The sequence below is a fragment of the Zingiber officinale genome, chromosome 6A, assembly GCF_018446385.1.
Source record: "Zingiber officinale cultivar Zhangliang chromosome 6A, Zo_v1.1, whole genome shotgun sequence".
Classification (NCBI taxonomy): Eukaryota; Viridiplantae; Streptophyta; class Magnoliopsida; order Zingiberales; family Zingiberaceae; genus Zingiber; species Zingiber officinale.
This window is the reverse complement of record NC_055997.1, coordinates 35,632,325-35,704,413: the sequence shown is the minus strand read 5'-3', so window position 1 is coordinate 35,704,413 and position 72,089 is coordinate 35,632,325. Positions and strand designations below refer to the sequence as shown.

At 38.8% G+C, this 72,089-nt stretch overlaps 1 non-coding gene and 1 pseudogene across 1 annotated transcript; both read left to right on the top strand.

Moving 5' to 3' along the window:
- Positions 1-25,277: 25,277 nt before the first annotated feature.
- Positions 25,278-25,349, top strand: TRNAM-CAU. Its single transcript has one exon. It is a non-coding gene; the product is annotated as a tRNA-Met (tRNA).
- A 3,119-nt stretch (positions 25,350-28,468) lies between these two features.
- LOC121994746 lies at positions 28,469-49,064 on the top strand (annotated as a pseudogene).
- Positions 49,065-72,089: the final 23,025 nt, after the last annotated feature.

The following is a 72,089-nucleotide window of genomic DNA, read 5'->3' as shown; positions in this document are numbered from 1 at the left end:
CCAGCAATAGTTTCACCGGTTGTGATCCAATAGAGCAGGGCTAATTTGGGTGAGTTGTTGAATTTGGATTCCTATTTTAGCTTGATCTGAATTAAGCTAGGAAGATTAGGGATAATTGGTCCAAGAGGTTGTTCGGAAACGATTGAGATTAAATGTTAAATTTAATCTATGTTTCAAGTTAGATCTGACTTATCGAGCTAACCGATATTAAATGATGGATTTGGGTTTCTTGGGTTAATAGAAATTTGGATTTAGTTAATTGGTGTACTTAGAATTAGCTAAAATTATATGCTTATTATTACAGGGCTTTGATTCGAGACGACGTCTCGATGTGGGATTTATTTCGGATACGATCTTCTTTTTGAAGCGGATATCTCTTGACTTATCTTTTATGATATTGCCACTTTCATATGCATAGTAATTTATAGCTAGTAGCAATGATCATGCTTAGATTTGCCCTTGGTATGTCACTATTTGATACCTATAGTATGTTCTGTTTGTTGCCTGTTATGTATCCATGTTTATATCTCTTGATTATTACCATGTGTACCTTAGTTCCTAGAGAAAGTGACATATTAGGCTTCACTGAGTATAGGACTAATTTTTTGGACTTTATTATCTGGCATGTGTACTTAAATCTGTGATACATAGGTCGTAGTATGATTTATTTTCCTGTTTGGTATATATTATGTGGAGGTGATTATGGTTAGGATTTACATGCTTAGTGTCATGCACCATCTTACATGATTGCATGCTGTACGATTGTCAACTCCATTATTGTTGAGCACATCGCTAATTACATGCTCTGCACACACAATCACTCATGGATAAGTGGTATGTCAGGCAGGGTGTGTGGCAGTTTTGCTCTGTTAGGCTCCGCTGGTCCGCTCATGGGTAGTGGTGATGTAAAATACCGAAAATGATAAGGGAATTTTCCGGAATTTTTAAAAATTTTTCGGAATTTTTTCGGAGCTCGTATGGACAAGTTAACGGGGACAAAAACAAGGTCCGGGAAAGGCCTGTTTAGGTTACCCTGTTTTAATGAGGAAAAGATTTATTTTCTTTTCCTTTTCTTTTTATTTTTCTTTTTCTTTATTTCCTCGCCATTTCTTTTCTCACTCGCGTACCCGAGCAGCGCACCCTTTCTCCTCGCGCCGATGCCTTTTCCTCGTGCTCGACTGCTTGCCCTAACCGCCGGCCACTCGGCGGTTCCCTCTTCTTCTCTCCTCGTCGCGACTGTGCCCTAGATCCGCCGCCGGCCGAGTTTTCTTTCCGCACGAAGCCAGCCGATTTCCGAGCCGATTTCCGATCTCTTCTTCTGTGCTCAGCCGCGACACCCATCTCTTCGGTGACATCCGAGCACAGCCGACCGCTGATACTCCAGGAGCTCTGCACTAGCGCCGACCTTTCTCTTCTTCCGAGCACCGGCAGCCGATCAAGTTTCTTTGCCTAGTCGACATCAACACTGCCATCGCGAGTGCCCTAGCCGGCTCCGACGCCACTGCTGGCCACTGCCTTGTTTCGTGCTTGAGCAGCCGGCGATCACAGGGATCTTCCTCACCAGTCCCGTGCCCTCGGTTTGATTTTTTTTCAGCCGGCCTTGCCTCATTTTTTCTCGGAGACAAATCGATTAAGGTAAGGTTAGGTTGTTAATTAGGTTGGTGTTTAGATCTATGATTCCCATGGCTTGATATTTGTTCTTGTTCTGATCAAGGATATTGTTGCTTGATACCATATTGATCTGTTCCGTGGGAAGAATTCCAGCCAGGTGCTGTTCTGTGGTTTGTTTTGGGTCCGGCAGTTTTCTAACAATGGCTACTTTTCTTCGGCAACAACATTTCTGCTGGGAATCTAGGTAAGGTGTAGGATAACAGATTCTTGTAGTAGATTCTGTGTTGGTTGGACTATTATGATGGTAGATGTGAGTTAAGTTTATATGTTGAATTAGGTATGTTGATTTATGATTTAGGGTTTTGCCCTAGATAGTTTTAAGGATTCTATTTAGAAATTCACTGGAATTTTAGTTAAATAAATAAATCTCTGTTGGTATTACAGGATTTTGACACGAGACGATTATCTCGGAGTCGGATTGGACCTTTCTATTATTGGAGGCGGGTACTTTGACTTATGTCTTTTGATATGCATGATAATATGTTTAACATATAACAATAATTGTGTTATCTGTTTGTTTCGGTTGGTCGCTACATGATTAGTTACATGTTTGTTTGTTTATTTATGCTGCACTGCATGATATCTACCTGATCACATATGCTTTAGGTAGTGAACCAACCACATGCTATGATATGTTCTGGATCTAGGGTTTATTTGATACCCTATTTGATTGGTGTACCTTCTATTTGATACTTCTTCCAGTGGTACACACTTGTATCTAGTTATATGGACTATGCCATGTTTTTAGTGTCATGCATCATGATTGCATGCTGTGCGATTGTCGGCTCCACTATGGTTGAGCCCATCGCCAGTTACATGTACTGCACACACCACCACCACCCATGGGTTAGTGGTATATCAGACAGGTGTGTGGCGGTTCTGCTGTTTGGCTCCGTTAGTCTGAGGACTCAGTGTGGTAGCCGGCAGTCAGTTCCGCTCTGTTTGGCTCCGTTGGCATTTAGTGCAGCGTGGTAGCCGGCAGATGGTGGACTCTGTTTGGCTCCGTTGGTCAGGAGACTCAGCGTGGTAGCCGGCAGAGATATCCTCCCCGTCATTGTGTACCGGGAGATGAGAGCATTGAGCTCCCCCATTTATGATTTGGGGACAGAGGACAGGAGTACTCCGACAGCATCCCGTCCACTCAGTCACTGTCAGGAGCAGTGATGTCCGAGTGCACGGTCACCATATGCATTTATTGCATTTTATTGTTTGTGATTGTTGCACTTATATGTTGCATTTGTATGGATGCATTTGATTGACATGCATACAAGATTATGATTTTCTTCGGTCTGACGACCTGTTACCTTTGTACCTTGATTCCGGTTAGTACAGTTATCTCCTGATTTCGTTTCAGTTGCATTTATTCCTTCTCGTATTCAGGAGACTGTACGCATGATTAGTGTTGTCTGTTATTTGTTTTATTATGCATATCAGTTGTACCTGCTGAGTGTTGGACTCACCCCGCCTCCATTGTTGATATTTTCAGGTTGAGGCTGTCCGGAGCAGTTCCAGTCGCTGGCCCCCCATATGCACGTAGAGCTAGTTCTCTACTAGTTCGTTATTTGTTTTATTTTGGCCTTTTTCTATATCAGACTTTGTTTTAGTATTGTCTTTGGATTTTTCCTATGGATATTGTATGGAGTGACACCTTTTGATGGATTTTTGATATGATATTGGATTTCATTCTACTACGTGCCTGCCTGGACGGCAGAAGAGGTGAGTTCGTTGGATTTGAGCTTTACGAGTGTAGTGGAGTAGGGTGGATTTTGAGTCAGAGTCCTATTGTTATTGATTACTATTATTAGCTGCGTGGTTGTGACGGTGAATATCTTTATAAACTGCGTGATGTTTGTTTTATTTATTGTTATCATTCCAGCTTTGTGGTGATGTATATGTGATATGTAGAAAGTTTCATATTGTCGTGCAGGGAGATCTTGAAATTTCTTGGACGGAGACTCCTGGGGCATGACAATTAGTGGTATCAGAACAGGTATACGATACTTGCTGTGTGTTCTAGATTTATACGATCTTTGTTTTCGTATTATGGATACTTTGAATAATCTGATATCAGTTTATTGGGTATCAGCGCGCCAAAGTTTGGCGATATTTATTTGATTTTCGGGATTTATCTGATACCAATTCACTGGTATCAGAGCAGGGTATGATACCTGCGTTTGGTATTTTGGATATTTTTATACTAGCCCTAGTTGCGAGACATATTGGTGTGGGCAGTTATTTTCGGTTGCACGGATTTGTCCGTTTCGATTATGTTATGGACTTCCGTTTTGGGTTTATATGGATTTCCGGTGTTTGTTTTTCTCGTACGGAATTCCGAGGTCAATTTGGGGGCTGGACAGCGACGGAACATCTCCAGACAGCAATTAGGTATGATGTCATTTTGGTAATTGTTTATACCGGTAGTAATATCTGTAATATAATTTAACAGATATGAGGCGATCTACGCGTATTGCTGCGAGACGTGGTGCTGGACGAGCACGTGCGAGGACTGCAGGATCTCTGGATATACCAGAGATGCCTACCGAGGCTGAGCCTGTCGGTCAGGGACAGACTCAGCATACTGCGAGTGCGGCGGGCCTTCAGACTCCGATAGCTCCCTTAGAGGTGCCTACCTCAGCTGCACCGACAGTATCCACTGCTCCTGTATTCCCGGTACCACCAGGGATACCATTAGCATATCCGACACCAACTCCAGCTCAGTCTATTGCGTACTCGGCACCACCGCCACCTGGGCCTACAGTGTACCCGGCATCAGCGACGCCTGTGCCCCCAGTACCTATCGTGTACCCAGCAGCTCCGGCATTAGGGATACCAGTTGCTTCACATCCGGTACCAGTGCCTACTGTATCTCCAGCCGCGACTACCTACATTTACCCTACAGTGCCACCGATAGCATAAGCTCCCGGTTACCCAGCAGCACCGGGAGTACCTCCTTCCGCCAGTTCCGACAGTCGTTCCGACACACCTCACTGACATTGCCGCGGCACGAGCCAGGATTCCAGTGTTGGCAGAATCGATGAAGAGTCGATTCACACTCTTCCGAGGAGACAGAGATCCGAGTGTGGCCTTGTCTTGGATTGAGACTATGGAGCGGACTTTCTTTTATATTGCTTGCTCCGAGTGGGAGAAAGCAGAGCTGGCTGCTTTTCACTTACGGGACGCGGCCGACACTTGGTGGCTTACCCAGCGTTCCATCATCGGTGAGCAGAACATCACTTGGGCCAGATTCAGAGAGGCTTTTGAGAGCCGTTTCTTTCCACGAGTTTATCAGATGGCTCGTCGGCAGGATTTCCTGAGTTTGCGACAGAATAATCGGACAGTGACTGAGTATAATGCAGAGTTTGACAGATTGGCCAGATTTTGTCCAGAGCTAGTTGCTGAGGATAGTTCACGTATGCAGCAGTTCATTCAGGGACTGGATGGACATTTGCAACTAAGACTTGTCGGTCTTGGTATCACATCTTATGCGGAGATGTTGGACAGAGCCCTCATTATTGAGTCAGCTCAGCAGAGAGTTTTTCCGGATAGGAAAAGGAAGCAGCCGAGTCAGACATCTGGACAGATCCAGCAGCCTCAGGCTACACCACAGCAGAGCAGGCGTAGTCGATCAGATCAGGGTACATCTGGGGTATCACGTAAACCTCAGAAATCAGGGCAGTCTTCTTCAGGACGTTTCCGGTCTTCTCAGCAGAACCGGAAACAACCCGCCAGCGACATTCGCTGTTTTAGATGTGGATCCAGAGATCATGCCACTTCAGCCTGTTCTCTGGGACAGTCAGTTTGCTTTCATTGCAAACTGCCTGGGCACCAGAGCCGAGATTGTCCGCAGAGGACTCAGCATATGACTTCTGGAGGGTCTGATCATGGAGGACAGTCCGGTCAGTCCGGAACTTATCGAGGAGGGCGACGAGCCCAACCTTTACATGGTCAGCAGCAGAGTGCTTCACCTGCAGCAGCGGCATTTGGTATGCTTGGACAGGAGTATTCCAGTGCTTCCATAGCACCTCAGAGTTCTGTTCCGGGGCTTTATTATCCGACGCAGGGGCAGTATCAGATGCAGCCTCAGCCTATAGGCCAGTACCAGCCTCAGTCCCAGCCAGCTGCCCAGTATCAGTCACCATCCTCCCAGTCTTCTATGGCGCAGTATCCTGCACCTCCTCAGTGGCAGACCTCTGCTCAGCCGCAGCAGCCGCTGGCAGTGTTACCTCCTCCTCCTCCGCCAGAGACTGGACGTGTTCATGCGATGACCCGAGAGGATGCGCAGCGAGCCGACGGATCCGTTTTCCGCGGTATGATTTCTATTTATGCCTTATCTGCAGATATACTGATAGATACTGGTAGCTCGCATTCATTTATATCTCGCACTTTTATGCGGGAGGTTGGTAGATTACCCACTTGCAGACCCCAGCGATTGACCGTCTCCCTACCGTCCGGTGATTCATTGGATGTCACCCAGGAGGTCCGAGGTTGCCCGTTAGATTTTGGCAACCTAATACTTACAGTGGATCTTTTAGTATTAGAAATGGTCGATTTTGATATTATTCTTGGCATGGACTGTTTGTCAGCATATCATGCCACAGTTGATTGCCAGACGAGGGTGGTCACTTTTCGGCCTCCGAACCAACCCTCGTGGGATTTCACTGGCATCAGAGACGACGGCTTATCGATCATTTCGGCGTTACAGGCTCAGAGGTTGCTGTCACATGGCTGTTAGGGTTTTCTGTTATCTTTGATCCGTACTGAGGACAGCAGCAGTTCGCAGCTCTCCGACGTTCCTGTAGTCCGGGAGTACCCAGATGTATTTCCAGAGGAGTTGCCAGGTTTGCCTCCCAGAAGGCCAGTGGAGTTCGCTATTGAGTTAATTCCGGGAACCGCACCGACATCTAAAGCTCCTTATCGCATGGCACCAAAAGAGTTGAACGAGCTGAAGGTTCAACTCCAGGAGCTTTTAGATAGGGGATTCATTCGCCCTAGTGTTTCCCCATGGGGTTCTCCAGTTCTGTTTGTCAAGAAAAAGGATGGCACTATGAGGTTATGTATTGACTACAGACAGCTGAATGCAGTGACCGTTAGAAATAAATATCCCTTACCACGGATCGAGGATTTGTTTGATCAGCTCAGAGGTACATCAGTGTATTCTAAGATTGATCTGCGATCCGGATATCATCAGCTGAGAGTCAGAGACTCAGATATTCAGAAGACAGCTTTCCGTACTCGATACGACCATTATGAGTTTTTGGTAATGCCATTTGGGCTTACCAATGCTCTAGCGGTGTTTATGGACTTGATGAACCGCATCTTTCTAGAGTATCTGGATCAGTTTGTTATCGTTTTAATTGATGACATATTGGTCTATTCTCGTTCCGAGGAGGAGCATGCACAGCATCTTCGCATAGTCTTGGAGATTCTTCAACGGCATCAGCTGTACGCGAAGTTCAGCAAGTGTGCGTTCTGGCTATCCTCAGTCGGTTTTCTGGGACACGTGGTTTCTAGTAGAGGTATTTCAGTTGATCCTCAGAAGATCGAGGCTGTCACCAGTTGGGAGCAGCCGAAGTCAGTTCAGGAGATTCGCAGTTTTCTGGGATTGGCCGGATATTACCGACGTTTTGTCGAGGGTTTCTCGCGTATTGCTATGCCGCTGACACGCCTTACCAGGAAAGGCGTGAAGTTTACGTGGACCGAGGATTGCGAGACCAGCTTTCAGGAGCTGAAGCGGAGATTAGTGTCGGCTCCAGTTTTACCTTCGGAGAGGATGGGTGCGTCTCTTCAGGGTTTGGGTGCTGTTCTGATGCAGCACGGCAGAGTAGTCTCTTATGCTTCTCGTCAGTTGAAGGAGCATGAGAAGAACTACCCAGTTCATGACTTGGAGTTAGCTGCCATCATTTTTGCTCTGAAGCTATGGCGACATCATTTGTACGGTATTACATTTGAGATTCTTACTGATCATAAGAGTCTCAAATACATTTTCACTCAGAAGGAGCTTAATCTCCGACAGAGGAGATGGATGGAGTTCCTGAAGGACTATGATTGTACCATTAGCTACCATCCGGGGAAAGCTAATGTGGTTGCCGATGCACTCAGCAGGAAGTCCAGAGGGACTTTGGCTTGCCACCGGACTTCAGTCACAGACTTGATTCAGAGTTTTTCCGAGTTAGACCTTGAAGAGCAGGGATCTACAGAGCAGGGTATTCTGGTTACCATGGTTGCTCAGTCGTCGATCAGGACGAAGATCCGAGAGGCTCAGGCTGGTGATCAGCATTGTCAGTTCATTGGCAGTCAGATAGCTTCCGGGCAGCAGACCGAGTTTACACGAGACGAGGAGGGTGTTATATACTTCCGAGGCAGATTATGCGTACCTCAGTCTCATCCGGTCTTACAGGAGCTACTTCAGGAGGCTCACCGTTCTCGATTTGCGATCCATCCAGGCGGAACCCGTATGTATCGATATTTGAGACGTTCCTACTGGTGGAACGGTATGAAGAAAGACATCGCGGATTTTGTAGCTAGATGTCTTGTTTGTCAGCAGGTGAAGGCTGAACACCAGAGACCTGTAGGATTACTTCAGCGGATTCCTATTCCTGAGTGGAAGTGGGATCACATTACCATGGACTTTGTGGTAGGATTGCCGAGGACACGACGAGGCCACGACGTGATTTGGGTAATCATTGATCGATTAACCAAATCCGCGCACTTTTTACCGATTCGGAGGACTGATCCCCTGGATCGATTGACGGATCTGTATTGTCGAGAGATCATCAGACTACATGGTGTTCCGTTGAGTATTATTTCGGATAGAGATCCACGGTTCACATCTCGTTTCTGGCAGAGTCTGCAGCAGGCCTTGGGCACCCAGCTCCGACTTAGTACAGCTTTCCATCCACAGACAGATGGACAGTCAGAGCGGACTATTCAGACTCTTGAGGACTTGCTGAGATCATGTGTTATGGATTTTGGAGGCAGTTGGGAGGACCATCTGCCGTTAGTAGAGTTTGCTTACAACAACAGCTTTCATTCGGCTATCCAGATGGCACCGTTTGAGGCGTTGTATGGTAGACCTTGTCGGACACCCGTCCTCTGGGATGAGGTTGGAGAGGCTCAGTTGTTGGGACCTCAGAGAGTTCAGCAGGATGCAGAGTTGGTCCGTACTATCAGATGGAGGATGTCAGAGGCGCAGGACCGTCAGAAGAGTTACGCTGATCGGAGACGCAGACCACTAGAGTTCTCTGTTGGTGACCATGTATTTCTGCGAGTTTCACCCACGAAAGGGGTGAAGAGATTTGGCATCAGAGGTAAGTTAGCTCCGCGGTACATTGGCCCTTTCGAGATTTTGGAGAGGATCGGAGCAGTAGCTTACCGACTGGCACTACCACCGTCCCTGTCAGGCGTCCATGATGTATTCCACGTATCTATGCTGAGGAGATACGTACCTGATCCGACACATGTGCTGGCTGATATTCCAGTTCCAGTTCAGCCTGACATTACTTATGAGGAGGTTCCGGTACGGATTCTCGACCGGAAAGAGCGTCAGTTGCGGAACAAAACCATCCGGCTGGTTAAAGTTGGATGGCAGCATCATTCAGACGAGGAGGCTACTTGGGAGCTTGAGGATACGATCCGAGCTCGATACCCCCATCTTTTCACTTGAGGTATGTGATTTAATTTACCGTTCAGCATTTATACTTTGTATCTGTTGTTAGTACTTGCTGATGGTAGATAACGAAATTTGGGGACCAAATTTTTATTAGTGGGGGAGAATGTAAAATACCGAAAATGATAAGGGAATTTTCCGGAATTTTTAGAAATTTTTCAAAATTTTTTCGGAGCTCGTATGGACAAGTTAACGAGGATAAAAACAGGGTCCGGGAAAGGCCTGTTTAGGTTACCCTGTTTTAATGAGGAAAAGATTTATTTTCTTTTCCTTTTCTTTTTCTTTTTCTTTATTTCCTCGCCGTTTCTTTTCTCACTCGCGTACCCGAGCAGCGCACCCTTTCTCCTCGCGCCGACGCCTTTTCCTCGTGCTCGACTGCTTGCCCTAACCGCCGGCCACTCGGCGGTTCCCTCTTCTTCTCTCCCCGTCGGGACTGTGCCCTAGATCCGCCGCCGGCCGAGTTTTCTTTCCGCACGAAGCCAGCCGATTTCCGAGCCGATTTCCGATCTCTTCTTCTGTGCTCAGCCGCGACACCCATCTCTTCGGTGACATCCGAGCACAGCCGACCGCTGATACTCCAGGAGCTCTGCCCTAGCGCCGACCTTTCTCTTCTTCCGAGCACCGGCAGCCGATCAAGTTTCTTTGCCTAGTCGACATCAACACTGCCATCGCGAGTGCCCTAGCCGGCTCCGACGCCACTGCTGGCCACTGCCTTGTTTCGTGCTTGAGCAGCCGGCGATCACAGGGATCTTCCTCACCAGTCCCGTGCCCTCGGTTTGATTTTTTTTCAGCCGGCCTTGCCTCATTTTTTCTCGGAGACAAATCGATTAAGGTAAGGTTAGGTTGTTAATTAGGTTGGTGTTTAGATCTATGATTCCCATGGCTTGATATTTGTTCTTGTTCTGATCAAGGATATTGTTGCTTGATACCATATTGATCTGTTCCGTGGGAAGAATTCCAGCCAGGTGTTGTTCTGTGGTTTGTTTTGGGTCCGGCAGTTTTCTAACAACGGCTACTTTTCTTTGGCAACAACATTTCTGCTGGGAATCTAGGTAAGGTGTAGGATAACAGATTCTTGTAGTAGATTCTGTGTTGGTTGGACTATTATGATGGTAGATGTGAGTTAAATTTATATGTTGAATTAGGTATGTTGATTTATGATTTAGGGTTTTGCCCTAGATAGTTTTAAGGATTCTATTTAGAAATTCACTGGAATTTTAGTTAAATAAATAAATCTCTGTTGGTATTACAGGATTTTGACACGAGACGATTATCTCGGAGTCGGATTGGACCTTTCTATTATTGGAGGCGGGTACTTTGACTTATGTCTTTTGATATGCATGATAATATGTTTAACATATAACAATAATTGTATTATCTGTTTGTTTCGGTTGGTCGCTACATGATTAGTTACATGTTTGTTTGTTTATTTATGCTGCACTGCATGATATCTACCTGATCACATATGCTTTAGGTAGTGAACCAACCACATGCTATGATATGTTCTGGATCTAGGGTTTATTTGATACCCTATTTGATTGGTGTACCTTCTATTTGATACTTCTTCCAGTGGTACACACTTGTATCTAGTTATATGGACTATGCCATGTTTTTAGTGTCATGCATCATGATTGCATGCTGTGCGATTGTCGGCTCCACTATGGTTGAGCCCATCGCCAGTTACATGTACTGCACACACCACCACCACCCATGGATTAGTGGTATATCAGGCAGGTGTGTGGCGGTTCTGCTGTTTGGCTCCGTTGGTCTGAGGACTCAGCGTGGTAGCCGGCAGTCAGTTCCGCTCTGTTTGGCTCCGTTGGCATTTAGTGTAGCAGCGTGGTAGCCGGCAGATGGTGGACTCTGTTTGGCTCCGTTGGTCAGGAGACTCAGCGTGGTAGCCGGCAGAGATATCCTCCCCGTCATTGTGTACCGGGAGATGAGAGCATTGAGCTCCCCCATTTATGATTTGGGGCCAGAGGACAGGAGTACTCCGACAGCATACCGTCCACTCAGTCACTGTCAGGAGCAGTGATGTCCGAGTGCACGGTCACCATATGCATTTATTGCATTTTATTGTTTGTGATTGTTGCACTTATATGCTGCATTTGTATGGATGCATTTGATTGACATGCATACAGGATTATGATTTTCTTCGGTCTGACGACCTGTTACCTTTGTACCTTGATTCCGGTTAGTACAGTTATCTCCTGATTTCGTTTCAGTTGCATTTATTCCTTCTCGTATTCAGGAGACTGTACGCATGATTAGTGTTGTCTGTTATTTGTTTTATTATGCATATCAGTTGTACCTGCTGAGTGTTGGACTCACCCCGCCTCCATTGTTGATATTTTCAGGTTGAGGTCGCTGGCCCCCCATATGCACGTAGAGCTAGTTCTCTACTAGTTCGTTATTTGTTTTATTTTGGCCTTTTTCTATATCAGACTTTGTTTTAGTATTGTCTTTGGATTTTTCCTATGAATATTGTATGGAGTGACACCTTTTGATGGATTTTTGATATGATATTGGATTTCATTTTTACTACGTGCCTGCCTGGACGGCAGAAGAGGTGAGTTCGTTGGATTTGAGCTTTACAAGTGTAGTGGAGTAGGGTGGATTTCGAGTCAGAGTCCTATTGTTATTGATTACTATTATTAACTGCGTGGTTGTGACAGCCAGAGGCTGAATATCTTTATAAACTGCGTGATGTTTGTTTTTATTTATTGTTATCATTCCAGCCGCCTGTGGCTGATGTATATGTGATATGTAGAAAGTTTCATATTGTCCGCCGTACAGGGGAGATGCTGCCGAAATTTCTTCGGATAGAGACTCCTCTGGGGCGTGACAGGTGACGCAGCGTGGTAGCCGACAGGGATCCCTCATCTAAACTGTCTCAGGGAGATAAGAGCATTTGCGCTCCCCCACTCTGTTTAGGGTAGGAGGATAGATGTACTCGACAACATCCTATCCACTCGGTCACTCAGGAGTAGTGATGGAAGAGTGCACAGTTGTCATACCTACCCACTCCGTCTCACCATCATGTATGAGATGGTTGACTGTCGTCAGGGGTGACACATGTTATTGTTGCATCATATGCATTGATTGCATTTATTGTTTGTGATTACTGCACTTTGTTTGCTGCATTTTGGTGATTGCATATGATTGACATGTATACAGGAGGTATATATCTGGTCTAACGACCCTTACATCTGGATAGGAGGTCTTGGTGAGTACAATTCTTCTTCTGTTATCTTTTTAGTTTACTTTCTTATTTTTGATCAGAAGACTGTACTTCATGATTATTACTGGTAGTTATATCTACTAGGCATGTCAGCTTGATATCCATTGAGTTCTTTGAACTCACACCGTTGAGCTATTTCTATTTCAGGTAGTAGGTAGATTTTTAGAGTCACTTGAAGTATCTTGTCTGTCGGTTCCCACATCACATCCGAAGACTTGTTTCTGGTTTTCATTTGTACTTTATTTGGTCTATGTTTTTTTGGTTTACTTAGCAATGTAAATCTAAGTTTTGGTTCTGGAGTGTTGTTATGTGGTATTTTGTGTTGTTTGATGTGTTGTGTAAGCCTAGTCGGCTAGTAGTCTTATTTTTTGTTTGTAATGGTTTTCTATCGTTTTCGCTGTGTTTTTTTTGGTATTATGATCTAGCAGAGTGGGATGTTAGATATATATATAACTGCGTGGTTGTATTTTTTTTATTATTACAGCCGAGTGAGCTAAATATAAACTGCATGGTTGTGTATATATTCTAGCCGTGTGTGGCTGATGTATATCTGTGGATATAGAAATGATTCAGATTGTCACTAGTACTGGGGGGATGGTGTCGGATTTGTCTCTGGCTGAGATTCCTTGGGGCGTGACAATTTATTAGTATCAGAGCTACAGATTTACGATGCCTATTTTCTTGTATTTTGGATTTCATGTTTTGGTTTTCTCAATGTGACTTTTTCGAGTTTTGGGACCTCGCAACGGCAGGATATCTCCAAGCTATAGGAGGTATGTTGGTATATTATTATCATGCATTTCTGTTAGTATATGCATTATTGTTTATGATAGTTATGTCATGTGTTAGTACTCTTTGCTAGTACCTGTTTAGTTGTTATAACATATATTACATGTATTGGGTCAACTACTGATCATGATCGACCCTAATAGAGATCAAGGATTACGATCGCAGGTGATTTTTCATATCATATCACCATTAGTTTTAGCTTCTATTACTACTAGTTAGTTAGGAGTTGGATGCACATACCAATCTTTGCTATTATTAGCTGGGTAGTGGATAGTAATTGTATATTCTTGATGACTCAGCTAGTAGAGTATCGATTTATCTTAGTTAATTTTGTCAGTAGATAATTAATTTACTCTTGTTAGATGGGTCAGTAGAAGACTAATTTACACTTGTTGACTTGGGTAGTCATGGATCCATTTACCTTAGTCGCTTTGTGGAGGATTAATGTATTCTTGTTGGATTAGTTAAGTAGATGACCAATCTAATTTTTGGTTGGTTTGATCAGCAAGGGATCAACTTACTCTATTTTGTTTAGAGATGTTGATCTTTGAGTTACTTGTGCTTAGTTAGATATTGTAAGCATATTTGAGTACATGACTTGTATTGACGTGGAAAAAACTGAATTAGCCGTATGCCATTGTCGGCTTGGTCAGTCTATAGAGGATCGATGTGTCCTATTCCATGAAGGCTTTAATCTTAGACTGTATGTACCTGGTTAAATAACTTAGAAGGTACATTTGGGCTAGGTGACCCCCACTGATGTAAGAAGGTGTAGAGCTAATTGCTTAACACTTACGAGATATAACCATTACCAAGGGGTTAGTTGATTAACACCTATGAGATCCACTATTCCGAGTGGAAATATCATATGATGATCTACGAGGGGTAGAGTGTCAATTGACAAATATTTTGACTAGCTATTTAGTTATAGTGTTTCTCTATCTTGTGTGCATTGCTCGCCTCTAGAGGTTACGAAACCTCAGGTAGAGCAACCGTAGCATGAAGTACTGCAACACAATGGTTAGATGACTCAATTAATATTGTCTCTATTAAGTAGCTTAAGGCCATGATCACGTGATCATTTACCAAGATCTTGAGGTCTATATGTCAGATCAGAGAGTGTTCAACCTTTTGTCGACATTTGACGAAGGATATTTATAGTCACGACTATGAGAGTTCTAGAAATACACTCTTGATAGGTAGACTCTTAGTCAGGAGGTTGAGTGAACCATTAGATATAGTCTCTGTAGTGGTACAACATAGACGTGCAATGTTGAACCATGGCGAGTATTTCTTTCTTGACCTCTATTTGTTCGTTTGAACTTAGAGCATGGTTATTGCTGGATGATTAGGCTGCCATACCTTGGAGTGTCTATGATTATTATTTTTTCTACTTGATACTTATGCTTGATTTTTGAGGTATACCACTAACCCATGAGAGTAGGTAGCATAGGGTTTTGTCTGGTTGATTGGGTTAATATGCTGATTATGCATATCCATGTTGTGTGTACACATGATTGGTATATGTTGTAGGGGTCCTAGGATAGACTGTCCATTTGTAGGTAGTGTTTGTATACATGTCCAATTATGATTGTTGTAGGTTTCTTGAGGATTATACCTATGTGGTTCAGTGTACATGTCTGATTGTTTTATTAGAGGTATCTTGTCGATTGAATCTAGGTAGTGGTATGTGCACATGTATTTGGGTGTTATGATGGAGATATCTTGTCGATTAAATCTATGTCGTGGTATGTGTACATGTGATCTAGTGTACTATTCGAGGTATCTTGTTGATTATATCAGTTCTGTGTGTGCACTCATGTCTATTATGTTTATTGGAAGTATTACATTGATTATACTCTTGGCGTATGCGTATATATGTTAGGTGAGTATTATTGGAGGAGTATTGTCGATTATACCCATGCTGATATATGCACACGTGTTCGGTATGTATTGTTGGAGGTATCATGCTGATCATACCTATGTTGTGTGTGCTCACGTGTGTGTTGTGTGTGCACGTGAGTCAGGTGTATTATTGGTAGTATCATGATCATTTTACCTATGTTAAGTGTCTACCATTATGTCTTTGGCTGTATACCTTGTCAACTAATTCTCCTACTAGGGAGTGGCCCACTACAATGTTGAGAGAGTTGATAATGGATTTGATATGTTTACTAGGTTGTTATAGCCTTGGTTGCCCACAGTGACCTGTGGTAGAGCGATCTCGTGCATTCTCTAGCTAGATAGTTAGATGTCTTGATCACTTATGGATTGTTTGTAGTGGAGCATAGCTCCCACATATTAAAGATTGTTGTGGTGGAGCATTGCTCCCACATATTATAGATCGTTTGTAGTGGAGCATTTCTCCCACATATTGAGGATTGCTTGTGGTAGAGTGTTGCTCCCACATATGTTGTTTTTCTTGTAATGGGGCGTTGCTCTCACATTTGATGATCTATTCCTTGGTGTTTATTGTCGGGGATCTTATGGTTGAGGATGTCTGATGTACGAACATTATAAGTACTTGGTTTTATCATTTAGGCTTATAGTGCCCTAGATGTTATTATGGACTTGATGATTTGGGTATCCCTAGGATATTGGATCAGTATCCGTTATCTTTATTGATGACGTGGTGATCTATTCCCGGTCCGAGGTGTATCACGTACACCATCTTCACATAGTTCTAAGGACGTTTCGACGGGAACATTTATATGTGAAATTCAATAGTCTGTATTTTGATTATCTTCTATGAGATGATTGAGACATATGGTCACCAGTAGGGGTATACCGTGGATCCACAAGGGATAGAGGTTGTTATCAGTTGGGAGTTGTCGTAGTCTATACAGGAGACTCGCAACTTCCTTTATCGAGCTAGTTATTACCGGAGGTTCATTGAGGGTTTTCCTCGCGTTGCTATGCCACTGCCACGCCTGACCAAGAAGGGCGTGAAGTTCATGTGACCAGAAGCTAGCGAGACCAGCTTCCAGGAATTGAATCGGAGATTAGTGTAGGCACCAGTTCTAGTTTTGCCTCTGGAGAGGACGAGTTCGTACTCTATACCGACGCTTCTCTACAGGGTTTGGGCTCTGTTTTGATGCAACACGGCAAGATAGTCTCCTATACTTCTCGTCAGTTGAAGAAGCAAAAGAAGAACTGCCCTGTAAATAATCTAGGGTTAACCGCTATTATCTTTTCTTTGAAGATTTGGCAGCATCATCTATAGGGTATTACATTTGGGATTCTTACGGATCAAAAGAGTCTCAAATATCTTTTAACCCAGAAGAAACTCATCTCCGACAGAGGAGATGGATAGAGTTCCTGAAGGATTATGATAGTACTATTAGCTACCACCCAAGGAAAGCTAATATAATTGCCGATGGGCTTAATCGGAAGTTCAGAGGGGCTTTAGCTCTCAACTGAGTTTTAGGCACGGACTTGATTTAGGGTTTCTATAAATTGGGCCTTGAGGAGCAAGGACAGACAGAACAGGGTATTCTTGTTACCATGGTTGCTTAGTTATCGATCAGGATGAGGATCGAGAGGCCCAGGTCAGTGATCAGCACTTACAGTTCATTGGCAGCCAGATAACTTTCGGACAGCAAACCAAGTTCACCCGAGATAACGAGGGTATTATTTATTTTCGAGGTTGAGTATGCGTACCCCCATCTCACCCGGACAGGGAGGAGTTACTTCAGGAGCCTCATCGCTCTCGATTTGCGATCCACCCAGGAGAAACATGCATGTATCGAGATTTGAGGCATTCCTATTGGTGGAACAACATGAAGGAAGACATCGCAGAGTTTGTAGCTAGATGTCTAGTATGTCAACAGGTGAAGGCTAAGCACTAGAGACCTGCCGGATTACTTCGGAGGATTCTGATTCCGGGGTGGAAATGGGAGCACATCACTATGGATTTTTTGGTGCGATTGTGTAGGACACGACGAGGCCATGACGCGATTTGGGTGATCGTTGATCGATTAACCAAATCCGCACACTTCTTAGCAATTCGGAAGACCGATTCACTTGATCGATTGACAGAGCTGTATTGTCGAGAGATCATAAGGTTGCATGGTTTTCCATTGAGTATTATATCTAATAAAGACCCACGGTTCATGTCCCGGTTCTGGCAAAGTCTATAGCAGGCCTTAGGTACACAACTCTGATTTAGTACAACCTTTCATCCGCAGATAGATGGACAGTCAGAGCAGACCATCCAGACTTTAGAGGACTTACTGAGGTCTTGCATTATTGATATTAGAGGTAACTGGGAAGACCACTTGCCATTGGTAGAGTTCGCCTATAACAACAGCTATCATTCGACAATCCAGATGACACCGTTTGAAGCGTTGTATGGAAGACCTTGTCGAACACCCACCCTCTGGGAGGAGGTTGGGGAGGCCCAGCTGCTAGGACCACAGAGAGATCAGTAGGAGGCAGAGTTGGTCCGCACTATCAGACGAAGGATGTCTGAGGCGTAGGACCGCCAGAAAAGTTATGCTGATCGGAGACGCAGACCCCTGGAGTTCTCTACTGGCGACCATGTATTCCTGAGAGTCTCACCACAAAATGGACGAAGAGATTTGGCCTCCGTGGTAAGCTAGCTCCATGATACATTGGGTCTTTCCAATTTTGAAGAGGATTGGAATGGTAGCTTATCGTTTGCCGCTACCACCGGCTCTGGCAGACATTCATGATGTATTGCATGTGTCCATGCTGAGGAGATACGTAGCCAACCCAACACATGTTCTGTCAGATATACCAATTCTCATTCAGCCTGATGTTACCTACGAGGAGGTTCCAATACGAATTCTGGACCACAAAGAGCGTCAACTGCAAAACAAGACTATCCAACTGGTTCAAGTCGGATGACAGTATCATTCTGACGAGGAGGCCACCTGGGAACTTGAAAATACGATCCGAGCTCGATACCCCCATCTTTTTACTTAAGATATATGGGTTAAACTTCTGTTCAGCATTTATACTGTTTAGCTTTTGCTAATATTTGCTGATGGTAAATAACGAAATTTAGGGACTAAATTTTTATTAGTGGGGGAGAATGTAAAATATGCCACCTTGATAACGGACGAATAGCTTTAACAAAGATTTTAGGAATTTTCATAAATTTTCTGAGAATTTTTCGGAGCTCGTATGACGAGTTTAAGGGGATCAACTATTGGGCCACGGAAATCCTGTTTAGACTACCCCATTTAAATGAGGAAAACTTTAGTTTTTCTTTTCTTTTTTCCTTTTCTTTTCTTCTTTTCCCTGTCGTGTGCCCTAGCCCTCACCCGACGTCGATCCCTCTTCCACTTCGCGACGCCATCTCCCCTAACCCGATCATCTTCCCCAACCAGCGCCCCTTTCTCTTTTCACCACCGGTCGTCTTCTCCTCTTCTCTCCTGAGCCGCGAAGCCGAACCTCTCCTCTTCCGTCTCTGCCCAAGCGCCGCCGACCATGATGTCGAGGTCCACGATTGGCTAGCCGGACCCTATATCTGATTCCTATGCGCCGCCATCCCTGTTGATGTAGTGCCCTAGTTTTGGATCCACTACCCTCTTCCGATCGCATTACCTTTGTGCAGTGCTATCCTCGTTGTGCCATTTATTGCCGGTTTGTTCTTCACATATATCAACAGCTAATTTCTATTAGGTCTCCGGTAGAGATAAAGCTGTCGGCACAAGCTTAAGCAGCAACTCCATCTTCGTTTCTGGCAACAACTTGCTCCGGAAGAAAGAAAACAGCTAGCAAGGTGAGCATCTCCATCTCTAGTCCTATTTCCATGTGATTGTCGACCATGGTACTCACATGAATTTCATTTGGTTATAGAACTGATTTATAGAACTACAATCCTATTGAATTCTAGCTAACAAGTGTTGATCGGGAATGATTAACAGCAACAACTTCATCTTGGCTTCGACTTTAGTTTCCAGCAGCAGTTTCACCGGCTGTGATCCAATAGAGAAGGGCTAATTTGGGCGAGTTGTTGAATTTGGATTCCTATTTTAGCTTGATTTGAATTAAGCTAGGAAGATTAGGGATAATTGGTCCAAGAGGTTGTTCGGAAACGATTGAGATTAAATGTTGAATTTAATCTATGTTTCAAGTTAGATCCGACTTATCGAGCTAATCGATATTAAATGATGGATTTGAATTTCTTGGGTTAATAGGAATTTGGATTTAGTTAATTGGTGTACTTGTAATTAGCTAAAATTATATTCTTCTAAGTTTCGATTCCTCCACTTATGATGACCTATACAAAAGGAGGTAGAGTAGTACCTTCTCTCAAACATCATCGATGTACCTTCTAAGTTATCTAACTAGGTACGAGCAGTCGATGGTCAAAATTCTCATGGAATAAGATACATCAATCCTCTATTGACTGGGATAGTATGAGTATGCGCTCCTTGTCCATTACCTAAATGGTAGTGGCAAGAACGGTATGATCTTCAATAGGTTGTTGACGGGCCAAACCTCTACTTTCTAACTCGATATCAGTTGGTACCACAGAAGAATCTATATCCTTTGCATTAGTACGGATCCTAAGTGTCAAATAGTCGCGTGCATGGTCGACCACGACTGTAAATAAGACTTACTCACTAAGTATCACTATGCAAGAAATGAATAAATGAGTACCCAATAGACATGTATAGAAACAACTACATCATCCAACACAATTGAAGAGTCTAATAGTAAACTAATCAAAGTAATGAACCCAAAAGGTAAGTTAACCACTAAAGATATACCTTATTCTCCTGTAGCTCAGAGATGTCCTTTGGCTTACCTGGCATCCCAAACTTGGAAAATTGTAAATTGAAACAAGATGCAAATCCTAAAACACAAAGCCTATAATCAAAATCGAACCATGCTCTGATACCAATAAAATTATCACGCCCTAAGGGTATGCTTGTCCACCAAATCGGACGGTACTCCTAGTGATAGTATAGGAAATGATCGAAATCAAACCATCTAAAGCTAACAAAAATACCAAAGCGATATAAAATCCCTAAGTTATTAAAAGTTGATGCATATATGTATGCATATATATGAGATAATACTAAACTACACTAGATAAAAGTTATATTATTCTATCAAAAATACCGATACAGTAGGGAAACTACAAACACAAGCATCGAGAAAATAAATCAAGCAACTCAACAGAAATCTAAACTCAAGTGGAACCGACAACCAGGATCTTTGAATGACACAACATATCCTCTATCTGCTAAACCGAAAGTCAAAGAAAAAGTAAGGTGTAGGTTGTTGGGTGGCTCTAGTCTTTCTAGCAACGAAAACGCTGCATGCTCGTGAGCAGAGCTGCACCAACAATTTGTGGCGTTTCGACTAGGCAACGATAGGCACATGACGGTGGCAGCGATAGTGAGTAGTGCATCCGGGTCACACAATGTGTCGCATGAAATGGACGAATAGTAGCGGAAGAAATTAACTTAGGGTTTGATAACCCAACCTTAGTTTATATAGTTAATCAACTTCCACTTTAATTGGGTAATCTAAACAAACTTTATATCTTACCCCTTTATCCTCATAAGATATAAAATGATTCATTTAAGATTTAGAAAAATTCCAATAATTTCTATTAATTCATATAAATTTATTTGATTATTAATTATCAATTATTGTGCTATTATTTCCTAGATAAATTCATTTATATCAACCTTTTAATCATTTTCCTTATTATCCTTGGTGTGTGTGTGTGTGCGTGTGTGTGTGTGTGTGTGTGTGTGTGTGTGTGTGTGTCTGTGTGTGTGTAGGGTATCATACATTGTATGTTCTAAATCTATTTATCAATTGTGCAGGACTGAAAGACGTGATGAGACCTAATACCAAGTTGAAGTCCAGTTAGGTTTGTGAGTCCTAATAATTGGCAGGAACACCAGATAAGTTGATATATGATTGAAAGTCCAATTGGATCTATAGGACTTGACAACTGGCTAAAATCTAGATGGAGAATTTGACATGAAGTCTTGATGGATCAAGTATCAAGTAAGTCTACAATGGTAAGTAAGGTAAGTACTAAAGGAGAGTGATCTAGTGAGGATGAGTCATAGTGGGACTGTAGGTGTTGGTCTAGCTCAGATCTATTTTCAAAGTTTAAATTGAGATCATGACTAGATCATGATCTTTGTAAGACAAGATTTAATTAATAATTTTATTTTTATTACGCTAACTCTTTTTTACATAGTACCTTTGTTGTTTGGACTAACTCTATTTTGCATGAGCTAAAATGCATAACTCAGCCTCGGATGAACAGTGTTTGAGGCACCTCGGAGCTTAGTGGAGACGCCCTAGACATGACGGAGGTTGATAAACTTTGGGGATAGAAGTTCACTGATCGCGAAGGCACCCTGGAGAGCATTGGAGGCACCTTAGAGTGCATTAGAGGTGCCTTGGAGCCATTGAAGGCACCCTTGTGTGGATAGAAACCGAAGACCTCAAATTAGATAAGTGCCATTGGAGGCGCCCTGACCCATTGGAGGTGCCTCCAATGGTGTATAAAAGAGTGTCTTAGGCCAACAAGAAAAGACAACTCTTACATGAACTATTGCGATCATTTCTGTTGCTTCGTTACCACTTTGCTATGCTCGATTACTTCAGTCAGAATGACACCAAATTTGAGCCACGATCTTCAACCACAAAAGTCAGTATAATTTAAAGTTGTACTTTCATATTCATTAATTGCATAGGAAAGTGTAAGGTAATATATTTTCATTAAATCTTGTATTAGATTTTGTGAATAATAGTGAATTATCTATCAAAAAGGTCCAAAGGGTCTGGATCTTGGAGTAGGAGTCGTCGAATGCTCTGAAACAAATAAATCAGTGTGTTTTGCTTTCTCTTCTTTCTTACTTAACTATTTTGATTTCTACTGCGCACTTATTTTTTAATCTCCTAAGAAGAAATATTTTTAAAATCACATGATTCACCCCTCTCTTACGTGCACACAATTCTACAAGTGGTATTAGATGAAGGTTCATTTTGAATTGCTATAACCACCAATCAAGTAGGGGATTTTTCTTATTATTTTTCGCTTTGCTTTTATTTAATTTTGAGTTTTTTTATCTAATTCAAATTGGTGCAATCATCTCTATGGATAATATTTCTCACTTTCTTTTGTGAAATACTTGAAATTAGTGTAACACCAAATGAGTCATTCGTTTCTACTTTATTCCCTCCCACACTACTATTTCAAGACCTAGTCTTGGGACATTTTCTCTTAGTTTCTTTTTGTGTGTGTAAGTTCTTTCCTAATGCCCAAAGTGAAGGCTACAATACTGCTCAACCTCCACTCTTCAGCGGGGATGATTTTCCTTACTGGAAGAAAAGAATGGAGGTATACCTGAAGACAAACATCGACTAGTGATTTTCAATTTGATGAGGATGCATGGCGCCAATTGATGATGCAACCAAAGTCCCTCTTAACTCGGAAAACTGGAACCCAGAAATGAAGAAGGCTCAAGTTGATTCAAAGCTCTGAACACCCTTCAATGTGGACTGATCAAGGAAGAACTCAACTAGGTCGGGTCGTTCGAGAACACAAAGGAACTCTAGGATAAGTTGAAATAACTACATGAAGGCACAAGTGATGCTAAGGTAACTAAATATGATTTGTTATTAAATAATTTATTTAATATTAAAATACAGGATAGAGAGACAACAACTCAACTATATGCAAGGATTAAAGATATCCTAAATGGACTTCATTTGATAGGTCATCAACTGGAAAATAGGGACGTCATAAGGTAAGCCTTAAACTCTTTTCCTCGAAATGAACCGTGGGCATCTATAATAGATGCCTATAAAGTTTTGAAGAATTTGAATAAATTAAAATTATATGTGTTATTTTATAAACTTGAACTCCATGAATAGACTAACTCAAATCAGGTCGAGAAGGGTATAATGTTTCTTGCAGGTTCGACAAAGGAGGAGAAAATAAGAACCCAAACCAAGCCCGAATCAGAAGACGAATCTATTTCAGAATTAGATGAAGAACAACTAGTGAACCTAGTAAGAAAAATGTTCACTAGAAAGAAAAAGAACTTCACCAATAATGATATCCAGAAAATGATCAAGTCGACATCTAATGATGCAAAGATAAATATCACATGCTTTGGATGCAACAAGAAGAGACACTTCATACACAAATGTCTAAATCGGAAGGAAGATAAGTCGAAGAAGATGAAAAGGAAGAAAGTGCTACAAGCCACCTGGGACGAATTTATAGGTCCTGTGTAGACCGGCTTGGGGGGGGGGGGGGTGTGAATAGCGTTCTGTAATTAAATTTACTAATTCTCTTGCTTCTCACTTAGCAAGGATACATAGACATTAATTAGAAAGAAATAACATAAAATAAAAAAGAATAAGAGGTTTTTACTTAGTTACAACCTAGGTGGTTATTAGTCCAAGACTTTAAAAGCTCTATTAAAAATCTCCATATGATGGAGTAGCCTCTTACAACAATTAAATATAGAAAAATAGAAAGGAGTAAACAGTAGAAGCGAGTGTATATGGAACTCCAGGTTCACAACTCTATTTATAGCTCTCTTAGTCGAACTGACTGTTTAGGATCAGTTATCATGATTTGAAGTTTATTGGTCAATTGATCCTATTGATCCTTTTGATCGATCGACTGAACCTCTTGAACCTGGACGACTTTAATCAAGATTCAACTTCTATTTGGATAATTCTTTATTCGGTCGATCGAACCTTTTTATTAGTCAATTGATCCCCCCGAACTTTGTTCGCTTCCATTGCACTAAATTCACATCTCTGAGCGAAAAGTGGAGAGGATGATAAACAGTAGATGTGTGCGTATGCGTAATCTAAAACGTACCTGACCAATGGAGAGAACCCTCCTTTTATGCTGCCTCTCATAACCTCCACGATAATAAGGCGACAAGGAATATCTGATGCCAAAATATATTAGGTAATGGAAGATGTACAATTTGGAAGATGCATAGTTATCCTCCGAGAAATCTTCTGTTACATGTATATGAACAGTCTTTTATAACCTTTGCAATAAATGAGGTGGCTAAGAATGTTAGATGTCATGTACTGGTAGATGTATAGCCACCCTCATAGGAAGGTTTCATTGTAGATATATGTTGTAGTAGCGGAACATTCCCTAACAAGTAACTATTATTCTCTGCTAGATTGTTATGACTTCCTGACAATATTGTCTCCTGGAGGCTATCCGATCGACCTGGTGTATGATGGTAGGTTAGCATATAAGAAGGGGGGAGCTTGGCCCCATAGATCCGTCTGGCACTTTAGGCCGGCCGACCATATACTAAGTGTCCTGGCACTGAGGAATAGGGAACTATGCCCTATAAATCTGACTAGCCCTTGGGCCGACCAACCAACCATATGATGATAATTGTCTTAATACTGAGAGATAGGGACCTAGGCCTTGTAAACCTTATTGGCCCTTGGGTCGACCGACCATATGCTGATAGTTTCCATAATGATGAGAGATAGGGAACTATACCTACAACCTGACTAGCCCTTGGGCCGACTAGCCATATGCTGAGAGTTGTATTGTAGAAGCGAGGAGTTGGGCCCGTATGCCCTACCATTGTGGGAGCTGACTAGATTTATCCTGTGTATCTTGGCATTGAGGTGTGCAGGGTTGAGGCCATTAAGTTTGACCGTCTCCATACTGAATGCCTTAGCGTTGAGGAGTGAGGAGCTGAGTTTCGGTGAGAGTGACTCGTCCGTATATTTTGACCCTGATTGTCATCTCACCCTGACTTTGACCGCGGCACCACCTACCTTAACCTTAACCGCCACCTACCTTAACCTTAACCACCACCTCCCATTGGGTTCACTCATAACATACCGTATCATTATTAGTAATACATACTTAATCCTATTGTATTTAATATTTAAACATCAATCAGAGTGGCGCAGCGGAAGCGTGGTGGGCCCATAACCCACAGGTCCCAAGATCGAAACTTGGCTCTGATAATTTTATTTTTTATTTAAAAATAATTTGAACTTTTTTACAATTAAAATAGTAGATAAATTTAAAGAATGTTTAGAGTTAGCTTGTGAAAAGAAGTGTTATGAGTTGATTTTCATAACCATTTTATTTTACAAAGTAAATGTTCATAAAATTAATTTCTTGGGAGTACAAAATTAATTCAAATGAAAAATAATTTTTTGAATATATTAAACTTGGCACTAAGTTTTTCAAATATCTAAATAATGCATTTTACTTTTCAAATTATAAAAATCATGCATTAATTTTCTCAAAATGCTCCAATTTTTTTTTGTCTCTCTAAGTAATAATTATTTGAATAAGTGGCTGAGGCAGTAAAATCACAATCAGACACTTGAGTTAGTATCAAAATCACAGCCAAGTTATCGAGTTGGTCTTGAATCATCATCAAGTGATTGATCGAGAATATAGTCGCAATTTGTAATCAATTTTTCGTGATTTCTTGGCTACAAAATTGTAACATAGTGGTTGAGCGGCTGCTTACAATTAGATGCATATTCTAGAATGAAAAAAATCCTTACTGCTGGATCGAAAGCACTAAAGGGAGGTGGGATGAATAACGCTCGTGGTTTTCATGTTCGTTTTGGAAAACTTCAATTAAATACGCAATGGAGTAATTAAACACAAACACAAACACTAAGGGTTTACTTGGTTCGAAGCCTGTGGCGACTCCTACTCCAAGGTCCACGCTCATTGAGTGTTTACTTCAGGCAACCACTATCAATTCGGAAGTTACAATTTGAATTATAATATAAATGAAAAACTTATACTGACAAATAAGGAATTAGTAAACTTGAAGCTTCTAGTCGTCCGAGTCGAGTTGCAGCTTTATCGAATTGTCCTTTGAGCAGCACACGAAAGAAAGATTGTCTTTTTAGTTGTTGTTCTTGCTGCTGGTCGAACCAGGCATATATAGCCTGATGAGGGCACCCTCAACTTTATTGAGGACGCCTCCAATCCCCAAGTCAGCCGCGCATGGATAAGCCCTGCTTCGTCATTGCTTATCCTCCTGAGGGCGCCTCCAAGTTCCATGGAGGGCGTCCTCCATCAACATCCATGGTGCGCTCAACCTCCATAGAGGGCGCCCTTGGCCTGCTTCCTGCGCTGCTTCGGCCAAGGCACCCGAGGTGCCTCCAAGCTCCATGGAGGGCGCCTCAGACACTGTTCATCCGGGCTTTTAGTACTTTTTCATTCCCTGCAAGATATGTTAGAAAAAAATACAAAATATATCCTGCAAAATAGAGTTAACACAAATAAAACAAGATTAATATAAGAATTTTGCAGCCACTAGACTGTTCGGTTCTAACTTCATATTTCCATACAGAAATCCTAGGTCAAACCGACGTCTACTGTTCCCTCACCGGGGAACGCATCCTCACCTACTGCACTTAGGAGAGTTCACCTGTTGCCAGACCAGTCCTCCAGACCGAATGGACTTTTGTTCAGCGCCTGAGGCTCCAAGACTTTCTGCTGGACGTTCTCTCCACGACCCGTGCAGTCTTCCACCCAGTTCGCGACACCACGACTTTCCACCTAGAGTCCACGACTCTAGGGTTTTTGCCCAAAGCCCTCGACTCGCCAAGACTTTCTACCTAGGGTTACCACTCCCTAGGATTTTCCTTTTGCCTAACCGCAATTAGGACTTTTGCTTAAGTACACTTAGGACTTCCCTGCAAACTGATTCAAACATGTTAGACCACAAATAACCTTAATTTTGAATCCTTTGTCATTATCAAAACTCAGATTTGATCATCGGATGCTTCCCATATTAACACTTACAAGATAGATAAATGATTATTATATGGAGAATCGTCACCAAGAAATCTAGAGGTCAATTTCTAAGAGTGAAATACTTGTCAGATTTCCACCCATCTCCATGCAATGGTCAGTATCAAAGATGGCCCTGGCCAGAGCTCATGTTCAGTATATATATATATATATATATATATATATATATATATATATATATATATATATATATATATAATTTTCCGTGTATGCAACCTTCTCTTTAAATATATATATATATATATATATATATATATAATTTTCCGTGTATGCAATCTTCTCTTTTCACTTTTTTTCCATTGTTTCTCAGCCTATATATATATATATATATATATTATTTTCCGTGTATGCAATCTTCTCTTTTCACTTTTTTTCCCATTGTTTCTCAGCCACTATCTTAGTTTTTCTTCTACTTTCGGCCACCACAATATTAATAATGGGACACATTTAATCCAAAGTAACTTGCAAATACACTTGGACACATTTTAGGCAACTATTTAGCCTCTTTAGCAAGTCTTCTCTGGCAGTTAACCTAATGGACTTTAGATATCTACATGATCATCTCTAGCTAAGCTTAAGTCAGGCGACTCTTTTAATTTGCTAATGTCTAGTAAGGGAGATTTCCATTTTATATATCACTTTTTGTTAGACATTTTAATTACTTCATAATTGGTCTTTGCAAGTTTAGCACCATCAGCAATTGGCAATGGACGGAAGCACTTTGTAGGTAATTAAAAAATATAGGGCGCCCACTGAAAACAAACATTGAAGAATTTGCAAAAAAAAAAAGATATATTTTTGTTTTTTAAAACTGATTTTGGAAAGATTATTTCCAGTGTTACTTCATAAAACTATCCTTCATCCTCTACCCAATCTATCAAATAGTGAAAGGATCTATTTTTGTCCTACTTCTTTAACTTCCGTTGGCTTGTCTTAGGCAGCCTTTTACCAGTTTGTTGGAAGACCAAAAGATCAAGCCACGACAAGTGGTATTTTTTTCATTTTATGTTTTATTTTATTATCTTCTTCGAAGCTTCCTTAAATTGCTACTCTTTATAACTGAAGAAATGTTTGAATCTTCAGTGAATTGATGTTGCTTAATTCTCCTCTTTAACTTTAAAGAGTAAATTAGTTCTTTGTATTGCAAAAGTCATGTCTTTTTAGTTTTGATGCAGAAAAAGTGACCCATTCCCTTCAGAAGATTGCACATCAAAAGCATTTCAAACAATCTGATACAAACTAATGTTCCAGCTACAACTAATTCTTCTCTAGTTGAATTGCAAAAAAAACAAAAAAGATGTCATCTGATAGTTCGTTAAATGCTGACTTATTAGAAAAGATGCCCGTTCTTGGTCTGATACTTTGGGCTATGATTGGCATCTGCATGGGTGCTCTAATTGTGTTTATTCTGGTCATTTTATCCATATGGATCACATTCAAGAGGAAGACAAGGAAGACTTATAAAAGCATGCTAGTATTGCAAACACCATCTGTGACAAAGGAAATGTTGGATCGAGAAGCGCTAGAGGGGAGGTGAATAATGCTCGTGGCTTTCACACTTTTCGTATTCGGAAAATTGAGTCAAGCAGCGGAAATTAAAAGCACAACACAGAAAAAAGACTCAAGTATTTTTTACTTGCTTTGGAACCTTGGGCGACTCCTACTCCAAGGCCAGTGATCGTTGATCGCTTTCGGTGGGCAATCACTATCAATCCGTAAATTTTTTTACAACTTTAGAGTACAAAAGAATTTATACCGACAATACAAAAAGATGAAGAAGCTAGTCGTCAATCGTCGGAGTGTCGAAGTAATTCAGAACAGTGCACAACTTTAAAGGATCACTTGAATTCTGTCTGTCGTTGTACCTGGAAGCTGCAACTCGAGGCTCCTTTTATAGCCTTTACAGATCTGATCCAGATTCTCGAAACTAGGGATCAGGTTTGACCTGAAGCGGATCGGTCGACCGATCAGATGGTCTCCTTCTCATCTGATCCGCCCGATCAGCTCGCTCCTCTTCGATCTGGTCAACCCCTATCTCCGGTTTGATCTACCGATAATCAGATTCGATCGACCGATCCCCTGGTCGAGCTCGGTCCACTAGCTGGAAATCTGATCTGCTGCTTGGGGGTTCGGTTGATCGATCCAAACGTTCAGTCAACCGATCCCGGTCAGTTCTACCCCTGCACAAAAATGTTAGTCTCCTGCAAAACAGAGTTAGAATATAACAGAATATAATAAAAAAAAAAGTTTGACAGTATTCGGACTGTCCGATTCTGACTTCGGATTTCTAACCGGAAGCCCTAGGTCAAACCGACGTCTATTGTTCCCTCTTCTGGGGAACGCGTCCTCACCTACTCCACTCAGGAGAAGTTACTTTTTGCCATTTTGGTCCTCCAGACCGACTAGACTTTTGCTAAGTGTCCGATGTTTCCGGTCTTCATGCTGGACGTTCGGTCCATGACCCGTCCAGACTTTCACCTGGTTCGCTACATCAGGATTTCAACCTAGGGTTACCGCCCCCTAGGATTTTTGCCCGAAGCTCCGACCCACCAAGACTTTCCGCCTAGGGTTCCACCCCCTATGACCTAGGGTTACCGCCCCCTAGGGGTTTCCACTTGTTTAACAGTAGCTAGGACTTTTGCCTAAGAAACCTTAGGTCCTTCCTGCAAAGCTCATTCAACATATCATATAACAAAACACCTTAACTTTGAACCCTTTGACATAATCAAAATATAGGTTCGATCGTCGGAAACTTCCTGCACCAATAATCTCTCCCTTTTTATTATGGCAACACGGTCAAAGTTAACTAAAAATGTGATAGTTAATGCAGAAATTTAAACATGAGCATAAATGAAATAATTTGAATTTGAAAATCTTATACTCCCCCTTTTATTATGTTTAAATTCTTAATTCTTAGCGTAACTTTGACTTTTCTCTCCCCCTTTGATATAACTCAAAAAGAATAAGTAGAGAGAAAAAATAGAAAAATATTTTATTTAAATCTAAGCTCCCCCTGAAGGGTAGCACTTAGCTAAATTTTTGGTTTTGAAAATAGTTGGTTTTGAGAAAACTTAGTTAAGTACTTATCTAAAAAACTTGGCTTGAATAACATAACATTTCCAAAAGTATTTTAACTTGATTTTTCAAAGAAATTAGCTAAAATTTTGAAGATAATTGTTTTGTCAAGTATATAGCCTAACAAGACTTAGCTTTAAAAAGCCTTAGATATTAGATTTAAAGTTTAAAATTTAACCAAAAAATATTTTCTTGAAAAACTACTTAATTAAGTAAGTGATTTGAAGGATACTTGAGCTAATACTTAGTTTTTCTTTTAGGTAATTTTTTGTTTTGAAAATAAATTGAATTTTTGGAAATATTTTGAAGATGAAAAACAATTTTAAAAAAACTTAGCTTGATCCCGTCACTCCCCTTTGATTAATACCTCCATGATTTGAAAATAATTATTATTGAATATCATATGATATAATTTAAAATAATTTTAAAAGGATTTTAAAATTTTTAAAATAAATTTTTAAAAAGATTTTTAAATAATTTTTAAAAGATTTTGAAATAATTTTTAAATGATTTTTACATAATTTTTAAATGATTTAAAAATCATTTTAAAAAGATTTTTAAAAACTTTTAAAAGATTTTTAAATAATTTTAAAAATATTTTGAAATAAATTTTAAAAGATTTTGAAATAATTTTTAAAAGATTTTCAATAAATTAAATAATTTATTTTGAAATAATTTTTAAATGATTTTGAAATAGTTTTTAAAAGATTTTAAAATAATTTTTAAAATATTTTTAAATATTAAATAATTTTTAAAAAATTTTGAAATAATTTTAAATAATTAAATAATTTTTAAAAGATTTTAATATAATTTTGAAATAATTTTTAAAAGATTTTCAAATAATTTTAAAAAGATTTTTATATAATTAAATAATTTTTAAAAGATTTTGAAATAATTTTTAAAAGATTTTCAAATAATTTTTAAAATATTTTTAAATAATTAAATAATTTTTAAAAGATTTTGAAATAATTTTCAAAAGATTTTAAATAACTAAATAGTTTTTAAAAGATTTGGAAATAATTTTTAAAAGATTTTCAAATAATTTTAAAATAATTTTTAAAAGATTTTAAAATTATTTTTAAATATTTTTAAAAGATTTTAAAATAATTTTTAAAAGATTTTTAATAATTAAATAATTTTTAAAAGATTTTAAATTAGTTTTTAAAATAATTTCAAATAATTTTTAAATAATTTTAAAAGATTTTTAAATAATTAAGGTTTTTTTAAAAAAAATATCCTAGATTCATCTCACCCAATTCTAAGTTATCAATCAGGGAACCTTATTTAGTTTTGTGAGATGGTTATCTTTGATTTAAATTTTTTATAAGGATTAATTTACATTTGAGTTCAACTTAGGTTTACCAATTGGTTAATTAAATATACATTTCGATGATTGACTCCCATGCTGTGGTGAGGCACTAGGCTTTCTTGGGTATAGGATCATCCACCACTTCTAGACAGAGTCTTTCAAAGAAAATATATATTTAATTTCCCTTTTTAAACCCCTAGGTTTAACTAAACAAGTGTAAATTACGCCTAGGTCCTTAAACTATCCTAATCTAAGCATGTTATGGCAAAAAAATAAACAAGCATCAGGCAATTTTATCTATTTATTAAGATTATTTTTTTATTGGCTCCTCCTGGATCATAGTCTCGATATGGTCTATCAAGGTAATGGATCTGATCCTTGGAAACCCAATATAGTCCAAGTCCAACTTGATTAACCAAGTTCGACTTGGGGACCCATGCTTGGACTATGTTGTTGTTATTTCTATTGACTAGGGATAGATATTATTTGTATTTTCTTTTAGTTTTAAATCCAAGTCCGGATTTGTTGTAAACGACTCACTGTTTTCCAAGAATCAGATCAAGATTCTTAGAACCCAAGGTGAGTCGTTCCAACGTGTCCTTGAGTTCTTTAACTTGAGTTTTCAAATTAGAATTTTTTTCCTCAAGTTGTTGGACTTGAGTTGGATTTCCAATTTAAATCGGCTCAGTCAAAGAACTCGAGTCAGTCGCTTCCTTAAGGGATGTTACCTCCTTTTAGAGTGTCTTGACACGAACATTGAATTTAGCCAGTTTCTTTAACAAATAAGGAACTAAGTTTTGTAAATCGTCTAATTGAGTCTCGGCGAGTAGAGAACTTACAGTGGGGTTAGTGTTAGTTAGAGTCCTAGAGCCAATCATTTGATGATTGTATTATGGACTTGTTGTATCATATTCTTATATAAATAAAGGCATTTATTTTTGGTTATTATACTTGTATTGGTGCCAAATAAACTAAAGTATAATAGCGCCCTTGAGTAGAAGGTTCTTACCTATATCAATCGATTGGTTGAATCGATAGTGAGATGATATAGGGAACACTACTCTTAATCATTCCTAGTCGAGTATTAACATTCAGGGATAATGTTAATGCAATAAGAGTAGCATGTAGGTCAACTCGATGACTTGATCTCACAAGCCATGGATATAGAGATATCAAGTTGACACATGGGTATTCATTGGAGAATGTATAATGAATGACCCGCCATGAGAAAGTATCATGGATCGTTATATGAGTGTTATATACTTTCTCATGTGGCTATTAGTATGACTACTAGTGCTTGGACCTGAAGTCACCATGGATCCCTACATAAGTAGTTATGTACTTTGGCTTCATCAAACGTCACTCGTAACTGGGTGGACTATAAAGGCGATTACTGGGTATGTAACGATATGTAACGAATTATGCAGAGGGATGTAAGTGATGTAAATGGGATCTATCCCTCCTATATGATGGGAGCGACATCGATATTCTTGATAGAGTGAGACCACGAAGTGCATGGTCATGCCCAAATGAGTCAATATGAGATATTGAGCTCATTTGATTGAGTGAGTCTACTTGGAGTTCAAGATTTGGATTAATTAGAGGATGACACGGTCTATGCCTCACATTGATCAATCTAGATGTCTAGGATAGAAGGACAATGTCATATATTGTGAGGAGTCACAATTAGTAGCCACAAGGTGATGTTGGATCTCAACATTCTTGTAACTTGGGTAGTAATGATGTGTTGCTAGATACCGCTCATTACTTATGCTCCTAAATGGGTTTAGGGGCATTGCCAACGTTACGAGAACCTATAGGGTCACACACTAAGGACAATTAGATGGAGATTAGGTTCATATGATGAACCAAGAGGATTAGATTCATGTGATGAATCAAATTGGATTAAGAGTAATCCTAATTGGGCTAATTGACACTACAACAAAAACCCTCATAGACATCAGTGGAACAACAACGGTTTTAAGCAAAAACCGATGTCTTTGAGTATTTTACACCGGTTTTTTCAAAAACCGGTGTCTATGAGCGCATATTTTAGCTCATAGACATCGGTTTTTTAGGCGATGTCTTTGAGCGCCTTTTTTTTCGTTAATAGACACCGATTTTTACTGCGGTTTTTAAAATCCGGTGTTAATGAACCAAAATAAAATATTTTAATATTCTCACAGCCAAAATTTGCAACACTGTGAAGTTCCCTCCAAACCTAAATCTATATCGCGCCCCTTCCTCACGCGACCATCTCTCTCGTCTAAACCTAAACCTAAACCTCCGACCATCTCTCTCAATCTCATCTGCCTCTTCTCCTTCCTAGATCAACGCCCTTGCTTCTCCGTCCGCGTTGTGAAACCTCGGCCATGTTGCTCGCAGTCTCGCTTGTTTTTTTTGTTGGTCCAGTCCGCGGAAGAAGAAAAAAAAAAGCCGCGTCGCATAAAAAAAAAGAACCGCCCGCGAGCGAGCTCCTCTCCGCGCGCCCTAGCCACCTTCCTCTCCGCGAGCGAGCTCCTATCCACGAGCCACCGCCCTCTCCACGAGCGAGCTCCTCTTCGCGACCAGCCACCTTCCTCGCCGCGAGCCACCGCACCTTCCTCGCCGCGAGCATCCGCGAGCTGGAGCTCTCCGCGAACCCTATTCCTCTCCGCGAGCCACCTTCCTCTCCGTGAGCAGTCTCCTCACCGCAAGCCCAAGCAGCAGTGGCCAGACACCTTCCTCGCCGCGAGCCACGACCCTCTCCGCGAGCCCTAGCAGAAGCGCCGCGGTCCAAATCCTGGTTGGGAAAAAATAGTACCACCATTACCATCCAGCAGCAAGCCATCCTGGTCCTGCGTTGAATCTTCATCGTCGCTCTGGTAATTTCCCCTCTTTTCTTTATTGGATTCTTGCCTAATTGTCTTCTATTTCCTTAGGGAATCACTAATGGTTAGGTTTTGTTTGGATTCATGTGCTGGAACAAAGTTATTTGGTTGATTATTTTATTTTTATTTTTTTGGCAAGAAACAAAATGGCCAAATTAATCTGGGTAGATTTCTGGTTTGGCTGGTTCTTCGTGTTTGTGCCTCATATGGAATCAAAAAAATTGTTTCTTTTTAAACCCATGGATTAATTCTCTTTCATCCGTGGATAATTCTAAAAGGCGTGAACTTTCTTGCTGAATTGGTCTTGTAATCCTTCAGTTGAAGCTCGTTTAAACTATTAGCATTATGGCTTCCTATACTTAACTTTTAATTGTGATTGTGTTCTAGTACTTAACCAATTCAGTTAAGTTAAGTGAAGTGTGATTGTGTTCTTGGTTATTATCATAAACTCCTTTTAGTCTATGAAAACCATTTGTTGTCGTTGTCTCTCCACATTTGCTCATTTTCTCTCAATATTAAGTCTTAGATGTTGGAATCCTGATTTATTTATTTCATTTGGCAACATCTCACAAGTTATGATTTCATCCTCAACAACAACAACAACAACCAAACCTTATCCCACTAGGGCTATTATCATTTCATCCTCACAAATTTCAAAATCCACAATTCATTAAATTTGTAGGGAAGTAAAAGGAAGAAGATCGCCATAAACCTCAACCAATCATCAATGCAAGGTTTACAGGTTAATAGCTTGGCATGGTTTTGAACTTTTTTTTCCCTTAAGGATCTAAAGTTCTCTAGGCTTTTAACTGAAAGTCCCACATTGGGCTTTAGATATTATCAGTGAAGTAATGTGCCAAGCTACATGGTATAAATTCTGGATTTAACCTGGAAACGTGCTATGTAGAATTTTTAGTTTTAGACTTATTACAAAGTCTTGCATACCTATATCTATGTTATGAGTACTTGTGGTTCAAATGCTAAACCACTCATGGGGAAATCTGAATGAAATAGAACAAACCTTGCCCTTAATTAAAATGGAAGGTTCTCTTAGAAAAATGTGAATAACCTGTCAAACACTTAAATAGGATCTTTTGCTCACTGATGTTGAAACAAGGAAGCGTCTATTTTGGTGGAGTCAACTACTTTATATATGCAGCAAAGAGTGTTCTGCTAACAAATTCATTAAGCATGAAAAGTTGATCTCCTTTCAAAATGGTTGACATTTAATAAGCAAACTATGGTTGGAAAATAACAACACCAAGAATGACGACAGGATTAATCACTCTTCCTTTTTGCATCTTTAAATTCAAGTGTTCCAATAATATTACTTAACAGGACAACTTTAATAAGCTATCAATGAAAATAAATATTTTGAACCCTTCAAACTTGATTGTAGGGTTCTTCATGCTCAACTTCATTAATTTGTGTAAACTTTTTTGAAGGATGTATCAGAAGAGAATTCAAGTACATTAAATGATTTTGAACTTGCATGTTTGACCCAAATTATTATTATTTTTATTGTTTGTCCTTCAGTTATATGTTCATTTTCAGCTATGTTTTGGTCATTATTCCTATTTCAGATTTTTAGATGTTCGTTTGCATTTGTGTCAAATTCAGCTTCAGTGCAAAATAAATCAGAAGAATGTTCTATCAACCAGTATGACCAAAGTTAGATTTAATTCCCCCATTTAAATGTGGTATATGGTCTTGCTTATGGTGAAGGAGGCCTTTGTCAATCATCATGGTTTATTTTAATTATTCTGAATAGATGCTAAATTAATTCGTGTTTGAATGAAATTAGTTAGCTTCCTCACATGCAAAAAATGCAACGTTTTAGGCTTCTCAATTTCTATGTTCAACCCTTAAAAGCAAGTTTTGTGGTCTCATGCCTGTTACAGCCCATAGCTCTGGTTCAAAAGGATGTTGAGACTGATATGAAATACCCAGTTTTGTGTGCCACCAGAGGTTGTCGTCGGCTGTTGAATTTTATTTGTTAGTAAAGGATTTGATTTGGTACTAAGAATCTTTATGCTGAAGCTTATTATCATTGCTAGTAAAAGATAACTTATACCATTCGATAAACAACGTTAAAACATTCTAAAATTTTCCCAGCTAACCTGCTCTAGTTATTTTGTTCCTCAAAATTTCTATTTAGGTAAGATTGAAACATTAAACTACTTATTAAGGACAATACATAGTCACTCAACCTATTTTGTTAATTGTGAGATTTTAAAATTGCAGCATGGATCCCGAACACAAAAGGGAATCAATCGAGAAATACAAGGGGCCTTCTCAGTCCTAAGATTGACATTTTTCTGGTATTGGTAACTTTCATGTGTCCATTTACATGACATTTCGAGATTCTTGGATCATTTCTGCTCATATCATATGCTTGCTCTCGGTGCCTGGGTAGAAAGCTAATTCACTGTAAGCGAATCCTCAAACTGAGATTCATCATGTTGCCTACATCGAACCATGATTCATATTCTTGGATGATGCAGGTTGATTCGTCGTCTAGCTAAAGAATATGCAAGCTAGAATAACTGGCCACTGCTATACAGAACTAGGTAATCCATGTGTTCTCCATTTTTTTTTTGTCAAAACAGTTATCCAAGCAAAGCCAGACTCTGTTTATTTTGTAGTAAACAGGTATGATCTACCGGGGTCGTGTTGTGAAGTCTGGCAGAAATACCTAAATATGAAATGGTGAAAATATTTGTTAGGGCTTTACATCCAGTAATATATCCATGTACTTTTCTTCTTGAAGAGAGGAACATTTAAATGTTCAGAATATTAGGGAGTTTGTAGACACAATGTTTGCACTTTTCCTAATACGTTCTTTATCTTTTATCTGATTCTTAGTCTCCTTGTTGCATTTCTTTACACTCTAACAGGGAGCAGAGGTAGATGTAAAAAGGCTAACTCAGAGGCCTGCTCCTCCTCGATTTGGTCGCACCTTGACTGAAGCACAAAAGGCAAGCTAATTATTTTGCCTCAGTCTCGATGTTGTCCTGTGACTGATTTCTTTAATTTTTTTTGATTGATTGACATTTCTTTGAATTGTTTCTGATGTGTTCAAATCATACGTTGTCCAAGTTATCTAGTTTAACTTTATTGCTATTACTTAAATTCAAAATTCATCCTGTCATCCTGTCATTAAACATTAAATGTGTGGGAATTTATTAGAATCTACTCCTACATGAAGCAAATGAATAAAAACTACAAGTAAAGTTTACCTACCCTGTTATGACTTCAGAAGAACATGCTGAATTTTCCATGTATACTGACCTTTAATATAGAGGGCTACAAGAAGATTATATCTTAGGTCAAGACACTCCAAATCCATCATAAACCAAAGGGAAAATAGTTTCTACTTACTAGAGGATTGAATGAACCCAAAAGGAAGCTCTAACTTGTTGTTTTGGGTGCTGAACTAAGGAGGAGCCAGCTGCCTTCTTGCCACATTCCTTGCTGCTGTGGTTGGTAGCAGAAATCACAGAAAATAGGGGGCTTAGTGCAGGATATTCAGGATACCAAGATGGCATCAGAGGTAGTACAATAAATAGTATATCTCTTCATCAGAGGTAGCTTTGTTCTTCTATGCTTCCTTCACTGGATTTGTTGTGTAGTCATATTTCTTTGTTCAACCATTATCATGCCTAGTAAGTTGTTGTATGATGCTGTCGGTTCTTATCAATCTGTACACTTGAATTAGAAGGAGCAAATTATCTATGTTATATTCTAAGCAGCATATACTAAGTGTCATATATGAAAGTTTTAGATTCTATGTTATATTCGTTATCTTCCACAGCAGCTTTTAAAAACTCAGTATTCTATTTTATTTGATACATGTACACATTTGTTTTAGTTATTTGACATATGGTGGATTTATGTGTTTTTACAGTTTACAAATCTCAAGTACTCCAGAGTTGAAATTGACGAAGTGCGGTTCAGTGGGCTGAATGCATGCCAGATTACATTTGAAGTGCGGTTCTACCTTGATGTGTTAAAAGAATGTTCTACCTTGATTTTGATATCTATTAGCTAGCTTTTGATGTAAAAAGAATGTTTGGGTATTTTATGGATATTGTTGTAAGAAGATTATTTATATAATTTGTGAATATTTATGTATTTTATGGATATTATTGAATGAAGAATATTTGTATAATTTGTGAATATTTGTGTATTTTTTTTTTGTTATTGTCGATTTTTCATTGTTTCGGAGATCAAATTTGTGCTGTAAAAAATATACATATTACATCGATTTTCCACCGCTGCAAAATCGGTGTTATTAACTAATATTACATCGGTCATTTACCGCTGCCAAAACTGGTGTTATTAACATACAATATTACATCGGTTTTACACCGTTGATGAAACAGTGCCGTTAAGTGATACTACACCGGTTAATAACCGATTCGAAGACCGGTGTCGTTAAGTGATACTGCATCGGTTTTAACCCGATGTCTAAAATGGCAGACTTTTAACATCGGCTTCATAGACATCGGTCGAAAATGAAATAGAAACCGGTGGAAAACCGATGTCTATGAAGGTTTTTGTTGTAGTGTGAGTTGCACTCAAATTGATTCATGTGTTCAATGAGTCTAATTTAGATTATGACTCATTGAATCAATTTAATTAAATGAATTAGATTAATTATATTAAGTTGGTTTGAATCAAATGGTTAGATTAGATCAACCATGAGAGAGATTTGGTCAAGTTTGACTTGACTTGAGAAGGAAGATGAAAGGTCATGTTTGACTTGACCATTTGCCACCTCATTTGTGAGTTGATATTAGGAGAACAAATGATGATGTGCCACATCATCAAGGCTAGCACATGTGTGTGCCACCTCATGGAGGTTACAAATTCCCTTTCAATTTAATGTGGCCGGCCACATTAAATGAGAAGGAGTTACACATGTGGCCGACCACTTTTGTGAGTGAATTGAATTCATTTTTCATTCAAGGCTCATTCAACTCATCTTCTTCCTTGCTCTCTCTTCTTGCTCTCCCTCTCCTCTCTTGGCCGAACCTTACCAAGGTGCTAGCACACCTTTGTGTTAGGTTTCTCCACCTAGTTTGTTCGTGTGGATACTTCTAGAGGGTTGTACACTTGACAACCTCGAGATCCGACATCACTTGGAAGAGCGGGATACGCGAAGGGCTTCGCATCAAGGGTAAAGATCTTCTACTAATGTAGATCTAGATGTAAGAAACTCGTACTTGTAAATTTTGTTTTTATTTTACTACGCACGGATCCGGTGACCGGGGTTTCGGGGTTTCCACGACGCGAAAAAGCGATTTTCATGGCCCGAAAAACCCAACAGTGGTATCAGAGCCACGTGCGAAGTCTTGTATGAGTTTAGTTTGCATTTTTATGAAAAATGTAGGTTCTGTAATTTTCTGTAAATTTAGCTTTTTTTATGGTTTTTATGAGTATTTTTCTCGTAGAAGCGAAGCACAAGTGTTTCGACACTTGTAGGCTTCGACTACCGAGAAGATTTTTCCGAAACGGCAAGGTTTCGCCCCAAATCTTTTTGGGACAGCGGGCTAAGGCGCTGTAGGATCGCTAAGGAACACTCGTGATGGTTAGATCGCAGGTAGGGGCGCTGCCCCTAGCCCCGCAAGGGGATTCGTTCCGCGATTACGCCCAAAAACCCGCTAAACGGAACCGCCGGAAATTTTACTCATAAAAATTGTAAAAATTATAGTAAAAATTACAGAAAATTATAGAAAATACATAATTTAGAATTATGTGTTATTTTGTGATAGTCATGACCCATAAAGACCCAATCTGATTGGAAATGTGTTGTAATTCATAATACGGCCTGGGTGCCGTCATGTGATGTGCGTGTTGTATATTTGATTCGCGACCTGCGCGTCATGCCTTTCTCTATTTTATATTCTTGTTGTAAATTAGTTTAGACTCGAATGTAACTCGAGTTTCAAAAATTGTAATGTACAAAATTGGAGCGGTGGAAGGTCCACTCGAGACGGAGTTACGAGGAGGGCGCGAGCAACACAAGGTGGTCAAAGGGAGGAGCTTGAGAAGCTGTTGACCTTAGGTTGACCATCCGATCTTCTCATTGGCTTGAGAAGATCGTAGTAGGGCCATGACTAATCACTAATAATTTAATTAATTTCTTGTGTGTATGTGATGCATAATTAGTAATTAATTAGTGCCTAACGATTAGATTAGATCTAAGTCGTGTACAAGATGCACCCTCTCGATTAGATTAGATCTCAATCGCGTCAACTCAAATGCCTACCGTGTCGTGATACCTATCACTACCTTGATCACATGTGTTGTTGAATCTGTCAAAGCAGAGCAACACATATTATCTTGGTAGGGTACGGAGGGACAATCTTGGTCCCGCTTATCAACATATGGGTGATTACAACTCAATTAGATTGAGTAACTAGTTAACTCAATTGGATCGAGTTTAACTATAGGCATTTTCCAATGGTTGGTAGATAGGTCAAAATCACATTTATATTAAATTCTTGGGCGTATTAGCCAAAGCTAACTCGAGTTTTAATATAAATGCGGATCTTGATCCTATAAACAAGAGTTGCATAGAGATGTAATTGGTAAATTAGTTACCTACCGATCATACTAAGTCTTGGGTGATTTAGCCAAAGCTAACTCAAGGCATAGTATGATGTGGATCTTGTCCCACATGAATTATAGAATTCAGTGGGAGCATCATTTAGTTAAAGGCCTAATTAAATGATTTAAAAGAATATGATATTTATTTTCTGCATTTTTCTATTGTAGATAACCATGACGTCGAATATGAACTCTTTCTCCCTGCGTTCTGTCCTTGAGAAGGACAAGCTCAACGGAGCAAATTTCCTGGACTGGTACAGGAACTTGAGAATAGTTCTCACCCAGGAACGTAAACTGTACGTTCTGGAGTAGCCTATGCCGGAGGCTCCTCCTGCCAATGCCACGCGAGCAAAGAAAGATGCTTACAAGAAGCATCAAGATGACGCATTAGATGTGTCCTGTCTAATGCTCGCGACCATGAACTCTGAGCTTCAGAAGCAACACGAGTTGATGGACGCTTACGATATGGTTGAACATCTTTGTCAACTATATCAAGGACAAGTGAGGCACGAGAGATTTGAGATCTCAAGGGCACTATTTCAGTGCAAGATGTCAGATGGGGCTCCCGTAGACCCATATGTACTGAAAATGATTGGGTATATAGAAAACCTACAGAGGTTGGGGTTCCCGCTTGGCCAAAAGCTGGCCACTGACTTGATCTTGTAATCCTTGCCGGATAGCTATAGTCAATTCGTTCTAAACTACAACATGAACGAAATTGACAAACCACTGCCCGAGCTGTTTAGCATGTTAAGAACTGCTGAGCTCAACCTTAAGAAGGTTAAGTCCAACTCTGTTCTGATGGTTCAGAAACATAAGGACAAGGGCAAGCCCAAAGGCAAGGGAAAGTCTCAAGCCAAGGGCAAAGGCAAGGTACTGAAGCCTAAAGGAGGGGTCGCCAAGGATGCTACCTGCTTCCACTGCAGTCAGACCGGGCACTGGAAGAGGAACTACAAGGTGTACTTGGAAGATCTTAAGAAGAAGCAAAGGGCCATGACTATCACAAAATAACACATAATTTGAAATAATTTTTAAATGATTTTGAAATAATTTTTAAAAGATTTTGAAATAATTTTTAAAAGATTTTTAAAAGATTTTTAAATAATTAAATAATTAAATATTTTTAAAAAAATTTTGAAATAATTTTTAAAATAATTTTAAATAACTTAATAATTTTTAAAAGATTTTAATATAATTTTGAAATAATTTTTAAAAGATTTTCAAATAATTTTAAAATGATTTTTATATAATTAAATAATTTTTAAAAGATTTTGAAATAATTTTTAAAAGATTTTCAAATAATTTTTAAAATATTTTTAAATAATTAAATAATTTTTAAAAGATTTTGAAATAATTTTTAAAAGATTTTAAATAATTAAATAGTTTTTAAAAGATTTGGAAATAATTTTTAAAAGATTTTCAAATAATTTTAAAATAATTTTTGAAAGATTTTAAAATAATTTTTAAATATTTTTAAAAGATTTTAAAATAATTTTTAAAAGATTTTTAATAATTAAATAATTTTTAAAATATTTTAAAATAATTTTTAAATAATTTTAAAAGATTTTTAAATAATTAAGGTTTTTTTTTAAAAAAATATCCTAGATTTATCTCACCTGATTCTATGTTATCAATCAGGGAACCTTATTTAGTTTTGTGAGATGGTTATCTTTGATTAAAAGTTTTTATAAGGATTAATTTACATTTGAGTTCAACTTAAGTTTTCCAATTGGTTAATTAAATATACATTTCGAAGATTGACTCCCATGCTGTGGTGAGGCACTAGGCCTTCTTGGGTATGGGATCATCCACCACTTCTAGACAGAGTCTTTCAAAGAAAATATATATTTAATTTCCCTTTTTAAAACCCTAGGTTTAACTAAACAAGTATAAATTACACCTAGGTCCTTAAACTATCCTAATCTAAGCATGTTATTGCAAAAAAATAAACAAGCATCAGGCAATTTTATCTATTTATTAAGATTATTTTTCTATTGGCTCCTCCTGGATCATAGTCTCGATATGGTCTATCAAGGTAATGGATCTGATCCTTGGAAACCCAATATAGTCCAAGTCTAACTTGATTAACCAAGTTCGACTTGGGGACCCATGCTTGGACTATGTTGTTGTTATTTCTATTGACTAGGGATAGATATTATTTGTATTTTCTTTTAGTTTTAAATCCAAGTCCGGATTTGTTGTAAACGACTCACTGTTTTCCAAGAATCAGATCAAGATTCTTAGAACCCAAGGTGAGTCGTTCCAACGTGTCCTTGAGTTCTTTAACTTGAGTTTTCAAATTAGAATTTTTTTCCTCAAGTTGTTGGACTTGAGTTGGATTTCCAATTTAAACCGGCTCAGTCAAAGAACTCGAGTCAGTCGCTTCCTTAAGGGATGTTACCTCCTTTTAGAGTGTCTTGACACGAACATTGAATTTAGCCAGTTTCTTTAACAAATAAGGAACTAAGTTTTGTAAATCGTCTAATTGAGTCTCGGCGAGTAGAGAACTTACAGTGGGGTTAGTGTTAGTTAGAGTCCTAGAGCCAATCATTTGATGATTGTATTATGGACTTGTTGTATCATATTCTTATATAAATAAAGGCATTTATTTTTGGTTATTATACTTGTATTGGTGCCAAATAAACTAAAGTATAATAGCGCCCTTGAGTAGAAGGTTCTTACCTATATCAATCGATTGGTTGAATCGATAGTGAGATGATATAGGGAACACTACTCTTAATCATTCCTAGTCGAGTATTAACATTCAGGGATAATGTTAATGCAATAAGAGTAGCATGTAGGTCAACTCGATGACTTGATCTCACAAGCCATGGATATAAAGATATCAAGTTGACACATGGGTATGCATTGGAGAATGTATACTGAATGACCCGCCATGAGAAAGTATCATGGATCGTTATATGAGTGTTATATACTTTCTCATGTGGCTATTAGTATGACTACTAGTGCTTGGACCTGAAGTCACCATGGATCCCTACATAAGTAGTTATGTACTTTGGCTTCGTCAAATGTCACCCGAAACTGGGTGGACTATAAAGACGATTACTGGGTATGTAACGAATTATGCAGAGGGATATGAGTGATGTAGATGGGATCTATCCCTCCTATATGACGGGAGCGACATCGATATTCTTGATAGAGTGAGACCACGAAATGCATGGTCATGCCCAAATGAGTCAATATGAGATATTGAGCTCATTTGATTGAGTGAGTTTACTTGGAGTTCAAGATTTGGATTAATTAGAGGATGCCACAGTCTATGCCTCACATTGATCAATCTAGATGTCTAGGATAGAAGGACAATATCATATATTGTGAGGAGTCACAATTAGTAACCACAAGGGGATGTTGGATCTCAACATTCTTGTAACTTGGGTAGTAATGATGTGTTGCTAGATACCGCTCATTACTTATGCTCCTAAATGGGTTTAGGGGCATTGCCAACGTTACAAGAACCTATAGGGTCACACACTAAGGACAATTAGATGGAGATTAGGTTTATATGATGAACCAAGAGGATTAGATTCATGTGATGAATCAAATTGGATTAAGAGTAATCCTAATTGGGCTAATTGAGTTGGACTCAAATTGATTCATGTGTTCAATGAGTCTAATTTAGATTATGACCCATTGAATCAATTTAATTAAATGAATTAGATTCATTATATTAAGTTGGTTTGAATCAAATGGTTAGATTAAATCAACCATGAGAGAGATTTGGTCAAGTTTGACTTGACTTGAGAAGTAAGATGAAAGGTCATGTTTGACTTGACCATTTGCCACCTCATTTGTGAGTTGACATTAGGAGAACAAATGATGATGTGCCACATCATCAAGGCTAGCACATGTGTGTGCCACCTCATGGAGGTTACAAATTCCCTTTCAATTTAATGTGGCCGGCCACATTAAATGAGAAGGAGTTACACATGTGGCCGACCACTTTTGTGAGTGAATTGAATTCATTTTTCATTCAAGGCTCATTCAACTCATCTTCTTCCTTGCTCTCTCTTCTTGCTCTCCCTCTCCTCTCTTGGCCGAACCTTACCAAGGTGCTAGCATACCTTTGTGTTAGGTTTCTCCACCTAGTTTGTTCGTGTGGATACTTCTAGAGGGTTGTACACTTGACAACCTCGAGATCCGGCATCACTTGGAAGAGCGGGATACGCGAAGGGCTTCGCATCAAGGGTAAAGATCTTCTCCTAATGTAGATCTAGATATAAGAAACTCGTACTCGTAAATTTTGTTTTTATTTTACTTCACACGGATCCGGTGACGGGGGTTTCGGGGTTTTCCCGACGCGAAAAAGCGGTTTTCGCGGACCGAAAAACCCAACAGGTCCTTCGGAAATGGATACGGATCCATGGCTTCGCTCTAACTTGATTTCTGCTTTGCTTTCTGATTCTGAATCAGACTCGGTTTCAACAACATATGCTTACATTGGTAAAGCGAGGAAGCTTGCCGGTTCTTCTTCATCGGACTCGGATTCATCTGATGACTCAGACCAAGTTGCCTTTAACGCCTTCTTTCTTCGTTGCTTCTGATTTGGGCAGTCCGTCTTGTAGTGCCCTTTCTTGTTACAGCCATAGCAGGTGACTCCAGTCTTGACTTTCGTCTTTGTTTGAGTTACCTTTTTCTTTCTGCAAATCTTTCGTACAAGCCTTACTAGTTCGGAAATCACCTCGTTATCGTCTTCTGATTCTGATTCGTCTTTGAATTCGGGTTTGGTTTCGTGCTTTGTCTTAGCTTCCCGAGTTCTGCTTGTACCTGCAATCAAGGCAATACCCTTCTCAGCTAGATGTGCAATAGTCTGTTCGTGCAATTCGAATTCGGAAAAAAGTTCATCTAGTTTAATTAAAGATAAATCCTTGGAAACTTTGTAAGCATCAACCATGGATGCCCACAAAGAGTTCCTCGGAAAAGCATTAAGCGCGTACCTTATTACGTCGCGATTTTCTATTCTCTAGCCGATTATGGGAAGGTCATTCAGTAGGTCTTGGATGCGCGCGTGAAGTTCGCTCGCTGTCTCTTCTTCCTACATTTTTATGTTATATAATTTGTTTAGAATTAAATCGCGCTTGCTTACCTTAGTGTCGGAGGTGCTCTCGTGCAGCTCGATCAATTTTTCCCACAACTCTTTAGCACTTGAGAAGGGACCGACTCTATTCAGTTCTTCTTTTGTTAACCCGCATTGTAGCATATAGGTTGCTTTGGCATCAGCTTCAACTTTCTTCATTATGCTAGCATCCTAGTTGATGCATGAGACTAGTTCTCCAGTGCCGTCACGTGGAAGCTCGAGACCAGTTTGGATAATGATCCACATCTCGACTTGTGTCTTGAGGTGGTATTCCATCCGGTTCTTCCAATAGCTAAAGTCCTCGCTAGAAAAGAGCGGCGGGCGGACAGTGCTGAATCCTTCTTGAAGAGCCATAAAATCTTGCACACAAAAGAAGAAACAAGTCCCAGGATTTGATCCTGGATTAGCAGTGTGGTATAAAAATAAAGATAAATTACGATCTCGAGTGGTGTTGTACCAACTTCGAGACAAATCCAATTACGAAAAAAAACTAGATCGGAAGATGGTAAGAATACCGATTCCGATCGACTCTGAAAAAAAAACTGAAAAAACACCACGAAAAAGTGTTTGATTGGTGGTTGCACCAAATCGAAGCTACCTCGCTCTGATACCAATTGTTGGATCGAAAAGCGCTAGAGGGGGGGGGGGGGGGGAATAGCACTCGTGGCTTTCACACTTTTTGTATTCAGAAAATCGAGTTTTGCAACGGAAATTAAAATCACAGCACAGAAAGAAGACTCAAGTATTTTTTTACTTGGTTCGGAGCCTTGGGCGACTACTACTCCAAAGTCCGCGATCATTGATCGCTTTCGGTGGGCAATCACTATCAATCCGTAAATCTTTTTACAACTTTATATTACAAAAGAATTTATACCTACAATACAAAATAATGAAGAAGCTAATCGTTAATCATCGGAGTGTCGTAGTGATTTGGAGCAATGCACAACTTTAAAGGATCGCTTGAATTTTGTCTATCATTGTACCTGGAAGCTACAGCCCGAGGCTCCTTTTATAGCCTTTACAGATCTGATCCAGATCCTCAAAATTTGAGATCAGGTTTAACCCGAAGAGGATCAGTCGATCGATTACCACGTTCGGTCGACCGATCAGATCGTCTCCTTCTCATCTGATCTACCCTATCCACTCGCTCTGCTTCGATCTGGCCAACCCCTATCTCCGGTTCGGTCGACCGATCCTCTAGTCGAGCCCGGTCCACTCGCTGGAAATCTGATCTGCTGCTTGGGGGTTCGGTTGACCGATCCAAACGTTCGGTCGACCGATCCCGGTCAGTTCTACCCCGCACAAAAATATTAGTCACCTGCAAAACAGAGTTTGAACATAACAGAATATAATAAAAAAAGAGTTTGACAGTCTTCGGACTATCCGGTTCTGACTTCGGATTTTCGACCGGAAGCCCTAGGTCGAATCGACACCTACTGTTCCCTCTTCTGGGGAACGCGTCCTCACCTACTCCACTCAGGAGAAATTACATTTTGCCAGTTTGGTCCTCCCGACCGACTGGACTTTTGCTCAGCGTCCGATGGTTCTGGTCTTCATGCTGGACGTCCGATCCATAACTCGTCCAAACTTCCACCTAGTTCACGACACCAGGATTTCAACCTAAGGTTACCGCCCCTAGGATTTTTGCCCGAAGCTCCGACCCGCCAAGACTTTCCGCCTAGAGATACTACCCCCTAGAACTTAAGGCTATCACCCCCTAGAGTTTTCCACTTGTCTAACACTAGCTAAGACTTTTGCCTAAGAAACCTTAGGTCTTTCCTGCAAAGATCATTCAACATATCAGATTATAAAACACCTTAACTTTGAACCCTTTGACATAATCAAAATATAGGTTCGATCGTCGGATGCATCCTACACCAACAGAAAATCCCTATAGACATAGTTGGCAATCAATTCTCAAATCAAATTCTACAGGAAAATGAAGGATCTCTTGTCCCAGCCATGACAAATTTAGTGATAGGGAATCAGTGAAGACAGTTGCAACACAACTGACCAATAGAAATTCATGTGATGCTGAAAATATTGGCCCGTACAGCTCAACTCGCCACAATGATAGAGCTGGGAGTGGTTGTTCTGGTGACGAAGGTAGCTCTAGATCTACTAGGAAAGCATATTAAGCATTTCCACTTGTATCTCCTTTAGTTGGACTGCCCGAGTCCTCGCATCTCAGTTGGGGCCATTCGTTTACCTTAAGGGATCTTGAGCTCACAACAAGTCATTTATCCAATGACAATGTCCTCGGGGAGGGTGGATATGGAGTTGTCTATTGTGGGCGTTTGATAAATGGTACTGAGGTTGCAGTAAAGAAGCTTGTGAATAATCTGTAAATTCATTGTTCCCTTTCATTTAGGTTCTTTTTACCTCAAAATAATTTACTAATGCTCACTCATTGAATTATGTAAAGGACAGGAAGAGAAGGAATTCATAGTAGAGGTGGAAGCCATTGGTCATGTTCGGCATAAGAATCTAGTTAGGCTTTTGGAGTATTGCATAGAAGAAATTCACAGGTGAAAAGTCTGAGCTATTCATTTAGTTACTTCCATTAAAATGATTACATAGATTGACCGATGTTAACAGGATGCTCGTGTATGAGTATGTCAACAATGGAAACTTGGAGCAGTGGCTACAAGGAGCTATGCATCAAAGAAGCATCCTTAGTTGGGAGAAGCGCATGAAGGTCATCCTTGGCACAGCAAAGGCGTAAGCTCAACCCTCCTAAGCAATTCTTCTTCTTTTTGGTCTTCTATGCTTCAGTTTGAGTTGCCTAGCAAATTCCTTTCAGGCTTTCTTACTTGTATGAAGCCATTGAACCAAAAGTAGTGTCAATAAGAGTTCTGACAATTTCAATTTTTCTATTGAAAATTTTGATCAATAGGTGAAAGAGAAAGACATAATTTTGAAGTGCTGATAAATAGACGGAGATAAGTATTATAATCCAAAAACATGTGAGAAAATGGTCTACTAGAAAGATCTTTAATGAACATATGAGGGATGTTATGCTACTAGAGTGGTAAGACTCTTTGATGGTTCTTTCATTATTCATTTGTTAATTTTTTCTTATGAATCTTTATAAATGTGCTTTGCGATCCTTTTTTATTGTAGTTACATAACTTATATTGTGGTATTATTGTAACAACTGCTAGTTATTGTCTTACTGTAGCATTGTTGAATGTACTTGTGTGTTGTAACTAAATGATGACATTTAGAAAACTAAAAATGACAATTTAATAGTGAAAATTTCTTGTTTAATGGAGGATTTTATTAGACTTCAACAAATATCATCATTATATGTGCTACGATTTCATGACAAAGATATATTAGTTTATGGGATTGTAGATGCACCACTCTTCTTTAATTGTCAAAAATTTTATGTAACACTAAGATTGTGTTCATTTGATTCTAAATGGTCTCAATCAGTCTTCTATGATTAACTTCAAGTTCACCACTATTCACATTGGAATTGGTAAGATGTCCATTTTTAATCAACATTTCTTATTATGGTACAGTTGTTTCCTTTTTTAGGACTTAGTGTATATGCATGCTCAACTTCTAGCTCATCATACTTAAGTTTATTTTTCTTTTAACTAAATCATATTTCTGATTTTGTATTTATGTGCTTTACTCTCTAATTTTTATCTTTCCTACCTAATTAAACATCTTGAAACATGTTCATTATCTACTTTGTCATCATCCATTTAGACTTTGTCAATGTGCAGTCTATTTAGATAGATTGTTGTTACTACTTGTGCTTACACTTCTGTTGCAACATCTAGTATGAAGTTAAAATTAATCTATTTCTATAACATTGGTCAATTGAATTTCAATAATTGAAAAGACGTTTTTTTGCTATGTTTATATATGGAAGAATTCAAACTTAATGGTGAAGAATTTGAAAGTTGCTTACTTCTTCTTTCAGCTTGAGATGGGCGAAGTATATTTATTTATAAAAATAAATCTTTCATCTCCTTTCCATTTTTATCAAGATTAGATTTCTTTGGTTTATACTCTGGACATTCCAAGATATGTATTTGGCACCAGGAGACTTTATATTTAGAGAGACCTTATAAGCTTTTATTTGCAAATTGACAGGTTGGTGTCATAGTCTACCTATGTTTTTCAGATGCTTGCACTATCACCAAGTCAAACCTTTGATGGAGCAGAAGAGGTAAAGTGTCACACCCTGGGGGTATGCCTGCCCAACTAACGGACAACATCTCTCCTCTTATAATAACATATGAAATCTGGATACATGACCAATTGTTATGCTACAAGTCCAATGCTAAAATGCAGGTAAACACAATAAATAAATAAATAAATAATCCGTAGCTGACGTTGGACTGACGGACAGGACCTCTAAGTGACTCCATAAATCTTCTATCTGCTACCTAGGGAGAGGAAAATAGTAAAAGGGGTGGTGAGTTCAAAATTCTTAGTAGGTATAAGACAGATAGTGTATGATCAATATAGTGTAAGGAGATTAAAGAATGCAGTCTCAAGTAAAATAGAAAAAAAAGGACAACGCGGTGCATAAAGCTCTCGCCATGCAGGGTCCCGGGGAAGGATCCATTGTACGCAGCCTTATCCTATTTTTTTGCAAGTGACTGTTTTCAGGATTCGAATCGGCGATCTTTTGATCACATGACAACAACTTTACCGTTGTGCCAAGCCTTCCCTTCGCAGTCTCAAGTAAAATACTTACTATAAAAGTAAGAGCGCTAATATAATTGTCTGCTAACCAAAAGTATAACCAATAATAAAATACTCTACTAACATGATCAACTAGGTATAACCAATAGACTAGGAATACATATAGTACATCCAAACCTGCATGAACAAATATATAACCACCATATAGCAAGCACATAACTAGTCCCGACTAGAGCAACAATATGTGATCATGAATGGGTCTCGTGGACGGTCAGAGTATACAACTAGTCACTATGCACAAGAGAATGCTTTACCACGGATGGTCCCATGGGTAGACAGGATGATATACCTAACTATCTTCTTAGCCACTGACTGTGGGAGAACGTTCTACCAAGGATGGTCTCGTGGGCAATCAGGGTATGTAAATAGTCACTATCTACAGGAAACCGCTCTACCATGGATGTCCCCGTGAATAGACAGGATACATAAGTGGCTACAATCTGCAAGAGAAAACTCTACCATGGATGATATATATATATATATATTTTATATGTTGGACGACGCTTTGTGTGCGACCGTGAGCGACGCGTAGACGTGGCGTTGCCAGTTCCTTTTATCTACAAATAAAATATTCCTTTTATTCTCTCTCCCCTTTGGGCCTCTGTTCAAAACTTTAGCGGCAGAAATTACCCAAATTAAAATCTCCCTCCTCGCTCTCTCTCTCTCTCTCCCATTCGCAACCTCCGTCTCCGTCGTCCGGCCGACCTCGCGGGTGAAAATCGGGAAAGTTTAATATTAAAATTTCCCTCGCAGCTCTCTCTCTCCCTCACTCGCTCCCTCCTTCAATGTCCTCTGTCGTCCCTCGTCCCTAACGCTCCCGGCGGGAAAGTTTTTCCTGTTGGTGCGGTTAGCACTAACGGTCTAACTCAGGTTTTGATGAATGACAAATCAGGTTAAGTTAGGTTTGTTGTTGTCTGACACTTTTATCAAGTGTGCAGAAAAAGTCCAGCTAGGTCGACGGGCTGACCGGATAGCTGGCGAGAAGTCCAAGCGGGTCGACGGGCTGACCGGACGCTTGGCGAGAAGTCCAGCTAGGTCGACGGGCTGACCGGATAGCTGGCGAGAAGTCCAAGCGGGTCGACGGGCTGACCGGACGCTTGGCGAGAAGTCCAGACGGGTCAACGGGCTGACCGGACGTCTGGCAGGTAAGTGAGGTAAGTCACTGGAGGAGAGTGACTGCGAGGACGCGTTCCCGGGTAGGGAACATTAGGCGTCGATCCGGCTTAGATCCATTTCGGATATCTGAGTCGAGATCATGACTAGATTCCGGTCTCGGAAAGACGGAATCTAAGTCATACTTTGCTCATCTATAAAACTGTGCTAACATTCTTTGTTGCAGGGTACATGTGCCTCGGACTAACATTTTCTTGCAGGAGAAGGACTTTCTGGAGAAGAGGGGTCCGGGCGCCCGGAGGGGTCCGGGCGCCCGGAAGGGATCCGAGCGCCCGGAAGGCAAATTTCATCCAGCCGAGTCGTCGCCACGTGGAGCATCATGGTTTGTGCAGCTACGTCACGTTCCAGGCGCCCGGAAGGGATCCAGGCGCCCGGGACAGCATATAAAAGAAGACCCAGGCAGGAGCTTCAAAACCAATCATTACTGAGAACTCTTCGACTGCTGGTCCTACTGCTCCACGTTCCTGCGACGCTAACAAAGCTCCGACAAAGTGCTTCTTCGTCTTTTTGGTTAATTTCCTTGTCGGTATTACTTTGTTTCATTAGCATTCCTTGTACTCATTTTGTAATTATATTCGAATTGCTAGTGATTGCCCAACGAAAGTGGTCAAGGACCACGGGCCTTCGAGTAGGAGTCGTCACAGGCTCCGAACGAAGTAAAAACAACTGTGTCTACTTTTCTTTTCCGCTGCGCTTATACTCGAAATTTTCGAATCGATATTCACCCCCCCTCTATCGAACCTATCGGTCTTACAAGTGGTATCAGAGCAGGTACCGCTCTGATTTGGTGCAACCACCAATCAGACAGGGGGTGAAATATTTTTCAATTCCAAACTGATATTATTATCTTTTTGGAAGATTTTTTTCATTACACTTAGAGTTCTTTTTTTTCCGCACTGCTAATCCAAGACGAAGTCTTGGGATTTCCTTTTTTCCAGTTAATTTAGTGTGTGCAGGATAAGATGTCTCAACAAGAAGGCTTCAGCACAGTTCGTCCTCCCCTATTCAACGGGGATGACTTTTCGTACTGGAAGAGAAGAATGGAGGTCTACATGAAGACAGACTACGACCAATGGATGAGCGTCACAAAGGCTTATAAAATTCCAGTAGACAACTCCGGGAAAATAATAGACCCTGAAGAATGGACAAATGATTTAAAGAAAAAGACATCAATTGAAAACAAAGCCATCAACACTCTACACTGCGGACTAACACGAGAAGAACTGAACCGGGTCGGACCGCATGAAAACGCTAAGGAGCTCTGGGATAAACTGATCGAGCTGCACGAAGGAACAAGCGACGCGAAGGTAACAAAAAGAGATTTGCTGTTAAATAAAATTTTTAATATAAAAATGCAGGAAGGAGAAACGGCAAGTCAGCTCCACGCGAGGGTCAAAGATATCCTCAACGGTCTCCACGCGATAGGACACCAAATGGAGAACCGAGACTTAATAAGGTACCCGTTAAATGCTTTTCCATGAAATAATTTGTGGGCATCAATTGTAGATGCCTACAAAATTTCAAAAATTTATCTAAATTAAAATTGGATGAACTCTTACGTGAATTAGAACTTCATGAGCAAACTAACGCGGGTCGAGAAAGGTGTAGCTTTATTCGCAGTTCCTCTAAAGAAAAGAAGAACAAACCCGAATCAAGAAGATTCCGATCAAGACTCAAGACGAAGAACACCGGTGAACTGGTAAGGAAAATGTTCACCAGGAAAAGAAAAACTTCAGCAGATCTTGAAGATCGGTTCGCCAACCGACTCAAGAAATGTCACATGTTTCGGATGCAAAAAAGGGCACTACAAGAACGAATGCCCAAGATTGAAACTTGACAAACCAAAGTCAACAAAGAAGAAAGCCCTCAAAGCAACATGGGACGATTCCTCCTCGGACGAATCGGAGGGAGAAAGGCAAAGCACCAAAGTCACCTCGTGCTGATGGCTCGCGAAGACGAATCAGAGGAATCGGAAGACGGGTCCGAACCCGAATCAAGCCACGAGTCCGCACTCGTTTCGAAGGTTCGAAGAGGTATACCTAAACTTAAATCGTAAATTCTTTAGAATTATCTCGTGTTTAAATAAAAATTAGTTAAATTGGAAAATGAAAATAAATCACTTCTTGAAGAAAATCAAAACCTCAAGGAACAATTAAAAAATTCGAATCCAACTCAAGACCGAACACTTGAGGAGGAGAATTTATCATTAAAAAGTGAAATTAATAAGTTAAAAGAATTGTTGGAAAAATTCACAACAAGATCTAAAAATTTAGATTTAATTCTAAATAACCAAAAGGCATGCTATAATAAAACCGGACTTGGATATAAGTCAAAATCAAACAAAACCTTTAAATCATTATTAACCCAACACAAAGTAACTAAACAAGCTTGGGTCCCGAAAGCGTGCTTAACCACGCAAGTAGGACCTAATCAATTCTATATACCTAAAGATAAAATACATTATATAAACTTGAATAAATCAGATCAAAAACTAAAAAATAAGTTTAACTTGAAATCAAAATTCAAAACTCAACAAAATTTAGACTATCACCAAGTTGATTATAACTATAAAAGAATCGACACAAACCCAAAATCTAAATTAATGGCCAATAATTGGGGAGCTCAGATGGCACCTCCAAAACTAACATACCGACGGTAACCCAAAACAAACTAACCCGAGGTAATTAGGATTAGTTAAAAGAGACCGAGGTTAACTTGACTCATGGTACTGGTGAAGTTTTGGATGATAGTACGTTAGGAAGCTTGGGCATCGCATGTCTAGAAAGATATGGCTTCGATCGTGCATTTGGCCAAGTGGAACCGACCAAAGCTACCCTTAAACGAATCCTAACCAGTTAGACCAAGATTTAGTACTAAGTTCCGTGGATAGGACTATTCGGAAAACTTCGAAAGGTTGGTTACTTCTAATGATGTCCCTGTGACTCACCAAGCTTAGAAGTTTATCCGAAGAATGCCTATTTGTGAAAACCAAAACTAAATCTGAATCTAACACAAGTCAAACCAAAAGTCTGTAATCAAACCAATTTCATCTCACAAAATCATAGGATTCCCTGATTGATAACATAGATCGGGTGAGATGAATTAGGCTTATTTTAATTTTAAACTTAAAAATTAATTTCAAAAATTTTAATTTTAAACTTAAAAATTAATTTCAAAAATTTTAATTTTAAACTTAAAAATTAATTTCAAAACTTTTAATTTTAAACTTAAAAATTAATTTCAAAAATTACTTAAAAATTAATTTCAAAAATTTTAATTTTAAACTTAAAAATTAATTTCAAAACTTTTAATTTTAAACTTAAAAATTAATTTCAAAACTTTTAATTTTAAACTTAAAAATTAATTTCAAAATTTTAATTTTAAACTTAAAAATTAATTTCAAAAATTACTTAAAAATTAATTTCAAAAATTTTAATTTTAAACTTAAAAATTAATTTCAAAAATTTTAACTTTAAACTTAAAAATTAATTTCAAAATTTTAATTTTAAACTTAAAAAAAAAAAATTAATTTCAAAATTTTAAACTTAAAAATTAATTTCAAAACTTAAATTAGTTAATTAAAAATAATAATAATAATAATAATAATAATAATAATAATTGATTAAAAATTGATAAACTAAGACTAACATAAAAATCCTACGTGTTGTAGGAAACCAAGTGGATTTTGGACAGTGGCTGCTCCAAACATATGACTGGAGATCACACCAAGTTCACTCAATTAACCTACAAAAGCCTAGGAACAGTTGCCTTTGGAAACAACGGTAAACTCAAGGTAATTGGTATAGGTAATATTGAATTAAAAATAGATTTCATAATTTCAAATGTTCTACTTGTTGAAAATTTTAAATACAATCTTCTGAGTATAAGTCAATTGTGTGACACTAGGTATAAGGTAAAATTTCTATCCACAGAATGTTTGATCAAACATCTAGATAATCCAACTATAAGCCTAAAAGGCTTTTGCCATCAACTTAACCACTTCTTCAGTCAAATGTTATTTAACGCAAAAAGAAGAAACCTGGTTATGGCACAGAAGAATGTCACACACCCATTTCAGAAACATAAGTAAATTAAATGGTCTAGTTAGAGGCTTACCAAAATTACCTAACTTAGATTCAACAATATGTAATGCTTGTCAACAAGGCAAACAAACAAAATCTACCCACAAACCAATTAATGAATCCCAAACCAACTCAGTCCTAGAACTTTTACACTTAGATTTATTTGACTCCCACGGGGTCAAATCAATAAATGGAAGTCTGTACTGTTTAGTTATAATAGACGACTATTCTAGGTTCACTTGGGTCAAATTCTTAAAACATAAAGATGAAACCGTGGAAATTTTTACGAATTTCTGCAAACAAATTGAAAATGAAAAAGGCATAAAAATTAAAAGAATCAGAAGTGATAATGGAGGAGAATTTAAAAATCATAATTTTGATAAATTTTGCCTTGAAAATGGCTACCATCATGAATTTTCCTGCCCTAAAACTCCCCAACAAAATGGAATTGTAGAAAGGAAAAATAGAACCTTACTTGAAGCATCTAGAACTATGCTAAATGAATACAACTTACCTAAATATTTTTGGGCAGAAGTTGTCAGTACAGCCTGCTATGTACAAAACCGAACAACACTAAACAAAAACCACAATAAAACATTTTTTGAAATATTTTACAACAAACAACCTAATATAAAATACTTTAAGGTATTTGGTTGCCCAGCATTTATCCTAAATACTAGAGAACACTTAGGCAAATTCACTTCCAAAATAGAAAATGGAATTTTTCTAGGTTACTCTCTGAATAGCAGAGGCTACAGAATTTATAATAAAGTCACTTTAAGAATTGAGGAAACCACCAATGTAAAATTTAAAGAATCCAATCAAAACCTAGAACAAGCCCAACCTCAACCAGTTAACTCTGTTAACGAACATATCAATTCTGAGGGAACAAACCAAACCCAAAATCATGAAGAAGAAGAACAACTACAAGAAAGTCAACCTCCTAGAACCATAAGAGTCAACCCAAACCATCCTACTAATCAAATAATTGGTGACCCAGACCTGAGGGTTCAAACTAGGTCATCTTTCAGAAACCTAAGTCAAATCTCGTTAATCTCAAATATTGAACCTAAAACTGTAGCTGAATCTCTACTTGACCCAGACTGGGTCATAGCTATGCAAGAAGAATTAGCTCAATTTGAGCGCAATGAAGTTTGGGACCTAGTACCTCCACCTAACGATAAGAAAATAATAGAAACCAAATGGGTATTTCGAAACAAATAAGTGGAGAAATTACTCGGAACAAGGCCAGGTTGGTTGCAAAGGGTTCGATCAAGTTGAAGGACTTGACTACGATGAAACTTATGCCCGGTAGCTAGACTAGAGTCCATTAGAATGTTACTAAGCTATGCAGCACATAAAGGATTCAAACTATACCAAATGGATGTCAAGTCTGCCTTTCTTAATGGATTGATAAAAGAAGAAGTGTATGTAGGTCAGCCGCCAGGTTTTGAAAGCCTAGAACACCCTGATCATGTCTACTAATTAAAACAGGCATTATATGGACTTAAACAGGCACCTAGGGCATGGTATGAAAGACTAACCTCTTACTTAACCTCTAAAGGGTTCAATCAAGGTCAAATTGACCCAACACTATTTGTGAAATCAATAAAAGAAGATATTTTTATAGCTCAAATTTATGTAGATGATATCATCTTTGGTTCAACCAACTCAGAATTTTTAAACGAATTTACAAACCTAATGGAACACAAATTGAAATGAGTCCGGTAGGAAAATTAACTTATTTTCTAGGGTTACAAGTCAAACAAACAAATGAAGGAAATTATATTTATCAACAAAAATATACTAAGGAGTTACTTAGAAAATTTGGAATGGAAAATACTAAAGAAATAAAAACACCTATGGCCGTAAACACAATCCTAGATGATGATCCTAATGGAAAGTCAGTAGACTTAAAACATTATGGGAGCGCGGTAGGTAGTCTGCTTGACTTAACTGCAAACTTATTTGCAGTTAGTATGTGTGCTCGATACCAAACCTGTGCTAAAGAATCTCATTTGACTCAAGTCAAAAGAATCTTTAGATACCTCAAGGGAACCACAAATGTAGGTATTTGGTATCGTAGAACCAACAACTTTGAATTAATAGGATATTCTGATTCAGATTATGCCGGATGCAAATTAGACCGCAAAAGCACAAGTGGTGGATGCCAACTACTTGGTCCATCCCTTGTCAGCTGGTTTAGTAGAAAGCAACACTGTGTTGCACTATCTACAACTGAGTCAGAATACATAGCTATAGGCGAGTGTGTTGCACAAATACTATGGATGATGCATACTCTAAAAGATTTCAACTTAAATATCACAAGTGTAAAAGTATTAATTGATAATATAAGTTCGATTAACTTAACCAAGAATCCTGTGCATCATTCAAGAACCAAACATATTGAAGTTAGGCATCACTTCATCAGGGATCATGTTACTAAAGGTGATATTGAACTCAAGTACATTGAGTCTAAATCAAATTTAGCTGACATTTTTACAAAACCCCTCCCTGAAAGTGAATTTAGCAACTTACGACGACAATTAGGGATGTGCTCAATAGACTAGGATCCTTCAAAAATACTTTCAAAACTGATTTTATCAACTTATAGGCTAAACTTGTTTGATTTCAAAATTTCCATTTTTAGACTTTCAAAAACAGTTTTGGCCTTAGACTAGTCTTACATCCTTAGAAAGCATGTACCCATAGGTTTAGTTCTTGAGCATCTCACCAACACCTTAGGTTTACCTTGCTTGTGGTTGATAAACATAGAAAGGGGTGAGATGCATAGGCCATCTGTCTGGACCTAAGATGCTTATTTCAGTGCATCAGTATCAGTCTGGACGTTAAATACAATTCAAATATTAATCAGATTAAAGTTCATCAGTCAAATCAAACACTGACTGATTATAATTAACTTAATCTGACTAACCAAGTGAAAGCTACTATTTTCTAATAGTTAGTTAGTACCTAATTGGTTAGACAGCTGGTTAGATATCAAATTCAGGGGGAGAAATAAACTACTTTAGTTTTCCAAAATGAATTTTCAACTTAATTTTTAAAATCAAAGTTTAAAAATAATTTGTTTAAAATTGTGAAATTTTTAATCTCACAAACTTTTTACCTATTCTTTGAAAACTAAACTTTTCAAGTAAAGATTTAAACTTAATCTTACTTAAAAAATTGTCCTGAGTCTATTTCTTAAAAATTTGATTTTACTTAATTTTGACAATTTAATTTGAAAGATAAATTTTACAAAGTTTAGTTTACAAACTAAGCTTCTCAAAATTATTTTCCTTGATTTTGAAAATTGAATCTTGTACACTTAGTGTTGAAAAATAAATTTCAATTAGTTTTGAAAACTAGACTTTTCAAACTTAGTTTTGGAATTTTGGTTTTGAAAACTTATGTTTAAGTAGCATTTCAAAGTTGAAACTTGTTTTGGACCTTATAGACGTATGTTTGAAAATTAACCTATCTAAACTTAGCATTTTTTTTAAAACTAAAAGCTAACGCTTTAAACAAAATTTCAAAACTTTATACTCCCCCAAGTCAATTTGATCTTCTCTTGGATTTAAAAACACAGTTATTGTTCAAGGTATTATTGTTTTCGGTATTTCTCACTATGTATCTTTACCCTTGTTTTTTGATGAATGCCAAAGGGGGAGGGTTAGGTTGGTTAAGTTAGAGCAACTTAATGTAAACTTGAAAAACTAACTTAAACCTTAAAAATCATGCTTGATTCTTGCATATTTTTTATCACTAACTTAACCAGGTTGTCATTCCATCAAAAGGGAGAGATTGTTGGTGCGGTTAGCACTAACGGTCTAACTCGAGTTTCGATGAATGACAAATCAGGTTAAGTTAGGTTTGTTGTTGTCGGACACTTTTATCAAGTGTCGAGAAAAAGTCGGCGACGGGGACCGGATAGTGGCGAGAAGTCAAGCGGTCGACGGTGGCCGGACGCTTGGCGAGAAGTCCGGCTAGGTCGACGGACCGGATGCAGGCGAAGTCCAAGCGGGTCGACGGGCTGACCGGACGCTTGGCGAGAAGTCCAGACGGGACGGGCTGACCGGACGTCTAGCGGTAAGTGAGGTAAGTCACCGGAGTGATTGCGAGGATGCGTTCCCGGGTAGGGAACATTAGGCGTCGATCGGCTTAGATCCATTTCGGATATCGAAGTCGAGATCGTGACTAGATTCGGTCTCGGAAAGACGGAATCTAAGTCATACTTTGCTCATCTATAAAGCTGTGCTAACATTCTTTGTTGCAGGGTACATTTGCCTCGGACTAACCTTTTCTTGCGGAGAAGGACTTTACGGAGAAGAGGTCCGGGCGCCGGAGGATCCGGCGCGGAGGTCCGGCGCCGGAAGGATCCGGCGCCCGAAGGCAAATTTCATCCAGCGAGTCGTCGCCACGTGGAGCATCATGGTTTGTGCAGCTACGTCACGTTCAGCGCCGGAAGGATCCGGCGCCGGGGACATATAAAGAAGCCCAGGCGGGCTTCAAAACCAATCATTCGAGAACTCTTGCTTTGGTCCTGCTGCTCCACGTTCTGCGGCTAACAAAGCTCCGACAAAGTGCTTCTTCGTCTTTTTGGTTAATTTCCTTGTCGGTATTACTTTGTTTCATTAGCATTCCTTGTACTCATTTTGTAATTATATTCGAATTGCTAGTGATTGCCCAACGAAAGTGGTCAAGGACCACGGGCCTTCGAGTAGGAGTCGTCACAGGCTCCGAACGAAGTAAAAACAACTGTGTCTACTTTTCTTTTCCGCTGCGCTTATACTCGAAATTTTTGAATCGATATTCACCCCCCCCCTCTATCGAACCTATCGGTCTTACATTTCCGACGTCTTCAATCGCACAACTGCTGTATTAATCCACACCGTTATTGCCTACAAAAATTGGTAAAGGCGCTAGCTGAAATAATTGTATAAAGATGCACCGCGCCTTTGCTTCGCTTCTAAACGTTGCATCAACTACTTCGCAGGAAACCATCCTTGTAGCATCTGACTTGGATTGGTCATCGTAGAAGGTCCGAACGATTTATGCAACAACCGGCTATAGCCACTTGGACTTTCCTTTATTGCTACATGGTGTAGCAGCTACATGGAGAGGTTGCTGCTACAACATGTAGCAGTTAACTCTCCGTGTAGCTGCGACACCTTGTAGCAGCTAACTTGGTAAGTCGTGTTTCTAGCAACCCTATTTTCTAGCAGAGATTAACCTAGTAGCCATAGTTTCCATATTGTGTATATCAACTTGATTAAAAATTATTTTCCCAGTCTTACAGTGCCATGCTTTGCTTTGCTGTTACACCTTGAGAATGGCTATTTCGACTCATAACTGCTACATCTTGTAGCAGCTAACTTAGTAAGTCGTTTCTCTAATAGGCTTATTTTCTTACATTGCTTTACCTAGTAGCCATATTTTTATAGCTTTATATCAACATGCTAAAAGAATGATTTAAAATTATTTTCCCAGTCTTACAGTGCCTTGCTTTGTTTTGCTGCTACACTTTCCGAATGGCTAATTCGAATCATAACTGCTACACCTTATAGCAGCTACTTCGACTCATAATTGCTACACCTTGTAGTAGATAACTCCCCATGTAGCTGCCACAACTTGGGGCACCTAACTCGTTTATTTGTTTTTGTAGTATCCATATTTTTCTAGTTGTATATCAACTTGATAAAAAAATGATTTGAAATTATTTCTGCTACTGCAGCGCCTTTGTTTTGCTTTGCTGCTACACCTTGTAGTAGCTACGTCGACTCATAACTGTTACACCATGTAGCAGCTAACTCCCTATGTAGCTGCCACAACTTGTGGCAGTTAACTCGGTAGGATATATGCTACAACGACATAACAACTTTTTCATCGTTGACGCTTCACCAAGATGTGACTCTGCATTTTCAACCAATAATTGATCATAGCAATCACAGTTTTTTAGATAGATCAAGTAAATGAGGTTTCTTACATTTCGTTGTAGAAATAAATGTAGCACGGTGAAATAGCTAGTCGTCTGAAGTTGGTACATGTTGTAGCAGCTAAAGGTCCAAATAACCTTATTTTTTTTTTACCAATTTCCCTTTTTGCAAATATTGTGCAAATATATATAGTGTCCAATTACATTTTTACCCTCACCGGGCAAAGTTTTAACCCCTATACTCGCCGTGTGACAAATATTTCGAAGGAATATCATTGAGAGTTGATCGATGTCTCACAGAGTCTTCCTCAATCAACCTCACCGTGACGATTTATTTCTCATCCAAAGCTACGCCGTCATCGTAAGTATTGTGGTAGGGTTTCTCATCCAAAGCTTCGCCTCCATTGATAGGTTGAATCTTTAGGGTTTTGAACCATCATTAGCTGCTACACTTGGGTTTAATGTTTTTAGTTCGTTAATGATTGAGGGTTTTACTTTGAGCGAATCAAGGGTTTAAAAAACATGTTTATATTTTCTATCGCAACTATTGTAGTTGAACTGTTAAAATGTAGGTAAACCCTATTGATTGATGCATTGTGGTTAAATCCTACACTCCTGATTGGCTTCTCATTATTGTAGCAGGTACTTTACCCTAACTGCTATAACGTGATCAATACCTATGTTGTATAATTTACTATTCACGTTGTACTACCTAAGAGAGAGAATAAACATTGTAATGTATCTAAATATGGTATAAAAATAATAGTTTCATGTATTTTTTGGTATACAGAACTAAATGGCGAGCCAAAGAACTGCTGCTTCCCGTGCATATCGCAAGAAAGTGCACTGGAAAAGTAACTACCCTCACTTCAAGGAGTTTATATCATCACTCCACATAACCGACCGGCAGATGGAGATGATCAATGGAAGCCCATTTGCTTGGGTAGTAGCCATGCCTGAAATTGTAAATATTCGAAGCCTAATCCAAAATATGTTTGACAATTAGGACGTTCAAGCCAAATGCTTCATCTTTCAAAATAAGGAGATTAGCTTCACTAGGAAAGACGTTTCATTGATTCTTAGACTCCCAGACCAAGGCGCTGAAGTTAATTTGCAACAGCATGCAACCACCACCCCACTATTTCTTCAACACTTCCATAATGTGGAGTGTACACAGAAGGAGCTAGAGAACAAGATGGTCACCCTCAGTAGACAATCTCCAACTACTGAATCCGATACTCTCTTTTGCCAATTGTTAAAATTGTATTTCTTTGTAACTATTTTATTTACTACTACTAGCAGTATATCTAGATTACTAGTACAATCACTAATAGATTACGTAGATGATTTTACCAATTTAGGTAAGTATAATTGGTGTAAGGTTGTATATGACTATATCAGTCCATAGCTGGGGGCCATTGGTCCGATGCTTTCACAGAGGCCAAAACCAGAGGGCCTTGCGGGAAATCAAGCTCCTATGCTCAGAGGGTTCGCACATCTCCTTGTTGTAAGTCCCTAAATATAATGATAGTCTCATATGATTTATGCAGAGAGTGTCATATTTAAACAATTTTTATTGTATTACAGGTCTGAATGTGTGAACATGTTAGAATAATAGATCCTTATAGATAGCATGCCCTTCCAAGAATATGCAGATGGAAGTGGTCAGGCTCCCGCGTTAAAACAATAAAGTCTACGATCGCTGAATTACCTCCTGCAAAAATAATTATTGATTTAAGTCCATCAGACCTAGAGACACGCCTGCTCTCAAACGATTCCCTAGAAGATCTTGTAGAGCATATTGATCAACAAATTGTAGAGGGGTTTTTACAATTAGCTTGGGAGGGCAATTGTGAACAAATTCCTGAGCAATTTACTGAAGAGACAACGGATGCTCAGGAAATTCCCCACCATGTTCCTGCACATGCATCCAAAGCTCTGGAAAAGGCTGGACAAGTCCCTGAGCCATTTACTATAGAATTTGTTAAGGAGAAAGAGGCTTGCACAAATTGTAGTGCGAGGGAAGCCGAAAATTCTCGATTGGAGTCTGTGGTTGAGGGCAAGGACTAGATCATTCCCCAGATGGAGCGCAAAATTAGTGAGTTAACTGAGGAGAATAAAAATGGTGCCAGGGATGTAGAAACTTCAATAGATTGCAAGGACAATACGATTGAGGAAAAGGACATAATTATAATTGTAAAAGATAAAATTATAGCAGAGCAAGAGAAAAATCAAAGATCTTCAAAGTCAATTGCTTGCCAAAGATATAGTGACATTACCTACTAAACGACCAATAACAAAGGGAAAAAGGAGTACTAGAAAGAGAATCACACCCCCCAACTACAAAAGAGATTAAGGTAGTGCCCTTGGCCAAAAGAATTTAAAAAGTCACTTCCCAAGATGAGCATGAGTTAGAGATTGCTAAGGGCAGTGGAGAGGAAAATATTGAAGTTCCTGGTAAAGTTCAAGAGGGCCGTGACTCATCTACTGATGTAGTAGCCACAACTTCATCATCTAAACGTTTGCATACGCTTGTCAAACACAAATATAAAATCATGAAGGTATGATTTAGGTTGGTTTATTGTTTTGTCTTTTACTCCTATATCACATATAATTAGTCTCTTGCTGAAAAATGTTCTCTATGTATTTGTTCAGCAAGCGAAGTCATATTTTAAGAAAACCAAAGATGATGTGGTAGCAGAGGCATTGTTGAAATTGAGTCAGCTCAAGTGAGTTGAAAGTTTGTTGAGTTATACATTTACCGTAATGCAATTATATGATGGATTATATGTGTATACTTATATTGGTAACACAAGGATAAATTACTTTAGAAGTGTATTCTTATTGAATTGTAAAACAAACATTTTATTTTATTGAATAAAATCAACCATGGTAGATATAGAAGTTGGTATGACACATATAATTTTTGTAACTGCTCCAATTGTAGTAGCAATAGCCACTATTATTGTAAAACATAATTTATGGGCATGTTTTATTTGTTTGTTTATGTAGGGCTACGACAAAGGTAATATGGTCCAACGGAACGATTTCATTGGATATGTCATCTTTCCTATGTATTTTTTATTGGACTATAAGCACAGATGGCGATTGCATTAACGCATATTTTGTAATCATTGCAGAGGAAGCCAAAACCTCTGCCATACCATATTGGCCATCTATATTTTGTGTTGCTGGATTTGTTGTGAGTATAATGCAAACTTCTACTACCCAGTTTTTTATTCTCCATATATTCCTTTAACAATATTTGTTTACTGGCACAGGAAATGTTTGATTATTGTCTTATGAGGCATTTGGATTATTAACAAGCACTGACACTGACAAGCCACTCAGGTATATATTTTGTCCATTAAATAATGCAGATGATCACTGGCACCTACTTATAATAGACCTCCAAGAAGCTCAATATATACATTATAACTCCCTTGGAGCCTCAGAACTATACACATTTAAGTTTCAAAATTCTGTAAGTAATTGCCATGTTGAGTAAATCACAATGTTTTGAATGTATGTGTGTATTGGTTACAAATTTTATACTTGTGTAGGTGGAATTTTTTAAAAATATGGACTCATCCTACTATGAAATGTGGTATTCAGGGCTACATTCCTTAATGTCAAGAGACTTTGAGGTATCTACGATCCTGGGTCCAATACAAGTAAAATCATAAATACATATGTTTATTCATAATTTTTATACATCTCCATACTTTCGCTAGTAATTATAATATTAATAGAATGAAATCAACTCTATCTTTGAGGTTAGATTGTGCATTTTTTGTGATGCAATACGTCGAGAATTTAATGTACCGAAGGCCAACAGATTTTGGACAAGCTGGAATGAGAGAATTTAGTTTTCATGTTGGTCATAAAATTTTTAATAGCAAACACTGGATTAATGACAAGGTGGGGGTGTAAACGTATTGATAAACTGATTGTAAAGGTTTTCTGATTCCCATAAAATTAGCCTCAGTTGTGTAACTATTTTGTAATATGTTGCTGTCAATGTCTTACGAAGCTAATACAGGGCATAGCGACCAAAGATTAAGTATTTGCTGACGGATTGTGGCAGTTATTCGGCAGTAACTGCTACAACGTGTTGTAGTCCATCAGTAGTAGCTGCTATAAGGGACAAATAAAAGCTGGATTATTCTAATATAAATCACCGGTAAATGTACTATGAAGCCGCCTAGTCCACCTTGTAGCAGCTAACATGAGCTGTCGCTTGGTAAGTCCTATTTATAACAGCTAAAGGAATTCTAGCACATATCAACCATACCAATTTTATTGTTATTTATATTAAATGTGGCAAAATACAATTGTACATTTTTATGATCGGCAGTAGCTACTACAACATATAGCAGCTAATCGATAGACGAGCTGCTACACATTGAAGCAGCTACAACATAAAGTCACTGCAATAGAGGAAATGCTACACGTTGTAGCAGATAATCGCTATTACTAGTCGCAGAGTGTAGCATGCTACACGGTCACTAGCAATTTGTAGGAGATCACTTTAATACCATATCTTGATAAATTATAATTATATTTCACCACCCTATCTGGTTGCCTTTAATGTGTTATGTGGAAATGATGGTTTAGTTACTACAATGGTGCAACAGTTACTACATGTATTGTGAAGTTGGCGAGTCTACCTTGTAGCAGTACATCTAGAGCGGGTAAAAATAATAAAAATAATATTGTTATGTATATTAACTTGGTAATAAAAAATTTTATATTATTTTATTCAGCAGTAGCTACTAAAGCGTTGTAGCAGGTATTACGCTAGTTGCTGCACGTTGTAGCAGCTACATCATAAAATATAACATTAGAGTAAATGCTACATGTTGTAGCAGCTAATCCTAAGTAGCTACTACAACGTGTAGCAGCTTATCGCCAGTAACTGCTACACATTGTAGCAGCTATTCTTTTGTTACGTCTATCTGTCCTTGCAACATCTAGTGCTTGACGTTCACACTGCTAGTAAGTTTGTACGAAATATAGGTTTAGTAAAATTTTCTATTGAAACATTTTTAAGTTGCGACATGTTGTAGCAGACTTTGAACAATATTAAATGCATGGTAGAATTTAATACCCGACGATTGATTAATCCTTGTCTTTACTATTTGTCTTATGATCTTTATCTTTTCCCAGTTCGTAATGGGTTGTAGTAAGTGTTTCGATGACCCATTGACTCGAAAAGACATGTCCGTTTGACTTCTCTTTATCAAGCGGTAGGGTTTGCTAGCGACTCTATTCCTATAAATAGGCGATTAACATAACTGACTCTTCCAAGTTACCTTGCCTTTGGTCCACATTATAGCTCTTTCATGATCATGTCTATCTTTAGCAGAAAGACGAAACCCACTATGGGTGGTGTCAAAGAACCCCCTATCGAAGAGGATTCAAGCTCTGTGTCTTCTTCACCGGAAAGATCATCTGTGTCAGTAGACTCATCTGCTTCCCGATTTGTATTATTCAATCATCTTGTATTATATATATATCTTTCTTTCTTTGGAATCACGAATTTTCTAAAATATTCGTAACAGGTATATCAGTCTAGCCATGGAACATCATGTAGTTTATGGCTATATTAAGATTCTCACAGAACAACGGAACCAGGCGAGGAAGGAGTTAGAAGCTGCCCTTTTTCGAGAGAAAAATAACCAAACTGAACTTGTGCAGCTACAACAACAACTATCCCAAGTCAATGGGGCATTAGAGGAGGCTACAAATCAAAAGAATGAGTGAAATATCAGTTTTTGTGAAGCTCAACATCACATCTCCATAGTGATGTTGCCTTTCTACGAGAGAAAAAGAATAAAACTGTATTTGTCCAAGTGCGACGATAATTATGTCTGTTTAATATATCATTAGAGAATGTTATAAAGCAAATGATTTATGTAGTAGTGTTTGTATTAACTATGTCTACATGTTGTAGTAGCTACAACATCACATTGTTGCATTAGCTTCTAGGTGATCGAAGATGGTACCACGTGTAACAACTTATAGACAGTAGCTGCTACACTGTGTAGCAGTTACTATGGATTATTCGCTACACATTTGTGGGGAAACTTGTGACACATAGATCCCACATCATGTAGCAGTTACAACGGATTAATTGCTACAACGTGTAGCAGCTTCTGTTGCACATTGTAACATTGCCATCTAGTTGTCAGACGATGCAACCTCGTGTAGCAGCTTCTAAAGAGTAGCTCCTACACTGTGTAGCAGTTACTATGGATTAGATGCGACATCGTGTAGCAGTTACTGCCGATTAGATGCTACAACGTGTAGCAGCTACTCTAGATTTGTGAGCTCCCAGAACATGTAGTAGTTACTGCTGATACAACTAACAAAGCCCACTCTCTATTAAATATTATATGGTCAGTAATTTATTGTAAAAAAATAAATTTATGCAGACTTATCAATTAATTAAGGTGACCTACGACATCTGTTTCATTTATTAATCACATCCATAGAATGACCACTCATAGCTATCATTTATGAGAGGAGTGACAAGTAATACCTATCATAAACCATGACTTGTGAAGAAATCAGATATCTGTTTTTCAAATAGCCATCTGTGGATGCGTGAGTACAACTATTCCAACATGGACTACTCAGCGCCGCTATTTCCCTTTATAACAGAGGTAGCCAGGCTCATTTCTTGACATCCAATGATAAAATGAGTAGCTTAAATGGATTGGCAACATTTTCCTTACACCACCTTCACCATTTATTTCATGGCATCTAGTCTACATCTTCAAGTGTTTCTTGCTCTGGAAGCTGGAATGAGAAAGCACCCATGTTGCCTTCCACGATCTAGTGTATGCTCCCATATTCCTAAAGGAATTTCGTTAATGCAAACACCATTCTCTGGCCCGAATCAATGTACGTGCCTCGGTTTAGGCCGCTCATATAGTGGTCTAAAATCTGCATAGTTTTCCATGTGTGCAAGCCTTGGTCATTCGCTGTGGAATGCTCATAGAGTAACAAATGGATTCTAGGCTCGACGATCTTCTCTGAACCCCGAGCAAATGACGTGAGGAAAATGTAATCTTTAATTGAAAATTTTATGTTTACTATGGAATATCTGTCATATTGATAATAAATGTATTATTCCAATTTTATTTCTTAGCGATGTTGTGATATGTTTATGCGGTAAATTAAAATGGATTCATTATTCAATATCATACTCATGAACAAGGATTAAGGAACATCAAGTCCACGTTTTAGCAGTTACAACATTATAGCTGCTACAGCAATATATCAACGGGTGGGGTCGGAGAAATGTAATTATTCTTAAGTTAATAGTGTAGCAGTTATGGGTCAGCAACAACACATGACTTCATGTTGTAGCAGTTATCTATCCGTAGCTGCTACAACACAAAGAGAGACATTATGCAAGACATCTCAGATCATTAATAGATTAATAGCTTATAAATTGGAATAGTAGCATAAATTCTTCCAACGTGTTGCAACTTCTCAAGAGAGGAAAATATAGATACCATCTTATTGATTGTAAAGGAAAAAAAACCTACAGACTATAGTTGGTGTTGATATTATGAATGGAATAATATTAATATTGTAAATAAAGATAATAACATAATACACACAATTTTAGCTTGCAAGTTGCTACAACATGTTGTGGCAGCTCACAACTCTGGATTAGCTGCTACAAAGTGAATCAGCTAATCCGTAGAAACTGCTACACGTTATGTAAGCACACATCTCGGGAGCATCTACTACAATATATAGTAGCTAATATGAGGTAATTGCCACACGATGTGGCAGCTCATGTGTCTGTGGTTTCTTAGATAATGTGTAGCAGCTAACCCGTAGTAATGGCTACTCTTGTTCTACACTTGAGAAGCTGCTACATAGACGCACCTCTAGTTCGCCCTCATGTGAGTGATGAACATCCAGCTAAGTTGATGATGTAGCAATTATCTATCCGTGGTTACTATAACACAAGCGAAAGGCATTATGCAAGACATCACAGATTGTTAATATAATAAAATTTGTTGCTATGTGTAGCAGATTCTCAAGAGTAGAAAATGCACATACCATCGTTTTGACCGTAAACAAAAAAAGACTTGGGGATTATAGTTGGGGTTGATGTAATGAAATTATTTAGAGAATTATTTATTAATATTCCAAATAAAGATAATAACTTAACACAAACAAGATTATATTAACTCATAAATACAATTTAAACACTCAGGATTTTCCTATTAATACAAGGGTGGTAACGGCTGGATTTTTATCATTTTATGCTTCAAAAGGTCAAAAAGATGATTAATTAAGTCTCCTTATAGAGAATTAATGTATAATGCTAACTAAACCAATTAACATTTGTTTTTCTATATATTAATCAAATAGATCATTTATATTCATGATAAAGCAGAATATAGTAGGATAAGATTGTAAATAAAACTTATATTGAAATGACTTACCAAGTAACTGCTCTACGTTGTAGCAGTTTACTATCCAATTTGCTGCTACACAGTGTAGCAGCAGAATTTCCACGTATCTGCTTCATGTTGTAGCAGGTTAGGGTCCTAGTTGCTTTAATAGTGTGTCATATTTTGGATGTGTGCATTGTAGCATAAATCTTTGAGTGCTCTTAGAATGACCACTCATAGCAGGCATTGCCCCTAGAATGACCACTCATAATGGACATTGCCCCTATGACTACACATAGCTGTCATAAATCATGACCCATGACTAGTTGTCTAATATGTTGCTTTGTCAGAAAGGTATGTGTGGGCTTGTGACTACACCTGATTTCCTATATAATAGAGGGTTGCAACGTTCATGAATGTCAAAAATGAAAACGAGTACCAGATTCATGGATTGACCACATTTTCTCCCTGCCACCTTTGTCATTCCTTTCATGTCATCCTCTATAAATCTTGAAGTGTATCAAGCTCCCAAATTGGGAAAGCCAAAGTGGTCAAGTAGCCTTCCACGCTCTAGAGTACGGTTCCATACACGTAAACGTATTTCCTTAATGCGAACACCATTGTCTAGCTCCTATCAACATACGTGGATGATGGACGGCTGCTCATGCAAAGGTCTCACTTCTGCCTTAAATCATGTGTGCGCGACAAAGGGCTTCTTCGTCGCCCTGAGGAATCCTCATTGAGTAACCATAGGATTCTCTCCTCCTCGGATTTTGCCCATTCTTGACTAAGTGAAATGACGGACATGAAAAATAACAACAAGGTGTATTGTGTTCAGAACACTAAGTACGTTGATCAAGGGTGATCGTTCATGGAGATTACTGTAGATGCAACTCGACCAATATGAAAATGACATAATCGGTGAGAAAAATGTGAGTGCTCCTAGGCCTTTTGACCAGTGTGTTCATATTAAACTTATGATGTAATCGAAGTGTAATTGTATTCATAATATTATCAATAAAGGTATAAATGTAATTTATAGCTACTACATTATACAAGAACTACTGCCAACTAATTGTTGTGATTATTCTAATTTCTGCAACATGTTGTCGTAGATCACAACTGTGGAGTAACTGCTATAAAGGGAAGCAGCTAATCTATAATAACTGCTACACGTTGTGTTAGCACACATATCGGGAGTAGCTGCTACAATGTGTAGCAGCTAATCCGCAGTAATTGCTACACGATGTGGCAGCTCACGTGTCTGTGTGGTTTCTTCGAAAATTTGTAGCAGCTAATCCATAGTAATTGCTACACAGTATAGCAGCTACTCTTGAGAAGTGGATACACGTTGTAGCCACATCTGACAACTACCTACTATAAGGTGCTGCATTAACTGCTACAACATGTAGCAGCTTGTAAGTGAGTTCTACAATATCTGATAAACCGCGTAGAAGCTCAATGTAGGTGATCTATATAAAAAACTGAGATCAACAGACGAACTAACATTTATTGAGTGTAAGCGAAGAAAGATTTGGAGAGTATAGTTGGATTTGATATACATGAATAGAATTGTATATTATTATGATTCATAATACAACGTACATGACCTG